Source organism: Amblyomma americanum, chromosome 11 (genome assembly GCF_052857255.1).
Source record: "Amblyomma americanum isolate KBUSLIRL-KWMA chromosome 11, ASM5285725v1, whole genome shotgun sequence".
Lineage (NCBI taxonomy): Eukaryota > Metazoa > Arthropoda > Arachnida > Ixodida > Ixodidae > Amblyomma > Amblyomma americanum.
The window spans coordinates 51,430,794-51,500,546 of record NC_135507.1 but is presented as its reverse complement, the minus strand read 5'-3'; the positions used below and the strand labels follow the sequence as shown (position 1 = coordinate 51,500,546).

Genomic DNA, 69,753 nt, shown 5'->3' with positions numbered 1-69,753 from the left:
CCTGTTTTCCGTTACATATTTTGGTGTAGGCGCTGGGTAAAGATCCCTGTATATGTCTCATACTCCTCCGGATACCCTGGGCTCCAGTCCTTCGCTAGTGGACACCCCCGTGCACCGTGCTAGCCGGAGAAATCAAGGCCTACCTCCCGAACACGGGCTTTTGGAGTTTGCCAGAGCACCCACCCATCGACCTGTCATGCCAGCTGCTGCCTACTACACCTTGCAGAATCCGCGACTGCCCAAACCATTCCACGGCAGTCAGCTCGAAGACGTAGAGGACTGGCTTCTCGAGTTTGAACGCGTGGCCTCATTCAACCAGTGGGACGACGCCGCTAAACTTCGAAACGTCTTCTTTAGTCTCGAGGATGGTGCACGTACCTGGTACGAAAACCGAGAAGACGCCCTAACATCATGGCACGAGTTCCGCCGACGCCTGCTGGAGACCTACACCAGCACGGATCGTCGAGAACGGGCTGAACGGGCTTGGCAGTCTCGCATTCAGATGCCGAATGAGACTGTAAGCATGTACGTGGAGGATATGACTCGGCTCTTCCGGCGAGCTGACCCGGCCATGCCCGAAGATAAAAAGGTGCGCCATCTCATGCGCGGCGTTAAAGAGCAACTTTTCGCTGGCCTCGTGCGCAGTCCACCTGGGACTGTTGCTGAGTTTCTCTCGGAGGCGGTCACGATGGAGAAGATGCTCTTGCGGCGGTCTACCACCTACGACCGGCCGGTACTCGCCGCTACACTTACTGAGCCGCTTCCTGCCTTCGGGGCTAACCCTGGTCTTCTCCGCGACCTGATCCGCTCCGTTGTGCGCGAAGAGCTCCAGGCGCTTTTCGGTGCTCCCCTGCCGACGGCCGGCTCTCTCGCTAGCCTGGTCCGCGAAGAGGTTCAAGCCTTGAGACCTTCGTTCCCGTCCGTTGACCCGCCGCCTTTACCAACGGAGTGCCGTCGTCCAACGTACGCTGAAGCCTTGCAACGTCCTGCGCCCTCTTCGGCGCAGTTTCCTCCGTCCAATCAAGGCTCGCTGTTTTCCGCACACCCCGACACGTACTACATCGACAATCGACGATCACCCCAGCGGAAGACGGACCTGTGGCGTGCTCCGGATCGGCGGCGTCTCTGCTTTCACTGCGGGGAACCCGGTCATCTGTATCGCCAGTGCCCGTATCGACAGCTTGGGCTGCAGGGGTTCCCTATCGACATGCCCCGTCCACCAAAAGGTCAACGACCCCGGGAGATCGAGGACTACGTAGCCCAGCAGCGCATGGCGACAATTCCCCAGCGGCAGTCTCGGTCTCCATCACCACGCCGACCTTCGCCACAGCCCCAAAGCTCCTCCTGGATGGCGCAGAGACGGTCGCCAAGTCCCCGCCGGGAAAACTAAAGAGAGCGACCTCAGGGGGCGAGGCCGCTGGCAATCGATACGAACAAGACCCCCCGACAACGCGAACAGCGACCGACCGCGATTTAAAGGCAACGACTGCAGTACCTGAACTCGGAGATCGATTCTCGTTGGATATACCCGTGCTTCTCGATGGCTATAAGGTTAGTGCTTTAGTGGACACTGGCGCTGATTTCTCGATTTTAAGCGGAAAGCTAGCGGCGCTTCTTAAAAAAGTAATGACACCATGGTCCGGCACGCAGATTCGCACGGCTGGCGGACATGTCGTAACTCCGCTTGGCCTATGCACAGCAAGAGTCCAAATTCGCAGCTCCACATTTGTTGTCAGCTGCCTAGTTCTACCGAACTGCTCCCGTGACTGTATCCTTGGCGTTGATTTTCTCCGAGAGTATGGAGCTATTATTGACCTCCGAAAGCGCACTGTCACATTTTCTACCGAGAAAGCTGATGTTTACTCCGAGGACTGTCCACGCCGCGCCGCCCTTAGAATATCCGCCGAGAGCGTTTGGATTCCGCCACGCGCCAGCGTTTTTGTGAGTGTTCACTGCGACGGACTACGTGAAGGGACAGCGGTCGCAGAGGGCAACCTGTCCCTTTTGCTCACCCACGGCATCTGCTCAGCGCGAGGTCTCATCCATCTCCGCGACGGCTGCTCTGAGCTCCAGGTGACTAACTTCTCTAACGAGCCCCGGCACCTTTTTCGTGCTACTGCCATCGCATCTATTTCGATAGTTCCTCATCATTTCCACCTTGGTTGCTTGTAAATATATGGCTGCGTTCGATCGCCTAATCGTACTGCCACATATGCCCACGTCTACTGCCGCTATGGTCATCAGTAAGCAATTTTGGTACGTGTCCTGTTATGATCGGGCTTCTAGCCACGGTACCCGCGGCTCGTGCAGCGTACCACGACTGGAGACGAGCGGGTGCCGACGGGTGCCTGATGCCCCGTACAAGCCAAGATGCTGCGCCGCATGACTGCGGCGCATTGAGGAGAAACCTCGTTGTACCTGTGCTTGGTCTAGGCAGTACGACCGTCATGAGAACGTCCCGCAAGAGGTTTTTCCAGCAAGCGGAAGCGTATGCCTTTTAATTCAAACCTCCAAACGTAAAAACTAATAAAAATGAAGTGGCGATTGACGATGATGCGATCAAGAGCAATCCAGCGCTGTTGTTCATTATTTATCGGCTTTGTATTTTTTTTATTTTTCTCATTCTTATATTCACCATAAAATTGCTATATTTTAAAGAAAGTTTGTGGGAAAAAACAGGAAATTTTGAGCCGACAACTGGGAAAAACCAACTGGCCAATGCGGCCACACTGACCGCCAGGCGCCGCCTGAGCGGTCGCTAATTGGCCGAAAGTGACAACGGGCAAGTGCGCCGAGATCGGCGGGTAGTGGCCGTGGCCGAGGGAGACGACAGCGAGCCGCGACAGCGAGAGGACGTAGAGTAAATACCTTCCATCTTCCCTCTTTGTTGTCGCCATCTTGCCCCGCCAGCCACACGACCAAGCCAGACGGCAAGGGTCGCAGATCAAGTATCCAGCGATTTGGGAGAGCCCCAATAAACATATGGCCCCGGGCAAAGCGTCCTGTTCAGTGTTGTGTTCTTATTTCGCATTTCCGTTGCGCCGCCGTGAGAACGGCCGCGCCTGGTGTGCGATACCGGGAGCTCGGAGTTCACGGCCGAGACCTCAAAGGAGGCTCAGCGGCCGAGTAAGAACCCCCACAACTGGCGCCTCAATGTGGTTCTCACGCGCAGACGCACTCGAGCAACTCGCTCCCGGCGAACGTGGCAGATCTGCAGTGTACACTGCCTGTTACGGTGGGGTTCACAGAGCTCGGCCAGGGGTCTAGGGAACGCCCTGCCCCAGGCCCTCCACCAGCGGATTCAGCTCAACGGACGGGATGGCACACCGCCGCAGGCGCGACGTACGCAGCATCGTGGACGCCAGAAAACTCCGCCAGGTACCATGGTACCAGCACGCCAAGCGCTGGGGTTCATCCATCATCGGCGCGTGCCGCCTGGGAATAGGCGGGCACATCGCCCTTCGTCTCACAGCTGCCAAACGGCACAACCGAGACCACGCCACGTGTGACGAGTTCACCGCTCGTCACGGCTCCTGACAGCCGAGACACCTTCTAACTCTCGGCAGCCCGCTCGTATACCGGACCCCACCACCGCCTTGGGAGCCACTGGAGCCCAGCTACGCCTGGAACGGCAGCACGCGCCTACGAAACGAATCCGCTCGGGCACCGGCTCGGTTCTCTGGAGAAGGCGCGCTTTTCGAAGGCACACGGCCGGGAGACTGGTCAGCCTCTCAACAACCGCCCGACAGATATTCCCAGGCTCGGTCAAACGATCGCGAAGGGGTTGCGGCTCCAGAAGGACAGCGTCAACGGGTGGGAATGCCGGCTCGGATCGCGCTCACGGGTGGCCGTGCGTGACAGCTGCCTCGCTCTTCCCTGTCCCATGCACGGAACTCTGTGCGCTGCTTCAACTGTGGCCAAGCGGATCGCATTGCACGTGCGTGCCATGCCGGGCCGGGAAACGAGGTCGGCGGCCGTGGCGGAACCGGGCGATGCAGCCGCAATCGTGGCCCCTTCGCTGTTCAGGGTCGGAACGACAAGCAGTGTGGATGCTCCGCTCATAGAACTTGCAATCGCAGGATTTCCGTTCAAAGCACTGCTCGACACTGGCGCGAGCGCGTCGCTCACCGGAGACGAAGTCGTCTCTCATCTGGGACGCAACGGTGTTCGTCTGCGGAAGCGTAACTTTCCCCTCCAACTCGCGCGCGGAGAGGCGTGCTCCAGCGGTGATGCGCGCCTTGCCGTGCGCTGGAGTCAGCGTAGACGACGACATCTCTTCATTCACCTGCCTGCACTCACGGTCCCCATCATTCTCGGACGAGATTTCTTGGCAAAATCGGGAATCGTAGTTGACGTCGGCAACCGCGGCTACCGGGAAAGCCCCATTCACGCCACTCGAGACGTTAGCTACCGCGCCCGCCGCGACTGCTCGGATGTCAAAAGCCGAAGTGGAGAGGAGGAATGTTACACAGTGCTCCCGAGAGAACGCTCTGTCCCCGTCCCCACGCCTTTTGTGCAGACAAGGACGCGAAATTACACGGTCTCCTCGCAACCGCGGGTGACTTGACGGAGCGTGAACGCGGCCGCATCTTCTCCTTGTTAAGCGACTTCGATGATATATTTACGGACCGCCCCGGCTGCACAAAAGTGGTGCAGCACCGCGTCGAAACAGGGGCGCACAGCCTTGGAAATTCAATCCCAGGCCGGTTAGCCCCGCCAAACGACAGGCGATTGACGCGGCGCTGCAAGAGCTGCTCGATGCGGGCATTGTTTGTCGCTCAAGGAGTTCATTGTGTTGCAAATGGGTTGCAAGCCCCAAGGGTAGCGTTGACCTGGCGGCCTGGGGCACAGCTGGAAACATCCGAAGGTCCCGGCAAAGGATGAGTCGACTGGCAACAGAACAACTCATTTATTCTGGCATCGCAAAAGAGCAGCCGGTCAGGGCGACCACGTTACTCGAAGGAAGAAATCGAAGTCTCTCCTTGGCGTCCGGGGCAGCTGCCTTTTATACCCTCGGAGTCGAGGGCAAGAAGGAAGGGGCTCGGCATGAGGCGCCCGATACGGCGACGCTCGGACATGTTCAGACGTGACGTGCGCGTCCGCCGGGCCGGCGCCGGTCAGACCTCCTCGCCTCCCAGTTGGGGAGCTCCTCTCCCCGGCTGCCGCGCTTTGACAAGCGTGGGCACCAACATGCACACACGCACACACGACGACACGTGGCATTGAAACCTGCCTGGACGCGCTTGGCGGGAGGCGTTACGGCAGCACTGAACGGGCCCAAAATGACCGCCACTTTGAACGAAGCCCCGGCGTCCGTTGCATCCGCGCCGGCTATACCGCGCGTCGTAGGCGAAACGGAACAGACCGCCCCGCCGGGAGAAGGAGATCCCGATGGTCAGGGGACTGCATCCGCTGTCCGGAGGGATGTCACTCGATGATGCTCGTAATCGAAACCGGTCGTCCCTCGACGTTGCTTGAGCGCAGCGCACAGAGAAGGCCTCGTTCTCAGGTTCAGGATCACACAGGACACTGCAAAGTGACTTCGGGAGAGTTGCCATTTTTGTGCTCGTTCCCAGCAAGCGTTAGAACTACGCCGAAACGCAACCGCTCAGTCAGCAAGCACGAGACAACCCTCACTAAGCTCTGCCAGGCTCTTTCCCCTTTTATACTACTGCCTAGTTCCTTACAGTAGTCAAGCAGCACTCAGAACGCGTCCACAAATTGGAAAATTGCACTAGAAAGCACATAATCACTTTGAAACACTAAACAAAAGCAATATGTTAAAAATCCTGCCTCAGGAAGAAAACATCAGTAACAAACAACTTTGAGGCGGATTCCTACGTTAGGGGCCTCGACTTAAGCCATCGGCGTTACCGTTGAGACTCCCCTTTTTGTAACGCACCTCAAAGGAATATTGTTGCAAAGCGAGGCTCCAGCGCAGGAGGCGGCCATTTTTGGGAGAGATGGTCTGCAGCCATTGGAGAGGGCAGTGATCCGTCTCAATGATAAACCTCGAGCCGGCTAGGTAGCATGACAATTTCTGAACGGCCCACACGAGACACGCACACTCTTTCTCGGTGGCACTGTACGCCTGCTCACGACAGGTCAGCTTACGACTAGCATACAGGACGGGGTGTTCCACTTCTCCATTTTCCCGTTGGCACAGTAAAACGCCCATGCCTCTCTCACTAGCATCGCACTGAACAACGAACCCTTTTGTGTAGTCTGGCGATCGTAGCACAGGCTGGCTTGTTAGGGCGCTCTTTAGGGCGCTAAAAGCTCTCTCCTTTGTCTCGCTCCAGACGACTGTTTGGGGCTCTGTTTTTCTTAGAGCATCCGTCAGGGGAGCCGCGATATCGGAGTACCTGGGGATGTACCTCTGATAGTAGCCGGCGACACCCAAGAACGACCGAATATCGGTCTTCGTGCGCGGTTGCGGGAAGTATCGCACAGCGGCCACCTTTATTTCAGAGGGGCGGCGACGACCCTGTCCAATCACGTGACCGAGGTAGACAACCTCGGCCTGTGCTAATTGGCACTTGGGAGCCTTGACTGTCAAGCCCGCTTCGCGCAGGCGGGTTAGCACTGCCCGCAAGTGTGCCATATGCTCAGACCAGGATGCGGAGAATATCGCTACGTCGTCTAAATACGGTAAAGCGAATTCTTCCTGTCTCCGCTACACTTTGTCCATGAGGCTTGAAAAGCAGTATGGCGCGTTCTTCAAACCAAAACTCAAAACTTTAGGACGGAATGTTCCCATTGGTGAAATGAACGGCGCGTACCTACTAGCCTCTTCTGTAAGTGGAACCTGCCAATAACCCCTGACAAGATCTAGGGTGGAAATAAACTGAGCGCTACTAACTTTCTCAAGGCGCTCCTCGATGTTAGGGATCGGATAAATTTGATCCTTAGTGATGGAATTAAGCCTGCGGTAGTCGACGCAAGGACGAGGTTCCTTGCCCGGTACCTCAACTAAAATCAAAGGGGAGATATAATCACTCTCACCCGCCTCAATAACACCGAGCTGTAGCATTTTCTTTACCTCAGCCTCCATAATATCGCGCTGGCGGGGTGATGACACCCGGTACGCCTTGGATCGTACTGGCTCTGGGGAGGTAAGTTCTATATCATGAGTAAGGACAGAAGTCCTACCAGGCCTCTCAGAGAACTGACCTTGAAACTCTTGTAAGAGTTGGTGTAGTTCGGGTTTCTGCTCAGGCGACAGCGGTGCTTTACTGAGTAAGTCACTAATGGCCAGATCGGTGTCTTCCCTGTTCGTCACTGAGCTTAGTCCCGGAAGCTCGACCGGAAGCTCTTCTAACTTTCCCGTGTCGGGCATTTCCTCTCCAGTACCTGGTGCCTTCAACGCTACAGGCTCAATTTTATTCAGTTCGGACGTGCTCTGAATATCAGCTTGCTGCGCCTCCGACCCTTTCTCATGTTCGACAACGTCGGCCCCGCAACTACCGCCTTTGCAGCGAGCTCCCGAACTCTCGATCTGGTTAAGGCCTGAACGCTAGCCTCACCAAACAAAAGCCCCTTCTCGCGCAGGAGGTGATCGGACCTGTTCGAAAATAGGTACGGGTACTGGGGGGGCAGCATAGATGACACTACGGCCTCCGTCTCAAGTGCTCCGAAAGGTCCTTCAATAAGCACTTTTGCTACGGGCAGACAAACGCTATGAGCTTCCACGGCTTGCTTGATCCATGCGCACTCGCCCGTGAACATATCGGTTTCTACGTAAGAGGGGTGAACTACATCTATTGTAGCTGCGGAATCACGAAGCACTCGGCACTCTTTCCCGTTCACAAGGAAGTCTCGCATGTAAGGCTCGAGAAGCTTCATGTTCTCGTCAGTGCTACATAATGACAAACACACGACTTTTCTTTTTGTTTCTGGACACTGCGCCGAAAAGTTACCCGGCTTCTGGCACGTATAACACACGCGCGCTTGCCTCGTCTCGAACCGCTTTCTGCGTTCGGCTTCGGCTGCCGCCGTATCCTTACGTTCGGTCGGACTGCTTTCACTCGCATCCGCACTACGTGTGTCCCCCTTGCTCTCATGGGTGTGAACTTCGGCCTCTCAGACTTGGAGCCAAATTCACCCTTTTGACCGTCCTTAGCTCCGCGAGCCCGACGCGTCACAAACTCCTCGGCTAGCTCGGCGGCTTTAGCCACTGTACTAACGTCTGGCCTATCCAAGACCCAGTACCGCACGTTCTCAGGTAACCGACTATAAAACTGTTCCAGCCCGAAACACTGCAGAATTTTCTCGTGGTCACCAAACGCTTTCTCTTCTTTGAGCCACTCCTGCATGTTTGACATAAGCCTGTAGGCAAACTCTGTATATGACTCGCTTCTGCCTTTTTCATTTTCCCGAAACTTCCGACGGAACGCCTCCGCTGACAGCCTGTACTTTTTTAGCAGACTCGATTTCACTTGGTCGAAATCCTCTGCCTCCTCTCTCTTCAAGCGAGCGACTACGTCGGCCGCCTCGCCGGGTAACAAAGTGAGCAAGCGCTGTGGCCACGTTTCCCGAGAGAACCCCTGCTTCTCGCACGTTCGCTCAAAGTTAACCAGGAACAAACCAATGTCCTCTCCAAGCTTAAACGGCCGCATCAGGTCAGTCATTTTGAACGATACTCGTTCTCCTGCACCGTGTGCCTGACTTCCATTACGAGCGCGTTCCATCTCTACCTCGAGACGCTTCATTTCCAAAGCGTGTTGACGGTCGCGCTCTTCTTTCTCTTTATCTTTTTGTTCTTTACGTTCGCGCTCGTCTTTCTCTTTTTGCTCTTTACGTTCGCGCTCGTCTTTCTCTTTTTGCTCGTTACGTTCGCGCTCGTCTTTCTCTTTTTGCTCTTTACGTTCGCGCTCCTCTTTTTGCTCTTTACGTTCGTGCTCGTCTTTCTCTTTTTCTTTTTGTTCTTTACGTTCGCGCTCGTCTTTCTCTTTTTGCTCCCTCTCCTCAACGGTCTCAAGGCATTCCGACAGCTCGTCATCCTCAGCCTCCAACTCAAGAATAGCCCTTAGCAGTTCTGGTTTTCTGAGTTTGTCTGAGACATCCAGACCCAACTCTCTTGCAAGCTCCAGCAATTTCGGTTTGCGCAACGACTTCAAATCCATGGCTGCTCCGAATGCTGCTTTCTCTACTGCCTACTATTGTCTAGCCGCAAACTCACCCGGCAGCAACGACAACCACAATTACCAGCTCTGTTTCTGAAACTAACAAAAGCCTGGCAAAACTAAGAAGAAGAAAATCCCGCACTCACCAAACCTCGCAGCCAAGAATTCAGCGCAGTCGCTCCGCTGCAGGCAACCAGTCATCACACAGGGCTCGTTGCACTGCTCCCGGATGGTCGTTGTGCTGCTCAGCATACAGTTGACCGCATATCTTCGCTGCTGGCCTCCGTTGTCGCGATCTCACCGCTGGCAACCAGTTGTTGCAAATGGATTGCAAGCCCCAAGGGTAGCGTTGGCCTGGCGGCCTGGGGCACAGCTGGAAACATCCGAAGGTCCCGGCAAAGGATGAGTCGACTGGCAACAGAACAACTTGTTTATTCTGGCATCGCAAAAGAGCAGCCGGTCAGGGCGACCACGTTACTCGAAGGAAGAAATCGAAGTCTCTCCTTGGCGTCCGGGGCAGCTGCCTTTTATACCCTCGGAGTCGAGGGCAAGAAGGAACGGCTCGGCATGAGGCGCCCGATACGGCGACGCTCGGACATGTTCAGACGTGACGTGCGCGTCCGCCGGGCCGGCGCCGGTCAGACCTCCTCGCCTCCCAGTTGGGGAGCTCCTCTCCCCGGCTGCCGCGCTTTGACAAGCGTGGGCACCAACATGCACACACGCACACACGACGACACGTGGCATTGAAACCTGCCTGGACGCGCTTGGCGGGAGGCGTTACGGCAGCACTGAACGGGCCCAAAATGACCGCCACTTTGAACGAAGCTCCGGCGTCCGTTGCATCCGCGCCGGCTATACCGCGCGTCGTAGGCGAAACGTAACAATTGGGATTCCCAGTCGTACTCGTCCCCAAGAAGGACGGTAGCTCGCGCTTGTGCGTGGACTACAGGCGATTGAACGCAGTCACACAGAAGGATGCGTACCCCTTCCCAAGCGTTGACATCGTCCCAAACCTTGGCGGAGCGAGGTATTTCTCTACTCTGAACGCTAGCAAGGCTATCTCCAAGTAGAGATGCGACCAGGCGACGAGTGCAAAACGGCATTCACATGCCACGGGGTCTCTACGAGTTCGTTAGGATGCCCTTTGGTTTGTCCGGAAGCCCGAGCACCTTTCCGCGGCTGATTGACCGTGTGCTCGGCGACGCTAAATGGCATCACGCCCTCGCCTACCTGGACGACATAGTCATCTACTCCCGTACCTTCGAGGAGCACCTCGATCATCTCGGAGATGTCCTGGGAAATCTCAGAGCAGCAGGCCTCACACTCAACCCCGCCAAGTGGCACGTATCATGGCAAAATTACAAAATTTATAAAAGATTCCAATAGAGTGCTATTCTTTAGAAGTCTTTTTTACGTCAGTAGAAGAAAGCTCCTCACCTACAGCGCCGAAAGCAGGCATGGTGGCTCCTCTTCGCAAATCTGGATACACACGACCTGAACATATCGTCTTTTATTTCGGTTCTTCGGGTCAAAGAATGTTTCCCATGAAAAGAAACATGGCTGGCAATACTGTTGACACAAAAAAATTCTGCTGCAAATACGCATGGTGTTGGTCTTTTAATGGCCTCAAATTTTTTTTCCCGGAATTTGAAAAAGTTTTCAAAAAATTTACCGTCAACGGGCGGTATGCATCGGGTGCATCGATGTCCGCGCTCCTGCGTGAGGTGCTACCATTTTGCGAGGGGACTATGATCACCCTGTTCAGCTGTTGCCGACGCCGACCGTCGTTGGGCTCTCTGTGCTTCACTGCCGTAACAGGCTGCTGGTTGTGGGGCCAAGTGCTCGGAGTTTTATCGGGGCAAAACGCACTGGTAATGCGTGTCCCAGTGCACGAACTGCTGCTTAATTAGCTAAGGAATGCCTCGTTTCCCAGCGAAGCCCATAGCTGCGAATTCGCTAGATGTTGACATCAAACGACTAGGCCTTGTGTGTGAAGTGTCAAGTTACATTTGCGTGTGTATATCCTCAGTTTAGCCGTATATATATTCTCGATTTGTAGGTGCATATAGGTGGGCGTCTAGCGTTGATTTTAGAGCGAGAAACTACCATAGAGTTGGCCTCCATAGCTTGTAGCCCTTGGCATCTGAGGCTTTCAAATATCCCGGATAATACTTAGAGACGCTGCGTCCTTTGTCATGGCCCACAGTATCAGATTAAAAAACTATGTCCACTGACCACTGGGACACGTCACTTCCAGTCAGTATTGTCAGTTCCAGTCAGCACGTCAGCATTACCGATGAGGGCTGGACTAGAGGGAGCACCGTTATCGACCCGGCCCTGTCTCGGCGATGGTCTGTAGCAGTGGTGCCTCCATGTCTGCGTCCTTGCATCGCTTGCGGGGGTCATCGTCCAGGAATACGTCGAACACCGCCACGGGTGTCTCGCCGAAGCCTTCACCGTACGACCTCAGCATTGGACGCTTCAGCTCTTGAGGTCCCGCCAGAGCCGCCGCCTGCAACCACAAAGCAGTCCATCAAAGATACCTTGCAGAGACATTGAGCGGAAGGTGTATCCCTGCATCCACGACCCACGTAAAGATGTGCGAGCACACGTTCGCACTTGTGTCACCTTTGCGCCATTTAATTGAATAGTGAACGTCAAACACGGGCATAATAATGAACGTAGGCCATGCTGCCCTTTTCTATGACTTCATTCACGCATATCAACACATGGAGTGCCGAACTCAAGCGTGACAATGCCGCATTTCAAGCAGAGCGCCATACACACGCATTTCGTCCAACGACCCGAAAGTCTCTAGAGTACCAAGAATGCCTTGGGACTCGTTCAGATTGAGCACCACTCATTGCGTTTAAAAATTTCCCCACCGCTCTATTCAAGCGCGTGATGTCTACACAAAAATGCTTTGTGGTCACTGTTCTGAAGTGAATGAAAGCGTAGCCTAGGCTCCGGGATCTGCACCTAAATAAACTGCCAGTGCACCACAATGTCCTTGTGAAACTGCCTGATGATTGAGCCGCTTGTTATAAAAGCTGCATTTTAGAACATGGACAAATTCCAGAGCATGATCGAGGACCTAGACAGGCAAAGCAGAACAGTGGGTCTTAGAATTAATGTGCAGAAAACTAAAGTAATGTGCAACAGTCTCGGAAGAGAACTGCAGTTTACGATAAGTGGCAAAGCGTTGAAAGTGGTTAGAAAATACATCTACTTAGGACAGGTCTGGACCACAAGAGTGATATAACTAGGCAAATTAATGTGGAGTGAAGTGCATTTGACAGGTATTCTCAGATCATGAACGGCAGTTTACCAATATCCCTCTAGAGAAAAGTATACAACAGCTGTATCTTACCGGTACTCACCCGTGGAGCGGAAACGTACAGTATAATGAAAAGGATTCAACTTAAATTGAGGACAACGCGGCAAACTACAGGAAGGGAAATGATGGGTGTAACGTTGAGAGACAAGAAAAGAGCAGAGAGGGTCGGAGAACAAATGAGAGTTAATGATGTCCTAGTTGAAATGAAGAGGAAGAAATGTGCTTGGGCAGGGCGCATACATATTGTGAAGCCACGATAACTGGTCGCTGCTAAGGGTATGGTAGTGGATTCCAAGTGAAGGCAAGCCTAGCAGGGGATGGCAGAAAGTCGGGTGGGCGTATGATATTGGGAAGCATGCGGGGGTAAGGTGGCCACACTTGGAACAGGATGGGGTTAACTGGAGAGATATGGGGGAAGCCTTTGTGCTGCAGTAGACTTACTTTGATTATGCTGATCGATACACGCCGGCTTCAGTTTGACCTCAGTGTTCCTCTAAAGGGAGGAGACGTCAGATTTTTAATTGACCTTTTTTTTTGAGCGAAAGCTGTACTACTCGAGGTAAAATTCAGAGTTCCGCCTGGCTTTGTGCATCTGACATTGAAGCCCGACCAAGGTCAAACCAAGCACACACCCCCAAGACCAACAATATATGACTATTGTCTTGTTGCGCATAGCCATGATATGCCTGTATGGTACGGTCATAGCTAATGACCAGCAACCACGTGACTGATGGCCAGTGGTCACTTGACCTTGGCCTTTCGAGCTGAGGTTCGTATCACCTGATGTGACGTCATGCGATGATGTAGCAATGACGTCACACTATTCTTCGCTATAAATACCGCCGGCTTTGCGCTTGCTTTCACAGCTGCCGAAGCCATGGACGGTGACAGAGCTGGGCCATCTGCAAGTACTCTGCGTCGGAGACGTCAAGCCAAATCGAACCATCCGGTGGATATAGTTTGGCGTCAAGCCTGCCTTGCTAAAGCCCGGGAACGTTACCGTGTTAAGATGGCTGCTGAAACCGCCGAGCAACGAGAAGCAAGATTTACCGCGAGAAGCGTGGCAAGATCGAAGTGAATCCAATACAGCCAAGCCTTAGAAGACACCAGCCTTGCCACTGATTGCAGTAAAGCCAAACTTTCATCGAACCATGTGGAGCCGTGTAAAACCAAGGTTTCGCTCTTCTAGTCTACCAGGTTAAAGGGACAGTGAGGAGAACTCTATCAATTTTTTTTGTTAGCAAAATCTGATAGTTCGGCATTTCATGGCCTTGCTGCCGCTTGTCAGGGAGCGAAATATGCATTTATTTCAAAGAAATTTGGATTCAAATTTTAAAAAGTTTTTCCCGTCCTCAGATTCGAACTCGGCGCCCTCTTATGACGTCACGGTGTCCTCTTATGACATCACAGGATGGAGTGACGTGAAACGTGGTGTAAACGCAGACTCTGTCATTTCTGGCAACTAGCGGTCCGGTCTAGCAGCAGCCGAAATGAAAGCTACCGCCGCTGCACGTTGAAGGCATCTATCGGGGGTCGCTACCGTCACTTCGTTTACGTTTGCACCGGCGTCTTGCCAGCATTGCTATGGATCCCGTTCCCGAACCCGACAACGAAGTTCTCGCAAAAACTGCGGCCTGCATTTCAGCGACCTTAGCCCCACAGAGCGTGCGATGGTTTTGAGGGAGCACGGTTAAGTTAGGCGTCGGTGGGTCGTTTCCCCCTTTTTTCAGTGAGCAGCCGTTGCAAACTAAATATAACCCAAATGCGGGGAGTCGCGCGGGGCGAGGACAAGGTCGGCGCGTCGCGCCCATCGGAGGGTGGCCAAGGCTTTGGGGCCAATGGATTGTGATTCCTTGAACGGCGCGGTTGCACGGTGCAGCAGGCGGCATCAAGGAGCTTTCTCACGGTTGCAAGGGCCAGATTATTTATATCTTTTTACACAAAAAACGGATGGGTGCTGAAGGGCGCTCGTGTTTAAAGTTGGCGGCTTGAAAGTAAAACTGACGCACGACGCTTCAGCGGGTTTTGCGCGTTTCCGGAGGTGCGGGGCCCACTGAATCGGGCTCTCTCGCCCGCTTGCATGTGCCTTCAGAGCTGTACTGTGAATGGATTAAATTAGCCAAGAGCTCGAAGAGAACAGCTCTGAATGGAGCCACAAACAAACAAGTTGGAGGAGAGCGGAGTCACGGTCTCTGCAGGTTCCAAATCTCTTTTTCTTAGCTGCCTTGTATCTTGTCTCCCGTCCCTAATTAACGATTTTCATTAGGTAGTTCGAAGTTGACTGGTAATGCGACGGTCACGACAACTGCAGCCCCACGCTGGGGTTGTTTACATAGCTGTGCGCAAACAGTACTGCTCGTTTGCTTGGCATAAAATGCAAGGTGGGCTCTCCTTATAAAGCGCGATGTCAAGACAGTCAGCCAACGGCATTGGCTAGATGGCCTCCTTTGAGGGGTAACTGCCGCTTGACTTGTATCCTCCTATAGCATCCCTGCCAATGGAATGCAGTAATCTATTCAAGCCGGGCAACATCATTTTGTCCTCAGTCTCTGTTCAATGGTACCAGTTCTAGTAAGGGAGGAAGGATGCAGGCCATGCTTTTGTGGCCAGGGTGTCCCAGCATGCAGCTTCACACCTTATCCAGCGCTTTGTATCTGTGCGTAAGAATTTCAGTGCCTTGCATGCCCTTTGCTGTTGCCATTGTGTGCGATTGTGGACTTGATTAATTCTCAGCAGTACTTGATTCCCATATTTCTTGCAGTATCATCACTTCGTCATCAGTATAGAAAAGTTCATTTTTCCAAAAGGGGATCTGTGGTTATCGTGCTTGGCTGCTGACCCGAAAGACGCGGGTTTGATCCTGGGCACAGTAGTCGCATTGCATTGACGGTGAAATGCCAGAGGCCCGTGTGCTATGCAATGTCAGTGTACGTTAAAGAAGCCCAGGGGGTCGAAGTTTTCCGGAGGCCTCCACTACGGCGTCCCTGATAGCTTGAGTTTCTTTGGGACTTTAAACCCCATAAACCAAGCCAATCAAGCTTGCATGCAGTTTTCCATGTGACCTCATGCAATGGCCTAGTAGTTTTGGTGTTCGGCTGCTGAGACTAAAAATGCTGGTTCAAACCCGACCGCAGCAGCCGAATCCCAGTGGAGACAAAATGCAAAAACATATGCGCGCTGTTTGATGTCAGTGCATGTTAAAAAACTCCGGGTGGTTTAAATCAAACTGGAGTCTTCATCAAAATGGAGCCTTCCAGCACATCTCTCACAGCCTATGGGCAATATTGGGATGTTAAACCCCATGTACTGTACCGTAGCATTCTCTGTACCAGTTTTCTGTGTGCGGTATTTGCTATCTTTCCTTTTGGGAATGTTGTTTGAACCTCCACATGTTTTCGTTTGCCTGTGCAGGTGATTCGTTGATCCCTGGCATAGACTGATGTGCATGAGTGGGCTGCGCACAGTTCGCTTGGTGGTTCATGCCTTGCCCTCCAGTTTGCGGGGCAAAACACCAGTCTTGTTTCCACCACTGACACCAAAGACGTCCATGCTTCAGGAACAGTGGGATTTCATCCACGCTGAGAGGTAGAGGTAAAATCTCGTGTGGAGTTCCAAGTATTTACTGGAGCCAAAAGGACGTAGAAGTCTTGCATCCACTTTTGGCCAGCCAGGGCGCTAGCATTGTTACTCAGTTGTCTGCGTATTGCAATGAGGTGACTGCTGATAGTCAGGTGAAGGTTTTGGTCACAAACTTTGCCCCCAAACGGAAAATTACTTGGCTGTGGCGATAGCAGCAAGTGCACTTGGCAGATGTCAGGTTAAGAATGCCCACCGCTCTTGGTCACGCTCACTTTCGGGTTGGGAAAATATTCGAGATGAGGGGCCTATACTGGCGACCACGATGTCGAATTTCTTATAAATGGCCATGCATGATTAAGATTGTTGCAGCTCACTCCGGTTGCATATTGCTGCGAATATTTGCAGTGTTTGTTCGTTTTTCAAATCTGCCGCCACACCACTTTATCGCTTTGTTTGCGATGCAAGACGCGACTAGATTTATCTCGATTGATCGCAGCCAGGCAGAGCTGATTCTACGTTGTTCCGGAATGTTCTAGTAACTTTGCGCTGTTTATCTCGAAAGTTCGCTATCAGCTTTAAATTGAGCACGGCCGACAGCGGCCGGCATTCTGTTCGACGACCGCCGAGCACGCTTGTCGCTTCGCCGCCGCCGAGTGATTCAGTCCATTTTGGGTGCAAGTCAGCCCCAGTAAACAGTTTTCTTTTAGAAGACCCTTTCGTCCGTCTTCATCGCTGCTTCGACTGCCGTCACCACTACGTGACATCTGGTGGAGGTGCTGGGTAGCCTTCCATGTTCCGGACGCCCCCTTCAAGTCGTGAAGCCAGCCCTCAGCGCTTCGCACCCGAGGACGAGCCAGCAGCTCAGCGAGCTAGCCGACGTCTCCAGCGAGAAGAGCCTGAGTTCGGGAAACTGCCGGACCGCACCAGACAGCGAAAAGATGCTGCTACGAGCACCGCAGTCTCGCCGAAGATGTCGACACCGATCATACTACAGCACTTTCAATGGATCCCTAGGCGAAGACCCTGAAGAATGGTTGGATCAATTTGAGCGCGTGGCGTCATTCAACAAGTGGGATGATGCGGCAAAAATTGGACGTGTTCTTCTCATTGGATGGCTCCGCACGCACGTGGTACGAAAACTACGAGTCGTCCCTTACGACATGGGAGCTATTCAAGAGAGAACTATTGAAGGTATTCACCAGTGTCGTGAGGAAAGAAAAAGCCGAACGACTCCTCGAGTCCAGGATCCAGCTTCCGAATGAGCCCATCCGCGGTTACGTCGAGGAGATGAAGCGCCTCTTTCGCCGCGCCGACCCCGGGATGACCGAGGAAAAGAAAGTTCAGTTTTTAATGCGCGGCGTAAAAAAACAGCTCTTTGGCAGCCTCGTCCGCCAGCCGCCAAAAACAGTCGAGGAATTCATGCAAGAAGCCTGCACGATTGAGAAGACCCTCGACGTCCGAGCTCGGCAGTACAACCGCCCTTCCTCTGCCTGTGCAATCCGTTCGGACACGCCGGCCACCACCAGCGACAGCTTACGGGAAGTTATCCACGAAATCGTCCGAGAGGAGCTACGCCGATTACTGCCATCCTCCCCACAGCCACAAGCAGTTACTCTGATGGACGTGGTACGGGAAGAAGTGCAACATGCACTTGGCACCCCGACGGCCACAGAACCCCAGGCCATGACCTACGCCGCTGCAGTAAGGACTGCTGAGCCCAACGACAACCCCCACGTCCTTCCCGAGATGAGCCACTTGTTCCACAACGCCGCCTCCCAGCCCCCGCCCGCCCAGCCTATGACCGACCCTCAAGCCCCAGGAAATGCGACGCCTGGAGGACTTCCGACAACCGGCCGTTGTGCTTCCATTGCGGTGAGGCCAACCATATTCTTCGTCACTGCCCGTACCGACGTATCAGTCTTCGAGGATTTGCCGTTAACGCCCCAAGACCACGCTTCGGACAACGTCCGCAGGAAATCGACGAGTACCTGTGTCGAGAAGAGTACACGCCGAACCGCTTTTCGCGCTCACCATCGCCGTCAACCTCGTGCTTAGCGTCGCCACACCGCAGCTACGCAGCCGCGGTACGAGGAAGGTCTCCCAGCCCCCGTAGGGGAAACTAAAGGCAGCAACCTCTGGAGGTGAGGTTGCTCAAGAGCGATACGCCGAAGATCCTCCACCGACCACGCCCCATAAAGACGCTGCACCCGCGACGCCGCATGAAGAACCGGCACTCGCTGCACTGACGCCGCACACAATGAGAACCCCGACCACGACGCAGGCTGCCTTGAAAACGACGCCGCCACCCAGAAGAGCTTCGACCACACGCCCCACCCGCGATTCGCATACGCGACGAAGCCGTGACCCGACGCCGAGAGCAACATGCAATGCAAGAGCCAGGACCTCCGACTTAGAAGTGACTATCGACGGCCGGAAAGTTACCGCTCTAGTCGACACAGGAGCCGATTACTCGGTGATGAATGGAACATTCGCTGCGCAGCTGAGAAAAGTCGCAACGGCTTGGGACGGCCCACAAATTCGCACCGCAGGGGGCCACCTCATTACGCCATCAGGACGATGCACAGCGCGAGTGACTGTCAAAGGACATACCTATCTTGCCACCTTTGTTGTGCTACTGCAATGCTCCCACGAAGTGATCTTGGGTGTGGATTTCCTTAATGAGCATCAGGCGATCATCGACCTCCGATCCAAGCAGATCACGCTTTCGACGGACAACGCTATCGCTTCGATGAAACCTGGGGAAAATCACGTTGCCCTGAGTGTTCTGCAGGAAGAAGTGAGCGTCCCACCCCGATCAAGCGTTATCGTGACCGTAGGCGCCACGAAAGCCATTAACGCTGAAGCCATCATCGAGGGGAACATGCAGTTGCTTCTAGACCGAGGAATCAGCATCGCAAGACGCATCGCACATTTCCACAGTGGCCAGGCCGAAGTACTGCTGACTAACTTCAGCGAAGAATACCGGCACATTAACAGAGGAACGACGATTGCTTTCTTCGACGAAATATCTGACGTACGAGACTCCTTCGCCCTCTCCGACCCCTCCGCAGAAGATTCGCCTGACCAAGAGAACTCGCCCACTTTCGACATCAACCCAGCCCTGCACCGGAACAGACAAGACCAGATCCGCAATCTGCTTCAAAGCTACAGTGAGTGTTTTTCGACACCGCCGAAGGTGCGACAGACGCCAATTGCCAAGCATTGCATTATAATGGATCAACACGTCCGACCTCTCCGTCAAAGCCCCTACCGTGTGTCACCGCGAGAACGACAAGCCATCCGGGACCAAGTCGAAGAAATGCTTCGCGACGATGTCATCCAGCCTTCAAACGGCCCATGGGCGGCACCGGTTGTTCTAGTGAGAAAGAAAGACGGCGCACTTCGATTCTGCGTGGATTACCGCCACTTGAACAACATAACAAAGAAAGACGTCTACCCCCTCCCCCGCATCGACGACACACTGGACCGCCTCTGCAGCGCCAAATATTTCTCATCGATGGACCTCAAGAGCGGCTACTGGCAAATTAAGGTCGACGAAAGAGATTGCGAGAAGACAGCATTCATAAATCCGGATGGGCTATTTGAGTTCAAGGTGATGCCATTTGGTCTCTGTTCCGCACCAGCGACGTTTCAGCGAGTAATGGATACAGTGCTGGCAGGCCTGAAGTGGAAAATTTGTCTGGTATATTAGGTGACGTCGTTGTTTTCACCTCGAACTTTGAAGAGCACCTCAAACGACTTCGAACAGTACTAGACGCAATCAAGTCGTCTGGCCTAACCTTGAAAGCAAAGAAATGCCACTTTGCCTACGAAGAGCTGCTGCTTCTAGGCCACATCGTTAGCAAGGAAGGAAACAGCTGCTATTGAACAGTTTCCACCGCATCGCTAGCCGTTCCCTTTCCAAGGCCGGGGCTTACTATTCGACAGCTGAGAAGGAGTGAATTGCCATCATCTGGGCTACGTCGAAATTCCGCCCCTACCTCTACGGACGGCCGTTCAAGGTGGTCAGCGACCACCACGCGCTCTGCTGGCTTGCCAATTTGAAGGACCCCTCTGGCCGACTCGCTCGATGGAGTCTGCATCTCCAGGAGTTTGACGTCACCGTCGTTTACAAGTCCGGACGCAAGCGCTCTGACGCCGATTGCCACTCACGAGCCCCTGTAGATGCACCGCCGCCAGACGACGATGAAGACGCCTTCCTGGGACCCATCAGCCCCAGCTCTTTTGCTCAGCAGCAACGCTCGGACCCCGACCTAAAAGGCCTCATCGAGTACCTGGAAGGCAAGATTTCTTCACCCCCCGCTTCATTCAAGCGAGGACTGTCTTCCTTCTGTGTGCAGAATGAGGTTCTTGTGAAGAAGAACTTTACAGTGAACAAAACAGCCTACCTCCTTGTTGTATCTACTTGTCTCCGCGAAGAAGTTCTACGTGCTTCACACGACGAGCCGACAAGTGGACATCTCGGGTTTACTCGCACCCTCCGCCGCATTCAAGACAAGTATTACTGGCCCCGACTCTCTGCCGATGTCGCACACTATGTGAAAACCAGCCGAGATTGTCAGCGACGGAAGACTCCTCCCACACGACCAGCAGGATTTCTGAGCCCCATTGAACCTCCCTCAAGGCCCTTTCAGCAGATTGGCATGGACTTGCTTGGCCCTTTTCCAACGTCAACATCTGGAAATAAGTGGATCATACCCGCTACGCCGAGGCGAAAGCCCTACCGAATGGAACAGCAGCAGAAGTCGCCAAATTTTTCGTGGAGTGCATTCTTCTTCGACACGGTGCCCCCGATGTGCTCATCACGGACAGAGGAACAGCATTCACGGCGGAACTAACGCAAGCTATCCTGCGCTACAGCCAAACCAGCCACCGGAGGACAACTGCATACCATCCGCAGACCAACGGACTGGCTGAGCGCGTGAACAAAACCATCGCCGATATGCTCGCTATGTATGTCGATGCTGAACACAAAACCTGGGATGTCATCCTGCCTTACGTCGTCTTCGCCTACAACACCGCAGTGCAGGAGACCACCCAGATGACGCCTTTTAGGCTCGTCCATGGCAGGAAGGCCATGACCACGCTAGACGCCATGCTGCCTAACGCTACAGAAGAAGAGAACGTCGACGTTGCCGCCTGCCTTCAACGCGCAGAAGAAGCTCGAAGGCTTGCCCGATAATGGATCAAGGATCAGCAGCGGTCCGGCGCAAGACGCTACAACCTACGAAGACGCAACGCGGAATACAAGCCAGGAGACCAAGTCTGGGTGTGGACGCCCATTCGCCGCTGTGGATTGAGTGAAAAACTTTTGCGTCGCTATTTCGGCCCGTACAAGGTTCTTCGTCGGCTGGGTGAACTGGATTATGAAGTCATCCCTTACGCAATGACTGCATCCCAGCGACACCGCGTACGACCAGAAGTTGCCCATGCTCTATTTTCGCAAGATCCGTTTTTTTCCCTGATTAGTCGCATTATTTGTTTTAATGCATCGGGTCGATGCTTCTTTGAGAGGGGAGTAATGCCGCAAATATTTGCAGTGTTTGTTCGTTTTTCAAATCTGCTGCCACTCCACTTTATCGCTTTGTTTGCGACGCAAGACGCGACTAGATTTATCTCGATTGATCGCAGCCAGGCAGGGCTGATTCTACGTTGTTCCGGAATGTTCTAGTAACTTTGCGCTCTTTATCTCGAAAGTTCGCTATCAGCTTTAAATTGCGCATGGCCGTCAGCGGCGGGCATTCTGTTCGACGACCGCCGAGCACGCTTGTCTCTTCGTCGCCGCCGAGTGATTCAGTCCATTTTGGGTGCAAGTCAGCCCAATAAACCATTTTCTTTTAGAAGACCCTTTCGTCCGTCTTCATCGCTGCTTCGACTGCCGTCACCACTACGTGACAATATTATGTACCAGGCACAAAGTTATCAGGCTACGTGTTGGCGGCAATAATTAACGTGACACAAGCCTTGTTCTCGGCAGAAAAACTGGCACTAAGCTCAATGCACAGGCGTATATGCAAAGCAAGAAAACATGACCATTTTAAGAAGGTGTTGAAGTGGGAAAAATTGTATTTAATTATCCTTAAGTCCATGTGGAACTCCTGCAAGTCGTTTGATGCAAGAGTGTTTCAAAATCTGGTTGAGGCAACTGCTTATTCGCCGATGGTCAAGGCAGTAATGCTTTCCTGAATGCACAGCACGGTGGCGCCTGGCATTCGCACTGTTTGTGCTCTGCAGGTTTACAAAAATTACGAAATGCTACACTGTTTGTTTGGGCATTGTTTTCTCATGTTTTCTTTTATTTTTCAGCCTGTACATGCTCGCTGTATGAGTGCCTGCCCGAGTCATCACTGCAGCACTTGCAGCAATGCTTGCACGTGAGCGTAGAATTGAATAAATGCCCAGTTTCGACAGCTGGAGGTTTTTGAATTTTCTTGTGTGAAATGAAGCTCCTGCTTGTACTTGACAGCATAGATCACAGTGACGCCTATAGTAGGATCAGGCACCATTTTGCAAGTCTATTGGTTTCATGCGTGCATTCAGGATGTCCAAGGGAAGTGCATTCAGATGGACGTGGTTGGCAGTGCCCAGTTTTCTACTCACGGGAAGTTCAAAGGAAGCAAGTTTGAGGATGTATGAAGGACAAAGAAAGGAAGTACATTTGGCAGTGGTGAATTTTCTATTCAAAAGTCTAAAGGAAGCAATGTTTTTCTTTGAACTTCCTTTCGACCAACAATTGACCCTTGCTCATACATTCAACCTGAATGCACTTCCTTCGACCACCCTCCAAAATGCACATCCTTTATTCTATACCATCAAGCTTCTTGAGGATGTTGAAAGAACAAAAGTGTACATTCAAATTGAACTGACTTGGCACTGGTGAACTTTCTGTTCACTGGAAGTTCAAAGGAAGCAAGCTTAAGGATAAAGAAAGTACACAGTTTGTGCATTTCGAGGTTGTTCAAAGGAATTCTAGTTGTGTCAAATTCACAGTCAGAAGTTAATTTCCATTACCTGTTGGGTTTTTTACGTAATTTTCTATTATAGCCTGAGTCGCTTTGAGACGTTAAACTCCCATAAACAAAATTTCCAATTTCCCCATTACTGCTCGGAAATGGTCACCGCAGAAAGTTGTAGCCTTGGTTGAGCACGTCAAAGGAGCAGGAGGCATAGCACCCAATAATGACACCTTTGAAGAGCCAGCACACTGCTAGCAAGACAGCCACCTGTGTTTTGCAGCCATGAGAGCCATAAGAAAGCCAGGTGGTCAGTTCGATTGATGAACTCTGTGCCATTTAAAAACATTCTATGGGCAGAAAACAATCACTGAGCAGTCTTTCTTAATTAGTTGCTAATATTTGCTTCCAAATTTTTTGTTGGCGTGTTCTTTGTTTCAAACATTTTGTATTGCCCCAGTACACGTGATACGTGCTCTGCGATTTATATGTGCAGATAATAATTTACTATTGCATTATTTATACTGAGCGATTTCGGTTTCTGAGCACAGGGGTGTGTTATGACGTCACTTTTAAGGAAGAGCAGCAACCCTGGTCACGTGGACCCCAAAAGTACTGGCACACGGACCGCTGCATCGTCTCTTCTCATACACATGCTATGCATACCAGAGCCTTTCGAAATTCTCAGAACTCTCAGAGAAATTCAGAGCTCAGTACTTTCGCAGGTGTCACAGGTGCCAGAATGTACTACTGAATACCACACCCTGTGGCCTGGGAGATTTTGGCGCACTCTGTGCATGATTCCTTGACGACATGATCACTTCAGGAACATCACTGCAGTTCAAACAATGCAGAAAATAGAAATCTCATCATGCTAATAGGAAGCCGGATTTTAAGAGCGAGCGCGACTTCATTATTTGGCGAAGAAAGCGTGGTCGGTTCATGAAGGAGTGCCTTCTGAGAGTTCCTGATGGAACTTCAAGCCGCCAGGCCCTTTATCTACGAGCCCTCTTTACCCGTCTTTTAACTACATGTGTGCACACGAAATCTCTTATGAGGAGAATATATTATCGCATTAATAAAGGAATCGTGCCGAAATAGTGGTTATCCCTAGTTTTTGCATTTGCAATTTGGTTATAATCACAAGGGCTCTAATTGACCCTCACATGAGGAGGGAGTGAGTCAGTGCTTGCTGGTATAAACTGGCTTGCTTTGATACGGATTATCCATAATCGCTTATAATCCAAACCGTAGCTCACGTATTCAATCAAAACAAGACATATTTCATTGCACATTTCTCTGCATATACACTCCTTCGATCCATAATTCATCGAGGTATGTATGCGAGCCATTTTGTTAATAACGCCCTCATGAACAGTGCCATGGTTGGGAGCCAATACATGTTGACAGAAAAGAAATACTAACCAGCCCGTATTATCTCTGTTTCGGAAGCAAATATATCATTGCCCACTAATATCGGAAAGGCTCCTTTTTTACCTTACACATTGAAAGAAAGGACGTGCGATCGCTGTGACGACAGTTTGGCAACACATACCCCAGTGACAACGGAGCCTCCAATACATGTGCGAGAGTCCCCTGATCCCAGCCCTGTAAGGCCAGGAAGCCACCAGGTTAAAGATCCTCAGGTGGTTGAAATTTTTCCGGAGCTTTCCACTACAGCACCTCTTCCGTTCTTCTCTCAGTCCCTCGGGCGGGGGTTGAAGTGCCCGCCAAGATGTGAGACAGATACTGCACCATTTCCTTTCTGCAAAAACCAATTTTCAATCTCATTTTTCCCACATAACTACGCTTCCTAAGAAAAGATGGCCAACATCTCTAAAAAAAACTGAAGACTACAGCAGAGGTGCTATGGGCGCATATAGAAAACATGAAATGTATTTTCGAAGAATCGAAACAAAAACTATATAGTGCTTGTTGCTTTGCTCCAGCTTGAAACACATGGTCGGCCATCTCTTGGGCAACAATCTGGTTGTGGAGAAGCGTACTTGAGACGTGCGTACTAGAGACGTGCGTGAGCGAGCTGCCTGGATGGAACGCATCGGACTGGCAGCATCGCACGCCCGCCAACGTCTCGGCGTTTGCGGTCGACACTTCGCACCTGACGCTTACTACTATAACCCAGCGCTCGTTCGACAGTCAGGCATGAACGTCAAGCATTACTGCTAACTACAACAGACGACAAGCAAAGAAACCCGACGCGCGCTGCAATCACGCCGCCGACGCTGCTGCTGGGGTGCTAGGAGGGACAACCGGAAGATGAAAGGGAACGTCAGCGGATGACGTATTCATGGGCGGGGCCCAGTCCCAGAGCTGTTTTCTTTATTTTTGTCTGGTGCCCTGCGTGTACGAGTTGAGGGGGCGAGAGGAGCGGAATTTTTAATCGTCTGTATCTTCGTTGTTATTGATGCTAGCTTAAAAATTCTTGCGTTGGGGGGACGAGGGATGAAATGCCTATCTCTCTTCTGCTTTACGTAATCTCAATTAATTTATTGCATAGTCCCTTTAAGAGAGTGTCGCAGCGTTGCTGAGGAGTACACGGAACGTCATCGCCCGTACGGCGCGATGCTGGCCGTTGGACAATTTAAGGAAAGGACGCCTGTCTCGCTCGCATATCTCCGGGGGGGAGGGGGGGTCCATAAGGGAAGGAAAATGAAATGAACAATTGCTTTTAAGGAAAGGAAATGACGCCTGTCTCACATTTCTTGCTGCACACCGGGATCCCGCCGTAAGGGAAGGAAAAATCGATCGATCAATCCATCCATCAATCAATCCTTAACGCTGTCGCGTTAAAATTCCTTCCCATACGCATACTGGGCATGTACGTACATACAGTGCAATCGCAAAAACACCGAAACAATCAACAGACTCACGGCCACGGTCAATCAGACGGATCTCCAGCAAAGGACGAGACATTAAAGAAAAAGATCTATGTAGACTTGTGCAGGGTTTCGTGCTGAGCAGGATCGTCTACTTCCTCCCTTACCCGCAACTGCAGCTTGCGGAAAGGAACAAGGTCGACCCTGCAATCCGGCAGGCCTACAAGGCGGCCCTTGGGCTCCCGCACAGTACGTCCACGGAAAGGTTGCTGGCCCTTGGGGTTCACAACACATTCTCGGAGCTGTGCGAGGCGCACCTCGTTTCCCAGCTCAGACGACTCACTCGTACGAGCGCGGGAAGGGCCATCCTATACAGACTAAGGATGTGCGAACAGCTCCCAGAGAGGGACTCGAAAACGCAGTTGTCCACGCACATCAGGAAAGCTCTTTTGATTAAACCCCTACCCAAGAACATGCACCACGAAGGCCGACGCACAGCGAGGGCTCGCGCCCAACACACCAAATACGGCCGGAGCGACAATGTGGCGTACGTGGACGCAGCGGAATACCGGCAAACCCAGAGAAAAGCGTTTGCACTTGTCGCGGTGAACGGGAACGGCGCCCCGTTGGCGGCCGCGTCGATAGAAACCACCTCCTCCGAGACGGCGGAGGAAGCGGCAATAGCTTAGCTGTAACGAACACGCGTGCTGATATTATATTCAGCGACTCCAAAACATCCATTCGCAATTTCGCGAGGGGCTGTATCACACCTACCTCACTCCGCATCCTTCGAAACGCCCCCCTTCCGATTAGAGAAGTTGAATTGATCTTGGGTCCTTGCCCACTCGTCTAATCCAGGGAACGATCGAGGCGGCTCACGCGCAAGCCCGAGGTTTCGTCGACCGGGCAGTGAACGCGCCGCGCCCTCCGACCCGAATTTCACGATGGACGGGTTGATCTCATTTCATGACATCACCCATCACTTTAGGCTGAAGAAGTGTGCATATTCCCCTCCCCACAAATCGTTAACAAAAGCGAGGGAAGTTGCCAGGCGCCGACTGCAAACACGCTCCCTTCTGAATCCGGCAGTGCTTGCCCTCATGTACCCTGGCCAGTGCGACCGAAACTGCCATAAATGTGGTGAAAGGGCCACATACGACCACATTCTCTGCAACTGCGCAAATGGTCCGCCTCCGGCGAAGTTAATACAGCTCCCTTCTCCTGAGCGATGGGAGGCCGTGCTGGTCAGCTCGGACCCTAACATTCAAGTACGGGCAATCGAGCGGGCCAATGAGGCCGCCGCCAGCCATGGGCTAGTGGCCATCTAGTATGTGTCTCCTGCAACCTGCTCTCGACGCAATAAATGTTTTACAATCCAATTTTCCTTTTTTTAGATGCCATAAATAGAGCCTGTGATTTTTCTGCCGAGCATTTTAAGCTAATCGGCTCGAGATATTTCTCTATTATATCTATGGCTCTTTGAAGTGTGCTTTCAGTCTGTATATCGCTACCCCTGCACACCCACAGCGTCCAATCGTCGGCATATATAGAGTGATGCAGATTTCTGATTCCGTCCAGCTGCCCTGAAAGCCCATTCATCGCTACATTTGTTTATTGTTTATTGTAATACCCACAGCGCCACAAGTGGCATTACAGTGGAATTACATTAAACAGGGTCAGAGAGAGAACGGACCCTTGCGGCGTCCCTCTATTCCCCAATCTAATGTTTTCGAGTGATTGTCCTCCCAGGCTGATGGTGGCAGCCCAATTTGAGAGAAAGTCGATCTCTTAGGTAGTATATATGTCTTGACTCCAACATTTATCGCGCGAAGGTTCTCAAGTATGGCAACGTGTTTGGCGCTATCAAAAGCTTTGAAGACGTCCAGTCCAACGATGACACTAGTATCAACAGTCTTGTTATCGATGACCTGCTCCTTCAGCTGTAACATCACTTTGCATGCCGATAGGTTTGATTTGAAGCCTTGCATGGTGTCAGGATGAAGATTTTGATGTTCCATGAATCTATTGAGTTTTGTTTGAATTACGTGCTCCATCAATTTTCCAACTCTAGATGGGATGGAAATGGGTCTAAGATGCTCAAAGCAGACCTTCTTCCCTGGCTCCGGAATGAAGCGCAGCTTTCCACGCTTGCGGTGTCTCTCCCTTGTTTCAGAAAAACATTAAAGATATAGAACAATCAATTGATTAGGACGACATAACGGTGTGAATGGCAAAAGGACCGATCGAATACAATCAAGAAAAGCTACAATGAGCGGCCGATGAAATCGGCCAGCGGAATGCAGTACTCACCACAAAAATCAGAATTTATTACTCTTCCCAAAAAGAAACAGGCAGGGGAACGATAGAATTGGAAATCAATGGACAACCCCTAAGAAGTGCGAATAAACTTTGAACCTTAGGAATGTGGCTGCAGGAGAAAAGCAAGGGGGGTCATGCCATCCAGCTTTTGGAACGCTCAACAAAACAGATGTGCAGAATGCTAAGCCGGGTTACGAACAATGCAAAAGGGGTGCAAGAGCGAGAGGCGTTGCGGATCACTTTCACGGTCACCATGCCGAGGATGACGTACGCACTCCCGTATCTACTACCTAACAATTGGGAAAAGAACAAAATGGAAATGGGCATTACCCGCCGCGGTGCCTCAGTGCTTAGGTCGCTCGGCTACTGATACGGAGTACCCGGGTTCGAACCCGACTGCGGCAGCCGCGTTTCGATGGACGCGAAACGCAAAGGTGTCCGTGTGCTGTGCGATGTAAGTGCACGTTTAAGATCCCCAGGTGGTCGAAATTATTCTGGAGCCCTCCACTACGGCACCTCTCTCTTCCTTTCTTCTCTCAGTCCATCATTTATCCCTTCCCTTACGGCGCGGTTCAGGTGTCTACCGAGATAAGTGAGACAGATACTGCGCCATTTCCTTTCAAAATTTAAAATTGCTTGTTGGGGAAAGGAAATGGGGCAGTAACTGCCTCGCATATCCCGGGGGACACCTGAACCGCGCCTTAAGGAAAGAGGTAAAGGAGGGACTGGGAGAAGAAATGAAGAAAGAGGTGCTGTAGCCGAGGTCTCCGGAATAATTTCGACCACCTGGGCATCTTTAACATGCACTGACATCACATGGCCTTTCCCCAACAATTTCATCAGAAAGGCGTACAAGAAATCCTTTGGAATCATGAACAGCGCCTCGACCGAGAAGCTGATAAACATGGGGGGGGAAGGGGGGAGGGGGTGCGTACGACACCTATGAGGAGCACGTAAAGCGAAACCATGCTCAGGTTTCAACTGGAAAGACGTAGAAGATCGTCCGCTGGTATAGAGCCCAACTGGGATACCTAGTAGAAGACGATGGCGAAGACAAAACCGACATTGACAACAAAAGGAGGAGCAATTTCTTGGTTCAACCGGTGCCCAGAAACGTTGACACGAAAAACCACGAAGGAAGAAAGGCCACGAGATCATCGGAGTTGGGCAGGCTCCAAAAGAATAAACAGATGGTTTTGTATGTGGACGCGTCCAGGTACAGAACAAAGCGGAAAAAGATGCCCCCACCGTCTGGAAGACGGAGTAACGAGCGTTAGCTGCTTGGTTTGCTACAAATGATATGAATGAGATTAAAGTGAGGTACACGATGGGAAATGCGAACTTGACACCTTTGGATTTATAAATGACGCCACCAATCAGTCACGCATTGGATATATCAGTGACGTCACCAATCAATCACCAATTCGATATACTAATAACGTCACTAATCAATCACCAATTTGGTTCTTATATCCAGTTAGTATGGGGGCCGCCATCTTGGAATTAGAAAATTTCACCCGAAGGGAGGTGGTAGCAGACCCGGAGAAATGGAGAAAGGTGTTGAGTAAGAGCTAACGCACTTAAAAAAAAAATATGCAGTGGTTTAACTTACGCAACCGTGGAATTTAGCAAAAAGCAACGACTTACTAAGCGTTTCAGGCTCGTCTATGGCAGTTCCGTTACACGCTCACGACAGCCGTTCTATATATACCCACACGACCACGTGGCTATGACGTGATATCACTTGGTCTTACGACACAGCCATCGGATGCCATCACATGGCTTCACAACACCCTATCGGACGTTCTAATTGTCAAAGGTCAAACCCGAAGGTCACCCAATGCCAAAGGTCAACTAAAGGCCATGAGTCAAGGTCAGGGCTCAAGGATTCGACACCATAACTGTGCCATATATGGTCATAGACGGCTATCCCTGGTTGGGCGGAAGCTCGTTCAAGGTCGTTGTGCTGCTTACCCGAAGACTGCTTTACTTAGCGTAGTCAAGCTTTTCGCTCAAAAATTACCTGCCGTTTAACTAATGCTGAACCTCAGTGGCTAGCGCGCTCGGCTACTAATCCGGGGTACTCAGGTACGAACCCGACCGCGGTGGCAGCGTTTCGATGGAGGCGAAACGCATAGGCGCCCGTGTGCTGTGCGATGTCAGTGCATGTTAAAGATCCCCAGGTAGTCGAAATTATTCTGGAGCCCTCCACTGCGGCACCCATTTCTGCCGAAATTACTTCGTAGCCCTCCACTACGGCACCTCTTCCTTCCTTCTTTCACTCCCTCCTTTATCCCCTCCCTTACGGCGCGGTTCATGTGTCCGCCGATATGCGAGACAGATACTGTGCGATTTCCTTTCCGCAAAAACCAATTGTCGACCGCGGCGGCTGCGTTTTTATGGGAGGCAAAACGCTAAGGCGCCCGTGTGCTGTGCGATGTCAGTGCACGTTAAAGATCCCCAGGTGGTCGAAATTACTTCGTAGCCCTCCACTACGGCACCGCTTTCTTCCTTCCTTCTTTCACTCCCTCCTTTATCCCCTCCCTTACGGCGCGGTTCATGTGTCCGCCGATATGCGAGACAGATACTGTGCCATTTCCTTTCCGCAAAAACCAATTGTCGACCGCGGCGGCTGCGTTTTTATGGGAGGCAAAACGCTAAGGCGCCCGTGTGCTGTGCGATGTCAATGCACGTTAAAGATCCCCAGGTGGTCGAAATTACTTCGTAGCCCTCCACTACGGCACCTCTTTCTTCCTTTCTTCTTTCACTCCCTCCTTTATCCCCTCCCTTACGGCGCGGTTCATGTGCTCGCCGATATGCGAGACAGATACTGCGCCATTTCCTTTCCACAAAAACCAACCAACCAGGTGGTGGTGGTAGTGGTTTTATTAAAAATAATAGTAAAAAGGAAGGAAAAGATTTTTGCTAGCCCCGGCATCTGCCATCGATACTGAAGCACCTGAGCTGGGGCAGCGGAAATAAAGGATAGCAGGCAGAATGGAGAAATGAAATGAAAGAGGTGAGGGGACAGGAAGAGAGGATAGGGGGAGAAGTAATATGTACAAACTATTTACACAATAAGAAATATGTCCAGGTTGTGCGCGTGATTAGTTCATTTTAGAGGAATTAAATCACATGCGCACAGCACTGTGTTGGTTACAACTAGAGTGGAGCGCCCAGTTGTTAATCGTCTTAAGTATAACTCGCGGAGGGTTCGGTCACTGCGTGTAACTACCTGACGGAGAACAGACGGGACGTCAAGCCCGTGTGTTCGAGGAATGCACAGAGGCTCACCAAAGTTCGTTCACGAGTGCGCGCACTGCCCTGCGGCCACAATAGCGTCTTGATGGTGTCTGGTAGTATGCCCTGCGCCCTATAGGCCGCAAGCATATCGCGACGAGCATCGGCGAACGCGGCACAGTGAAGGAGCAGGTGTTCTAGTGTTTCCACTGCACCGCATCCGTCACACACATCACTCGTCGCGATTCCGTGACGCACCCGTCGTTCCCCGGGCCACACGCAGCCAATGCGCGCGCGGAGGATCATTGCACGTTGTGACCGTGTAAGTGCGCGACAGCCGGTGACACTGTCGATGCGCTCACCTCCCGCGATGCGTGGGTCGGGGTGCTGCTTTCGGAGATAGTCGTGGATGGCCGCACGCACGTCCTCCAGCGCAAGGGGCAGATCGCTGGCAGGTAGTTGGTGTGCAGCGGACAAATTTTTAATTTCCAATTTTCTGTAGTGCTCGGGCAAGTAGACGCGTCTCGGGTGTCTGTAACGTTGAGTGCGTTCCGCACACTGGATAGGCAGCACGCCCACCCTGTCACACTGGCAGGTGGCAGTTGCATTAATGGTTGATTGCGAGCACCACGCGACAGCGAGCGGGGCTTGGCTTGAGCCAGTAGGCAGACCCGTGCACTTTCCTTTTCCTTCCTCTCAGCAACATCAGTCAGTCAGAGGCTGGTCCCCCAATGAACGCCGCGGCCTATTGCTGCAGTGCGCGTGTCTGCCATAACGTGTTCGGCGCTAATGCATGCAGCCCACATCACACTCACCACCGCCACCTACCTCAAAGCGCGATTGTGGCGTCCACTGTGCAAGGGAGCCAGTTATGCACCCTTCCTTCCCCCAAATTCATCGTAACCTAGAACGCTGTCAGCGCCAACGTCAAAGAGCACAATGAACGCCGACGGTCTATAGAAAGAGAAAGCAGCGCTCGGTTTCGGCGGTGGCTGATTGACGTCATAGGGTTTCTCCTCGGTTCAAGGTCAAACTCTCGCACACGGCGAAGGAGCTCCGGAGGGGAGTGGCAAAGCTTTCGCTTAAAAAAAATGATTCAGCCACCGTGTGGAAGACGAACTAACCAGCGCTATAGCTGCTTGGTTTACTAGAATTTATATGAATGAGATTAAAGCGAGGTACACCAATGGAATTACAAACTTTACGTTTCCATAAATTACCCTTATTGGCCGACATCTTCGATTTATAAGTGAGGTCACCAATCAATCACCAAATGGATACATCAGTGACGTCACCAATCAATCACCAATTTGATACACTAATGACGTCAGCAATCAATCACTAATTGGGTCGCTAAATCGGTTTACTATGGGAACCGCCGTCTTGAGTTACTCGCACAGAAAATTTCACGCCGAAAGCAGTCGGTAGCAACGCCAAGAAGTCGAGAAACATGATAAGAGCTAACGCTCTTAAGAAATGACAAGAACAAGTAAGGTCAAGGTATTCCCAGGGAACATTGCTATTTTTTTTTCAAACACCCGCTACCGTTACCATTTGTGTCACATGTGGGTGGACACCGGAACCGCGCAGTGAGGGAAGGGAGGAAGGAGGGAGTGAAAGAAGGAAAGGAAGAAAGAGGTGCCGTAGTGGAGGGCTCCGGGTTAATTTCGACCATCAGGGGATCTTGACATGCACTGGCATCGCACCTCACACGGGTGCCCTTTGCGTTTCGCCTCCATCGAAACGCGGCCGCCGCGGCCGGGTTCCAACCAGAGTACTCCGGCTTAGTAGCCACCGCGGCGGAACATAAAGCGCTGATTATCAACGAGTCATCGAGTGGTGATTATCCACAACGCGAGTTGGACAAAACGCCCGCCGCGGTGGCTCAGTGGTAAGGGCGCTTGGCTACTGATCCGGAGTTCCCGGGCTCGAACCCGACCGCGGCGGCTGCGTTTTTATGGAGGCAAAACGCTAAGGCGCCCGTGTGCTGTGCGATGTCAGTGCACGTTAAAGATCCCCAGGTGGTCGAAATTATTCCGGAGCCCTCCACTACGGCACCTCTTTCTTCATTTATTCTTTCACTCCCTCCTTTATCCCTTCCCTTACGGCGCTGATCAGGGGTCCAACGATATATGAGACAGATACTGCGCCATTTCCTTTCCCCAAAAAACCAATTATTATTATTATTCTATCAAGCCAAACCGCAGCGTCCCGGCGTGCGTTCGTGCCAAGACGACGCATGTCAGACATGTTTTTTTTTTACTTTTTGTTGTTCTAGGCGCGCCAATAGCACGCGAGCATGATCACGTGACACTCGACCACGTGTTAAGCCAGTCCGCGAAGAGAGCAGAGAGCGAGAAGACGCAACTGTAGTTGAGTGGTGTAGAAGCCGGCTGTTCGTCAGCTGAGGTCGGACAAAAGCTAAGTGAGTATTGTTATTTGCTGCTTCTCAATATTTTCCCGTGCTTTTATTTCACATCTCTCTGAACGAGATTTTTAAGTTCGTGGTGTGTTGAGGAATTTGGCAACCAGTTTTTTTCCCCCTAATGATTTGAGTTCGAGATCTGTCGTTAGGCCTAACGGCGCGTTTCTCGAGAGATGTACAAAGTATCATGCTCCTTCGCGATTTGGATCTCGATTTTTTCTCAGTCGCTATGTATTGCCTCGGTATTCGCCTCTAATTATTGCGGAAATGCATTTTGCAGTTTCATAATCTTTCCCAAGAGTCAGAATTTTTGTTGATCTTGATGGAGAATGCTTTCAGACCTGCTAAGACTGGGCGTTCGAAGAGTGCACGGAGGCCAAAGGTTGCTTTGGGCTTGTTTGCTTAAGCTTCGCATCTCTTCTCTGCGTTATTGCGTTATTCTTAAACCTCACTGTATGCTTATTGTCGCGATGCAGTAACCGAGACGTTCATCATGCCGCTTACGTATAATGGCTTTCTGGGTCTCAGCTGAGAGAAGTTACAAGGACGGACGCTTGTCATAAAAAAAGGTCAGTGCGGTCAGTTCATAAAAAAATATTAGTATAGTAGTGCGGAAACCTAAGCTGTGCAAGTTTAAGCTGAATTATGCGAGCATTCTGCTTAGAGTTGCGCGGTCTTCAGACCAGCGTTCGAGCGACGCGCCGGCATTATCCGGCGTTGAGAAAAGAAAAGCCGTGAACAGCTGTGAATAAAAACGCGCTGGTTGCTGGCGTTTGGCAAAAATTGCGATTTTCATTTTGGAATACGTTGCTTAATTTCGTGCCCATTTCGGACGACGAGCTCCTCCGACTGCCACGAGTGAAGGGAATTCCGAGTCAGTTTAGCGTTTCCTGAAATTTAAAAGGTTTTCGTCACTTTTTTGCTATGTGTGATCTTGGTTGTTTCATGGCCGAAAGCTTCGTTGTGCGTTGCCTAAACCCCTGGATCCAGATGCCGTTTGGTGTTGTTGCGTTCGAGTGCTGCGCGCTCTATATCCCCTTCGAACGATGCATGCCCATGGCTGGTTGTGCTGTTCTGTTCGGAGTTTAACGCGATGGCTTTAAGGAGCTCGTTTCGCAGATAAGTCGGCGTTGTGGGCCAGTGCGTTGTTACCCGAAACACAATAATCTCCAAATAAAAATTTCTGAGGGCACTTATATCTGCTTACGCGCAGTTAACGCCAATGCATGCAACTTTCCAGAACGCGGGTGTTTTTCCACGACGTCAGTGGCCGTTGTATATTTTTAAAAAATTCTGTTATTTTCTGTTTGTCATTTCAAGTTGTTTTTATTTCTTTCTCATTACCTATGTTTGTCAATTTCCTTGTATTTCTTATTGTTTTTATTTGTGATTAATTTTTAAGGTTTTCACTTTTTATTCGGTTCTTGTACGCTGACGTCATTAGTTCGATTGACAGCTATAGTGTGACACGTTTCTGCGAACATCCCCGCGGTCGAGTCATGGGCCTGTAAAGGCTTTCGCCATAAAAAATCGCTTAGACACTGGGAATGGAAACAAGGTCTCTCAGATTGCGATGTGAGTAAGCGCAAACGCGTCAAGAAGGCTCGTTGGTTCGAACTGAATAGAAGGTGGACTTAGTGAATGCGTTGTGGTCTCTGACTTGGTGAAGTGTCTTTGTGTACTGATGCGCTCATGAATAATTATGAGTGTGCAAATTTTGAAATGTGACCCCATAAAAATCGCGTTCTGCTTTATAATGCATTTTAATTTACTGTCGTGATCTGTTTGAACGCAGCGCTATATATGATATAGAGATGAAGTAAATGCGAATAGCTTGCACTGAGGCATGATAGGTGGTATAAGGACCGTGTTCGGTTTGGGTTGATATAGTTCGGCGTTCCAAAGCGATTCAGGCAATGAGAGGCGCCGTAGTAGAGGGCTTCGGTAATTTCGCCGATCTGGAGTTAATAACGTGGACTGACATCGCATATGGGTTGTGGATTTCAATTTAGGGAACCAGCAAACGAAATCACGACGTCCACTGGTCCGAACGCTCAGCCCGGTGATAACATGACGGTTCCGCCCCTGCGCGCGGCAGCGTGGGTGCAACACATCGCGACCTCTTCGGGCTTTGCAGACGGGCAGGCAGCGGTGGCCGGACCTGCGTGCGTCCTGTTTTGTGCGGGTGCCAACCATTGCGATGTCGTGGTGCTCGCACTGCCCGAGCGCATGTGATGTAGATCGCGCCCGTGTACTCTTGTGTTCAACGAATGCGACGCCAGAGAGGACGCAGACCTCCATTACATCATTTGTCTTTCACTGCAAACTTCCTCCTTTCCCTGACGGCGTGGTTGAGGTGTCCACTGATATGTGAGGCAGTTACTGCGTCTTTCCTTTCCTCTAAAATCGCAGCGGAGACGCACAACGGCCAATTCAGGCAGCAGCTTCGCAACATTTTGGCGACCTCTTTCGGCGGCGGATGGGCTTTCTTCAGAGGCCTGCTGGGGACTCCAGGCCATTTGTTTCATGGGCACGGCGTTGCGCCGAACGGGCGAAGGCGTTCCGTGGACACCCTGGCAGCTCTGCAACACACTGTCGGTCTCCGCTCTTAAAGGCGAAGCTTAAACGTCCTCCAATTTATTTGTGCCGCCTTGTTAAATTTGTTTGGCCAATGCTTTTATCATGTATGCTACGTTAACTTAATTTGTCTACCTCGTTAAAACAGACGAGTTCGGTCCTCTGTCGCTGGCGTTCTTTCGCTCGAAGACGGCTCTCCTGCCGAGTTACTCGCTACTCCGTTACGCGGTCACGTGGTCACCGACTGCATGCACCCCGAGCCTTGCTGTTCGTGCAGCTTTGTCGACAGACGCTGCAACGCGCTTGAAACGCGTCTTGGACGCTGTACGTAGTTGCGAGCTACCTGCAGCGCTCGTGGATCCCGGCCGTGTTTCATGTGAGGCGAAATGGAATATCTGCACAGCAACGCCGTCGCGTACTTGAGCTATCGGTGCGCTGTTCAGAGCCACATCTCTTGGTGGAAATGAGGAGGAGCCGTCGAACTAGACACGCGTAAATGCGTAGTCTGCTCCATCCCGTCGTAATTAATTGGCAGGAAGGATAAACACCGAAACGATCAGCATCGCAGTGCATTTCAGTGATTGCCTGGATATCTATATGATATGGCTGCTGGAACAAGAATCATTAGTATATATAGAGCGACGGCCGACTGTCAGATCCGTGATGCGTAGCATTCCAGTAGTACCAAGCCGTTTTGGATCTTAGTGTGTGACTTAGCAGTTGAGGTATACACGTTAGGGAAGGAATTAAACGCCCCAGCCAATGCCTTGGTTGCGTTGTACCTCTACCCAAACTATCCGGAACGCAACGTTGCAGGTAGTGCCTAAATATTATTTTCAATTCAAAATCAGCTAAGGCGCACACGGAAAGCAATATTTCGGTCGGGCCTTATAGCGAAGGACACCAAGGTAGCGCTCTTGCGTCGTGAATCTCACCATTTGAAGCACGATGCCACGTGAGTAAGCTTCGTTGCTGTTGTCTGCACTGTGTACTGTCTCATTGCATCGAACGGAATATCTTGCCTTTTGAGGTGCAAGTTGCTTTGGTTTGGTTTGATTTACGGGGTTTAATGGCCCAAAGCGTCTCCGGCTATTAGGAACGCTGTAGTGGAGGGCTCCGTAAATTTCGACACCTGGGGTTCTTTAACGTGCAATGACATCGCACAGTACACGGGCCTCTAGAGTTTCGCCTCCATGAAAATTCGACCACCGTGGCTGGGATCGAACCCGCGTCATTCGCGTCATTAGCCGAGTGCCATAACCACAGAGACACCTCAGCGGCTGAGGTGCAGGTTGTGTTATCCCTTGAAGGAAAAAAAAAACGCGTGTTCTGAACGTCAGCGCTCGGGTACGGGTGCCATGCAGTTGCCTCCCCATATACGCTCCTTTTGTCCTGCTTGCATTTTAAGAGTGACGATCATGTCTTTGTTCGTCGCCGCAGGGCTTCTGCTGCGCCCCATTGCCGCTATTCGAGTCAACGAGGCGAGCACATAGACCTAAGCCGTCTCACCCTTGACGGGTCTTGTCTTCAACACCACCGCAACGAGTGGGCATCGCTGTAGCTCAGCGGCTCGTTGTAGAGCCAGATGGACAAAAACAGCGGCGGTCAAGCACCTCCGCCCCTCGGTCGCGCTCGCGGCCGTTCGCGCGGCAGGGCACGGGCCGTGGTCGTATTGCCCGGAGCACAGGCGGCACCTACGGTGCCTCAATTTCCTGCTGCCATGGCACCACCAGCGGCTTTTCCAAGGACGCCTGGTGTTTTGAGGCCTGCGATGGTGTCCTTGCCGTCGATGCCCGCCGTCGACAGCGTGGCGGGCCTGTCGTTCTCCATCGACAGCATGGCCATCGGCGGCGAGGCGCACCTCCACCAGATGGCGGCGATGGCCCCTTCAGCTGTGGTGCCTCAGGTGAGTTATCTCTTGTTTACAGCGACAGCTCTTGAACAGCTGTTGGCTATGTTTTAGGCCTAGGTCTATGGGGTTTAACGTCCCAGACCAACTGAGGCTATGAGCGCAGTGAAGGGCTCTGGAAAGTTTGGCCACCTCGGGTTCTTTAACGTGCACTGACATCGGACAGTACACGGGCCGCTAGAATTTCGCCTCCATGGAAATTCGAGAACGCCGGACTTGATCCAACCCGCGTCTTTCGGGTCAGCAGCCGAGCTCCAAAACCACTGAGCCACCGCGGCGGCACCCTTGGGTATTGGGTCGTATTAGTAGTAATTCGCAACTGAAAAATGGCTGCCACGGAAACCGTCCGAAGAGTTGCTACCGTAGACAGGGGAGGGTGAACGCGGAATGTGCAAAGAATGGAGAGAGCGAAAGAATATGCAATCGGAGGCATTTCAATTTTATAACAACACCTGTTAAAGGCCCGTTACCTGGGATTAGCGTCGTAGTGCTACTCGAGAACTTAAAAGCGTTGCTCTGTAATTATACGCATATGCATGCGCTCTCAAATTCTTTAATTCTATATAATGAAATGAAGATAGCCCCTCAGGTGGCCCTCAATCTGGCATTTCACAGTGGTGACACAGAAGACAACTTGCCGAAGTTCGCCCGTATACATTAAACGTCTTAGCGCATTAATCTAATGACGAGAAGCTGCTTCAATGCAAAACGGAGCTTTTCTACGCTAAGATGGTGCCGTGGAGCGCAGGCGTCGACGTTGCCGTCAGTTTTCGCGGGAAAAATGAGGAGACTTCGATACTGTTCATAGTATCACCACATTACCTGCGGTCCCAGCATGGCCAGAAATCTACCTACCTGTGACCGTGCAGGGGGTACGCAGGGCGTCATTGAGGTAGCCGTATAGGTCCGCCGGGATTGTGCGCTTTTGAAGGCAACGGATAGCATATCCATGTTTCCCGTGTATATTGTGTATACTGATGCGGGGGTAACTGAGTGAAGGAGCTGATGGTGTGCACAGCTGGAATAGTTTCCAGGGTGGAAGCATTAGGAGATTGACCGTATGGGCTGGAGGTGTATGTGTGAGACGAGAGCGTGTGGGGCTGTACACATCACGTACGTTGCAGCGCCCAGTCCGTGTGAATATGAGACCACCGCGTCATTGTAGGCCACCGTCCGGTTGCGGCACGGAGTTGTGTGATGTGTCGCGTCTACAAGCCGCCTGTCTTCATCTAGCCTTGGTGTCATGCTATGGGGGAGGGGCCAAAGACTAGGTTTGATGAGACGGGGGTATTGATAACGTGAAGAGGGAGATCGATTGGGGAAAGGCTGAAATGATGAAGTAACCAGGGGTCTCTTGGAAGGCGCCGGATAATCATGCAATCTGTCGGTTCCGGTGAACGCCAGGAAGGCAGGTAAGAGGTAGGAAGAGACCGGTGTCATGCAATCTGATGTTGACTGGGGAGGTAGAGAGAAGCTTCGCGTAAATTGTTTAGGCAGAAGCGAGCCGTGTGAGTTGTTGCTGGGTAAGGAAGATCTAATTCACTGATAGCATGAAGATAGCTAAAGTCATAGTTATACATAAAGGAGGCCGGCCTGATTACATAAACAATTGCCGCCCTATATTAGTCTTGCCTGTGTCCTCTAAAATTATAGATCGTCTGCTGAAAATGCGGGAGACGAGACAATTGACGATTGACGACCTTGAGAATATCCGCGACCATTGATTTCATGCTGGTGATGCCTTCCGTTATGCAGGCGATTTGTTGTTCGCATGATGCCAAACACTCCTTAAAGGCGGCACATTGCTGTTCGAGGCAAGTACTTGATGAAGGGTGGTTGCATGAAGTTAGCTTGTGTGGTACAAGGCCAGGGAGAGGGCCAGGATGGTGCCTGGCTGAGGATAATACCTGGCTGAGCAGGTTTGACTTGGGCAGCCCGCAGTAGAACAAGGTGAGCTTTCCAATCAATGAATGTCGGATTGGATGCTGATACCTCAGCTGCTGTCCGCTTGTTCCGTGGCGCAGGTGTCCGGTGTGATCGGGAAGGGGGTTGCGTTGAGGTAATTTGAACTGGAAATCGTTCTAGTCTGGCCCAAGTTGCCGTATCAGGCCGGACGAGTGTCGGTGCTCCTTTCGATCTGTGTCCAGGGGCGGATGGGGCAGGCGATCATTTGGAGGTGTGGTCCGACCGGAGTGCTATGGAGGGGGTTAGGATGAGTTTGTGGGTTTTTGCGCGTCAGAATAGGTGTCGCAAGGATACGGTCCAGCGTTCAACGAAGATGAATTCGATGAAAATAGGCCGTCTGTATACAAACTCGGTCTCTTCGCTGTCGCACAAAGCACCTTGTACTGAAAGGGCGTGGTCCCCTCCGCAGTGGTAGCACCACAGGGTGCAGGAATGCGGCTCTTCTTCATGAAGGGTGGCTGCACAAGTGCAGCAGCGCCAGAAAGTTGTTCTGAGCTTTTTAATATGCGATGCCCACACGGATAGAACTTTTTGTTCCAGTCAATGTCATGGCAATGTGGTTGGCAGCCATATTGCTCAAACCTATTTGCAACAGTCAAAAAGAGCAGGAGTTTTTACATCAGCGCGTATCTGATGTAACGGTTGTACGGGTTGTTGCAGTATTCAAGATCATCTCTTTGATCAACTCAAGAGGAGTATGAGTTAAGGCGTAAGCCTATCCTCGCTCATGAGTGCCGTGGACGCATGTTGTGGACGGAAATTTTTAGCACGCACTCTCAATCATAAGTTGTGTAGTAAATAAATGTAAAAAAGCTAAGCAACAGTTCACAAGCAAATAACGTATATGCAATGAAATAAAATTAGAACAAAAACAAAAACGGCAAAATAAAAATAAAATTAGAAATTACAAAAATGAAATAGTAAAAGTTAACAAAAGTCACAACGAATAACAAAACAGTGAAAAATAGAGTGAAAGCTGTTTTTGAGTAAAGGAAATGAAGTAACTGTCTCACATACCTCGGCGGACACAGGAATGGGCGTCGTAAGGGAAGTGTGGTAGAGGGAGTGATAGAAGAAACCAAGTAAGAGGTGCCATGTGGTGAGAAGTGTGGTAGAGGGAGTGATAGAAGAAACCAAGTAAGAGGTGCCATGTGGTGATCTCCGGAATACTTTCTACCACGTGGGGATCTTCAACGAGCACCGACATCTCACAGCACACGAACGCCTTTTGCGTTACACTTTCAACGAAACGCGACCGCCCAGGTCGGATCGAATCCGGGAACATCGGCTCAATAATCGCGCGTCCTAACCACTCAGCCAACGCGGCGGGTGAAAAATGGAGGGAAAAAACATAGGACAGAAAAGGCTTTCGTAATTGCGCTCTTAAGCAGACTTAGTGCCTTCGTGAAATTTTAAGTATATGCGTAGAGTGAGCTGTGGCGTTGTGTGCAAAGCTCTCTCTCTCCCTCTCTTCATGTCTGCTTGCAGCAGTTACAGTTCGCACCGGCCGTCACACCTGGCGTCAGTGGCGACGGCGACCGCCTAGAGACCCGGCGTCGCCGCGACAAGTCCGCCGTCATCGAGACGCGGCCTGCGCACATCAACAACAAGAAAGGCACTTCGGGCAGCCCCATCAAGGTTGTGGCCAACTACTTCCGGCTCATCTCCATGCCCCAGTGCTGCATACACCAGTACCACGTGGAGTTCACGCCGACGGTTGAGTCTAGTCGCATGCGGCGTGCCCTGCTCGTGGACTACATGGACATGTTCGACAAGTGCCTCGTGTTCGATGGCATGTCTGACTTGAAGTCGCCGAAGCGGCTGAACCAGGACATCACCGAGGTGTTCCCGCAGCGGCGCACCGACGGCATGATCATCTGCGTCCGCTTCAAGTGGGTCCAGGAACTGGCCCCGTTCAACCCGGAGCTGCTTCGCCTCTTCAACACGCAGATGCGCCGCAACCTGGAGCGCCTGGACTTTGTGCAGATCAACCGGTACTTCTTCGACAAGCGAGCCGTGGCGAGCATTCCGCAGCACGCACTCGAGCTGTGGCAGGGGCTTGTCACAGCCATTGGTCAGCACGATGCGGGCGTCCTGTTGGTGACGGACACGCTGCACAAGGTGCTGCGTCGCGACAGCGTCTTCGACCTCATGTCTCAGATCCAGCATGTCCCGAACTACAAGGACGAGTGCGTGAAACGGGTGGCCGGCTGCATTGTCATGACGCCCTACAACAACAAGACCTACAGGGTGGATGACATTGACTGGAACAAAAACCCGGCCTGCACCTTTGAAACCAAGGAGGGGTCCAAGACGTACGCCGACTACTACCGGGTACGTGTTGTTACTAGTGGCATGTTATAGGTTCTGTGCAAAGTGGTGAATTAACTGGTGGTGTCGTCACCATCACATCAGAAACTTCTTCCAATATATTATGCCAGGAGGGTCCATTCTGGAGTGGTACCCGAATTTTTCCAAGTTTGTTTCTCTATCTGGCTCAGCCGCCTCTCACTGAATCACGTTTTCCTTCCATTGATGCCGTCTTTCTGTGACAAACCACTAGCTATCTGGCATACAGCCCATTTTGTTTCTTCAAAAATTTATCCATGTGTTGCAAAGCCCAGTGTATGTGAGAGTGCGTATGCTTAGCAGTATAGCTGCAGGTACAACCGACCCCGTCCGCCTTTGGGCGATGCCATGTGCAGGACCAGTATGAGAGGCGCATCCGCGACATGCACCAGCCGCTGCTGGTGGTCCGTCCCAAGGAAAAGGACCTGCGCGCCGGTCGCACGCAGAACATCTACCTGGTGCCGGAGCTATGTGTCCTGACGGGACTCACTGACGAGGTGGGCAGTCGGTTTGAATGTAGTGCTGTTTGACCTTTTCTACAGCGGCCGCTGTTTATAATGGGTCTAACTCCTGTGTTCGCGACTTGGCCGTAGACGTGCGCACAACCGGCGGGGGGGTGTGGGGGTTACGGAGGAGGCAGGGAGGGATCAGGCCATTGATGCGCCGCTCGGCGAGCGTGAATACCTGAATACTTGCAAATACAACGCAGTATGGTGGGAGAGTATGAGGTGCAGCGGCAAGACGCAAAAGGGCTGTCCAGTGACGGCGCGGTGCGGAAAGTTGAAAGTGTGCTATGTTGAACAGCGTAACAGTTGCAACGGCGTTCTCTTTTAATGCGCGGCATACCGAAACGTTTGTCAGTTTGTCGTGTGACAAACCTCATGGCACTTCTAATCTGCCAGCCATAGTGCTGGGAACTCTAGACCAACAATGCCTATACGGCTGTTCGACACGTATACGGCTGTTTGTCTCTCTTTTTTTTTTGTCAGCGTCAGCTGTTTAAGTGGCAGATGATACAGATGTAGTTTGGTCATAAAGCCCTGCATTCTATCGCGTGATCTACAACAGCGTCAGCCTTAGGAGCTTAATTTAATTCAATTCACTTGTTACCTGCTTGCCACAGTTGACAGGTTGCAGAGTGGAAAGAGGGAAATGCAGCTTTTCGCATAAGTGGAGAGGGGGAGGGCAAGTACGAGAGGAATGGCAGAGAAGGTGGGAGGTGATAGATCGCTAGATCAGATTTCGCTTATTCTTATCACCACGGCTGCAGTCGGATGCACCCTTGTACTGCATCAATAATAGGGTAATTGCATCAAGGGCGGAACACGCGGGCACTGTTAGAACCCCAGGTGATGTAAATTACTTCGGGCCCTCTACACCGGCCTCCCTCATGGCTTGTGTTGCTGTGGGACGTTAAACCCCAAATACCATACTGTACTGTTTTAGTTCGAAAACACTATTATGATGGGTTATCCTGGAACAAGATCTTGCGCTGTTTGTGGCTTTGTGCCATAACTGCCGACGGTGCCGCCGTCGTTTACAAACCTAGCGCCACCGCTTAGCCAATCCTCTCACCCACAACGCGTCGCCAGTGCGCTCCGCCGTCCCCGCTCACAGCGCGCGACAGCCATCAGGGTCGGAGTCACGTGAGCAACAGCTCATGCCGTGCCGTGTCTTTTCATGCGGTTGCATTTGAGTAGCTAGGATTTATGCAGTTCTGCTTTCCCACATTTATAGAATTTAGGCCAAAATTCTGTCATTTTTATTCGTGCATAACCACATAAATTCGTTATTTTGTTATATGCCTCGAGGCTATACTAGCGCAGCTGCCAGGGCATTTCAATCGGCTATAAATTTCCCCACTAGATGCTGCCTGATTTCTCTGCTAGGCCTCGGCCGTTTTGGTTGAACAGGCGAAGCCCGTCTTAAGTTTCCTTGATGGCGTTTTGACAGAGGCAACAGTGTCTTTATCGGACAACGCTATTCGGTCATTCCAGCTCCTATAGGTGGCGCGGCGGCAGTGCGACATAGCGGACGAGGCGGTGATGGCGCCGATGCCATAGCCTGCGTTTCTATAGAAGCAAAGCGGCTTCTTGACGTTGTAGCACCTTTGATGTGATTTTTAGAGTCTAGGTAAGCAGCAGTAAATGATTCTTGGTTATTAATAAGATCCTAAGGTTGAGTTTGGCTGCATAACAGGCTGAAATTAAATTTTTATCTCGCTAGCTCGCAAGTGCCACGCGCCAAAACCCCGTCGGCGTTGAAACTTGCGAACTCAGCATGGTGAAGTGCGACGAACACTTTAAAGTGTAATTTTTTGCGCGTTCACTTTCTTCTTCTTTTGGCACTCACCCGAAAGCGCAAATAAACTACTTTAATGACACAGGCAGTCTGACGCTATATTTCACGCCTACACGAGTGCGGCCCTTACTCGCGTAAATGCGGTATGTGTATTTATTGCGTGCTGAGCTTATAAGTGCGCAACTAAAAAAAAATCAGCAGTTAGTAACACTGGCCATGGTCCACAGCGTACAACACTTACCAATTACAGCGGTGATCAAAATCAACTTTTTAATGTTGGACTGCATCAAACAAGCCAGAAACATCAAAATCCTTGAGCCTACAATTTCGACGCATGATTGACTGCTTGTTTGCGTAAACAGAAATTTTTACCAGTGGTCGACATTTTCTCATGGAGGAATTCTTTTCGGTGGTCCTGAATGTGGGTGGAGCTTTGCTGCAGATTTAATTGTATCTGATTATAGTCCATCTGCAGCGTACGTTGGTCACATATGCGGTAATAGAAGAGGCAATGTAGCTGTTGCTTGAAGCGGCAGCCAGGGGCCATTCGCGCTTTATAATACAGTCGAAATTAGAGCTCAAAATGTGTTTTTGACAAGCGGGGGAAAACGCTGTGATCGAGTGAGCAGACGACAGTTGACAAGAAGCGTTTGCAATTATTCATCAACTTTACGCATTATATCTGAAGAATGAAGGTACAATTGTGAAGTTCTTGCCACTCATATCACTCTTTAGCAATCACGTCGTGGCAAGAAAGCCGTGTTTAATCTAGACCAGAATGGACTGAAGCTTGATGAAAAATCTGTTTGCTGCAAACGTCTGCCTTAGAATATAACCAATATACTCCATATCAGCTAAGTGTTTAAGCTCTGCACTGCTTTCATGCAGCTGTAATAGGCTACGCTGGTAGCATGAAATATACTCCGTATCAGCTAAGTGTTTAAGCTCTGCACTGCTTTCATGCAGCTGTAATAGGCTACGCTGGTAGCATGAACAAAACTCCGGATAGGAATGCTTTGATCACACAGTGACGTGCCGTCAACAAAGTATGTCGCTGATTAACAGATGGGTCATTGGGCTGAAACTCGTTTCCAACCAGCAGAATGAACTTAATCACTGCTTTTTGAACTCTTTACGTGTTCGCAGAAACAACATGTTTGCTATTTGGAATGTCTGCAGATCGTAGAATAACACAGTATGCTTTTTTGACGCGTATCTTTGGCTCCAAACCACTGCGATTGCACGCGCCGCGCAGAGCGATCACCAGCTCGCCGCTTCAGTAAGAGGCCGCGTGGCACCGCCCCCGTTGCTGGAACGACGCCTCAAATGGACTGTCTGTCTCTAAGCATGCAAAAGGCGACAGTTTCTAGAGTACCTTTCCGATGTGAACATTTACGAGCACTTCGGAGGCGTTATCTTCGGCGGTGGTAAGCATTCCGAGCTTCGCTCCCTTTCCTTCCACCCCGCGGGCGAAGGAGAGGTGCTTTGTTAGGTCACACAAGTGCTCGCTCTCCGAACGTGTCAGCTGCTTCAAGCGTGCTACGTTGTATTTGTATCGATGTATTACCCGTGAAGCTTGCTTCCATTGGATGCGCGGCATACTCGTGGGTGTGCTACGAGATATTCCTTCAGCATTTTTCGTGATTAGTACACGGTAACCGAAACGTTCGCGATAAGCCGCTACGCCTTAAGCAGGCAACAAGATATGAGGCTGAATGGAAGCGGAGGTGGGGGATTTCGTGCTGCAACTTCCTAAGCGCAAGTATTGCTCATGCGAGTATGCCCTGAGCTGGCTTAACAAGGTTTTACTGCATTACAAAACTGGTACTGCAAAATGCTTAGGACTTAGTATGTACTAAAATCCTGAATTTAAAATTGAAAGGTTGGAAAGCAGAAATGGGGGTTTGTGCATCTTCTTCATAAGGTTTTTGTTCGAATTGATTTGAAGGCGCTACAAACGTTTTTGGAGCAACGGGCTTGGGGACGGGAAGGCGTCAGCATCTTTTACCATTCCTTGTAGAACCATAAAGCGTGCCCAGTTTAAGCCATGCCCACATGAATGTATGCACTTTGTCGGAACTTGAAGATTGCGGACCCCGCGCTGTGTCGTGATCGCTAAGGGCACATGTGCTCCTACAAAGTCTAGTTTGCGCTATTTTTAAAACTAGTTTAGCATATAATGGGTATACGGGCCTTCTGGGACCCGACTGAAAATTTTTTGCGGACTCTGAACCATTGGAGCTATCCAGATAAGTGCCGCTGTCCGCCACCACCGTGGCTGAGTGGTTATGGTGCACGCCTGCTGACCTGAACGACACGGGCTCGATCCCTGCCGCAGCGGTCGCATTTCGATGGAGGCGAATTTGTGGAGGCCCGCGTACCGTGCATTGTCAGTGCAGGTTAAAGAAGTCCAGGTGGTTAAAATTATCCGAAGACCCTCCACTTTGGCGTCCCTCCATAACCTGAGTTGCTTTGGGACGGCCATAGACCACAAACCACAGTTGCCGTCTAACGGGCCCTTAATTCCCTCGCAGATGCGAGCCAATGTGTCCGTGATGCGGGACCTGGCTCAGCACACCCGCGTGGAGCCTTCTAAACGGGTGCGGAACCTACTCGAGTTCATGGATCGCATCAACAACAACGAGGCTATCCGCAACGATATGGACAGCTGGGGTCTAAGGTTCGACGACTCGCTCGTCAGAATCGATGCCCGCGTGCTGCCACCCGAGAAGGTGATGCAGGGCAGCAACACGTACCGGTACAGCGCAACCACGGCAGACTTCTCGCGCGAGACGCGCGACCGGCCGCTGCATGTGGCCGTCGCCGTCGAGTCGTGGATCGTCCTCTGCCACCGACGCGAGGAGGCCAATGTGACGGAGTTCACGCGCACCCTGATCTCCGTGTGCCCGCCCATGGGCGTCAAGATCGGGCAACCGCGTCTGGTGCTGCTGGATGACGACCGGCCGAGCGGCTTCGTGGAAGCCCTGCGCCAGCTTGCCAGAGGAGGCAATATTGAGCTGGCTTTGATAGTGCTTCCCAACAACCGCAAGGACCGCTATGACATCATCAAGAAGGAGGCCTGCGTCGACCTCGGCCTCCACACGCAGGTTGGCCGACGCTATTGTTCTTTGTCGCCCAAAGCGGGTAGCGAAATCCAGTAAAAACTCTGGATTGAGTTTTCAAGACTTACCATGAGTCTGTTTTTGTGATGCTGTAAGATTACCATTGTACAGCGGGCCTGCGGCTTCGTCAAGTGGTCTTCATGACAGCTTTTTCTGCCGACCTCCGGCATCCTGTATATTGTATTTGATGCCAACAAGCATTAATATTATCATTATTATAGAGCGCCGAGCCCAGCTTCTTTGAAACACAATTAGAATCAGTTGAAATGAGTGTTCCCTTTGCCATTTGTGTGCAAAATACGGAGATGGTGTGCTGTGCTGTGGTGTGGTGTGCTTTTCAGGACTCAAATAGTTTAGAATTACCTAATTTCAATTGTTCTTCGGTTGGTTTCATTTGTATAAATGGAGGCTCCAATTAGTCATAACTGGCGAGAACGCTGTGCGCAAAGAGAATAATCCCTTCATTTGACATGCTGAGTACCGAGCAATTCTCTGGCCAGGAGCATGACTGTCTAGTTGGTCGTGCTGTAATCTATATTACTGTCAAGATTAGCTGTTTCCTCTTTTTTCTGCGCTGTAAACACTTATGCCAAGAGCGATGTGAGGGCTGTCTAGGTGTGAAAGTTGGTCGATGTGTATGTAAGTGTTAACGTAGCAAGGAGCTGTAGGGTAAGATGAGGCAAGTAGACTGGTACAGATGGGGCAAGTAGACTGAAGAAAGCAAAGCCATGGCTAATGCAGTACAGTGCATAATGGTGACGATGGCCCTCATTGTTTTTGCTACACTTTCCAGGTGATCCTCGCGCGCACCGTCGGCAACCGCAAGAACATCCGCTCGGTGGCCACCAAGGTAGCGGTGCAGCTGAACTGCAAGCTGGGCGGTGAGGCCTGGTGCCTGGAGATCCCTCTGGTCAGCACCATGGTGATCGGCTACGACACCTACCGCGACTCGAGCTTACCCCATCGCTCGGCGGGCGCCTTCGTGGCCAGCATAAACAAGAGCCTGACGCGGTGGTACTCGCGCGTCTCATTCCACGACACCCACGAGGGGCTGGGCCACTCGCTTGCCTCGCTGCTGCTTGATGCGCTGCGCAAGTACTCGCAGTGCAATGACGGCGCTTCACCCGACCGCATCATCTTCTTCCGCGACGGGGTGTCCGACGGACAGATCCCCCAGGTGAGCATTTCTGATGGTACTCTGTTTACCTGCAGTTTTAACGCGACAGCGTCAGAGGCGTTGTTACCCAGAACACCAGGCATTGGCCTTGTGAGCGAAAAATTTCTCCGCCAACGCTGCCCCAGTGTATGACTTCAGAGTGTTAGCTACGGGAGCTCCGTATTACATCGGTGTGCTCAGCAAACGTGAACAAGAGTAGATATGAATGTTTGCGAATGTTTCCTTTCCGGAAACATCCCTTCTAAGACACAAGCAGCGCCATCTACCTCATTGATTTTGCACTACTTTTGCAATTTACAGCCAGCTTCGCTATATCCGGTATATTTCTCTGTTATGTCAGATAATTAATGTTTTAAACGTGTGCAACACAACAGGGCGAATCGTGTGACACCAACCGGAACCACTCCGACAGGCGGTTCGGCTGCAATGGCCGCCTGAACATCCTTGGAATGTACGGTTTGGGATGGGAAGGTCATCGGTGCAAATCTCGCACATGTTTTGGGCTTCATCTCAATTAGCAGTTTTATCCTCCAGAACACGTCGTCATTTGGCACCACTTTGAACATTCTCCATCAAGCTGGTGTGCCCTAGAATTTATACAAATGATGCCGCTATACTAGCACATATATAACGAGTGGAAAGTATGGGTATCTACCTATTCAGTCGCTGTGCAACCACTTTTGCTGTAATGTAGCGAGGTCACGTGGTAATTTGACCTTCATTGCATATGGACGCGTCCTTGACAAACGTAAATAAAGTCACGAGCATGACTATGGCAGGTGGTGCCCACAGAGCAACCCAGGAGGCAAGTGGGCCATCTAGGTCACGTGGCCTTGCGGCGGCGTTGCAACCTGCCTAGCGGATAGGTAGCAAGCTCCCCACCATCGCAGATGGCAGTTAACGATTGGTCGCTCAAAAAGAGAAACCTGGGGCGCAGAAGGGCACAGGCATGTTTCTCATTGCTTAACCGCTGCACCACCGCGCCAGGAGAGGTATGAGGAGTCCCATGGTTCTATGAATGTAGAGAATGACCTTCTGCATATATGGGAATCAACCTTTTATGCTTCCGCATCATATCGTTAAAGCGGAGCTTAAATACTCTCTCCAAAATGTGTACTGTGACCATTGAACTTATTGTTATTTATTGGCTTTACAAATGCTGATTCTTTCCAATTTTTGCCCATCCTTCCTGGACCATTTGAGATCTGCAGTATCATGTAAATAAAGTCAAATTATGTAGGCGCATGTGGAGTGTATTGAAGGTTCGTAGTGCAGGCATTTTGCGCTGTGACCGTAGTGGTGGCAAACATCTGAGATTTCCAGAGCCCTTCAGTACGGCGTCCCTCATAGCCTAACTCGCATTGTTACGTTAAACCCATATAATCCATGAACCATAAACATCCAAATACAAGCGAATCAGGTTTACAGGGAAGCTGCTTAGCTAAATATTAATCGCTTGCTACATAACTATTGTGGTTATTCGGATAGTCGCAATGAGAGATACGTAGCTGGCCGATGCTAATGCCATCCCCTCCAAACATTTCAATAGTTTCTCTCGACTTTCAGGAAAAATACATCGAGAGTCTATTACTGTCAGCAGGATTTCTTGGCAGGGTATGTCAGTTATTAAGTGTTTCCAACATTTACTGGTCGAGAAGCACACCCACCTTCTCTTTGCGGCTCTTAGAAAATCGAATTTCGAAGGCGTGACTATGGCCTGGCATATGGCACCGTATGGCCTCGAAAACTAGGTGGCTTGGACGGTGCAGGCATCCCATCCTCTTCTCTCCCGCCTGGGCCAGCCATTGAAGGTCGCAGAAAGAATTTGTCTAACCATCTTTCTAGATAATAACATGATGACCTGTTTTGTGGCGTTCGTCACCACTGGTAATAAATACATGGGCGCGAGGATTCATTGCATCTCGGCAAGCATTTCGCGGGTTGGTAAAACGTCCTGGCGAGACAGACTTCGTCATTTTGGCCCTGTCAAACTGCACGTTATTGATAAATGTTTGCTGTAGCGTGTTTCGTAGCTGGGAAGAAAAAACATTTTAGAGCGATCAGTTGGATTGATGCAGAGGAAATATAACGGCATTCTTCTTTGCCTCACCAGTCTATTTCAGTTTTCATTTTATTGTAATTATATTTCTATTCCAATTCCGAGTCCATTGTCTTCCACTACCCAGTCTACTCCAGTTGTTTTCTATGCAAAATCTGAGATTGCGGCAAGTCCTCATACCACTACCGGCGCAGTGCGGGAGTGGTTATGCGATATCCCTTACAAAAATGGTCTATAGATAGTCTATAAACTTGTTATAGAGACTACTGTTTCCTAAAGATGTATATTTTTGTCTATTCATAGTCTATAGACTGTCTACAGAAAAAAGTAAACTAAAATTGTATGGCCATAAACATATATAATGTGTATAGACTGTCTATAGGATTATTATTGCCTACAGACGTTTCTGTAGCATTTGTCCACAAAGAGTCTACTGACATTATAGACAGAACTCTATGAACAGGCTATAGCATTTGTCCATAAACAGCCTATAGACATTATAGACATTAGTCTATGGCCAGTCTATTGACTATCTAAAGGAAATTTTTGTAAGGAATACCTCTGCACAGGAAGGTGGCCGTTTCGAACAGAGCCACCGGTGGGCCTTTGAGAACCATGTTGTTCTTCCAGAGCTGTGCGAGAAGGAATGGATCCAGGAAGCTTCAATTTCGCACGCATCGTTCTTTGGGAGGCTATATATTCTGAGCGGGGGTCTGCTCCTCATCCTCATCCATCGACCCACGTCTTGCTCCTCTCCCCTGCAGGAGGACAGTTGACAGGTGGAGGGTGGAGAGAGGGAAGTCCCTTTAAGGTGGATGCTTCACGTAGACACTGCTGGCGAGTTTTTCGCCTTCATGGTCCACTTAATGCTATCACATTAAATGAATTGGAGAGGACACTAAAGCTTCGCTTTAACGGTGTAACACGATAGCGGAGGGAGTTAGGCTTTCCATTCTAAGGAGTCCATTCATTAACTCTTCATCGCCTAACCCACACCAATGAATCGTCTATCACTAGAACCGCAAATTAGCATGAGAGGATTTTTTACGCAGCCCAGATTATAAAACGCCGGTTGGAATTCCTGCCACGAGCTAGGCTAACATTATGCTGCGCGAAACGCTGAATCATAAGAGACAATCCGGAACGTTCTGCAGAAAACACTTGGCATGGTAAGATTTGTTTTACGCAGCCCCCATTATTTCCGACACGAGGGGCTGAATGCGACGACGGCTTTTCGACCGAACGGCATATATACTCAATTGCCTAAAAACTTTTGGCACTGAGCGTATCAAAGCTGCATGAAAGCTGCGCGAGATATGGTGTAGTAAAGGGCACGGGGATAATTTAGACCACCAATGGCTAATTATTATTTACAAGCTGTTCTTTGACTAGCATTTACATTGCAGACTACGCGGGTATTTTTACATTTCGTATCTGCTTGAGATGATGCGGCCTCCGTGTTGGAAGTGTGATCCGGCAGGAAACTGCAGTAGTGGACCACGCTTAACTTTTTGCCGAGGCGTTGTAGTGATTACAGAAAGATTTTATTCCACAGTAAACTTATATTTTCTTCCAAGAACGGTAACTTTTTGTAGCAAGGCAGGCTGAATTTCGGACTAGTAGAATAGGATTAGGAATCAAGAGGCTGGAGCTCTGAGCATCTGCCATGTACGTACGCACTGATTTGATTCGCGGGAGTTCAGAATAGCATGACAAAATGTGCGGATATTGGAAACTTTGCAGATGGCACCTCCGTGGGCGATCAATTTTCCATGAGGATGTCATCATGGCTAGAAAGTATGTGACAGGCATGCACGCCTTGCTCGGGACCAGGCTCGCGGCAATGCAGTGCGGTAATCGAAAGGTTTAGCATAATGTTTTTTTGGTGGTTTTCACATGAGAAGACAGGGGCTGTATGATGATGTGCAACATGTAAATTCAATGTTGGAAACCCGAGCAAGTGGCGATAATCAGATTAGACTTGCGCACATGCTTCCACCACGTTCCATCAATGTACACCAACACTGCTGCCACTGGGGCTTGGGTGAAAGCTCCTGGTGCAGTCCGGTTACCATACGCCACTACCTGGAGCCCTAGGTAGCGCGTGCACAGTTGGCCCCGGATCGGCTTTATTTTATTAATACGTAAGCATTGCATGGCATTTTATGCGGTTTCGTGTCATTAGGAGCTTGTCATCACGATAACGTTCGAACGAATTGAGTTATAAGGAAAGCAATGTTTGCATTAGATTCAGCATCAAAAAATCTCGCAGGAGGAATCATGAGGTGCTAGTTGGGTAGTAATTAATCACAGCCAAAAATGTCCCAAAAGTGGGCGGGGCCAAACACAAATGGCGCACAAATTTAAAACACAGGAAATGGGTGGAGCTGAAGCTTGGTGCCAAATCTGAAAAACCGGAAGTGTATACGCAGCGAACCGTGGCGCCAAATTTAAAAACGAAGCGTGGCGCCAACTTAACTCGAAATGGGCAATGATGGCACTTTATTTAGGCAAAGAGGGGCAAGGAGGCGTCAATGCTTTCGCATTCCTCCAGTGCGGGGGTCGCAGTGATCTCATAGGAGTTTTTTATTTAACTGTTATAAATTGGTTTTGCAATTCTCCGTTTTCAGTCCTGTACATTTAACCTTATGTCACCTTCCTGCTTTTGAGCCACCAATCGTCCAATGACTTTTTGGTAACTTCCAATGGCCTCTGCTGTCAGCAGAAGTGCACTGGCAGGTGATGCTGGTGGCGGCAGCGGGCGCGACTGAAGCATGTCTCGTGTGTTCGCGGCGCAGGTGAAGGAGTTTGAGATCAATGAGATAGTGGCCTCGCTGCAAGCGCTCTTCCCGGGCGTGCAGCACAAGCTGGCCTTCGTGGTGGTCACCAAGCGCATCTCCACGCGTTTCTTCCTGCCGAGCCGTGAGCGCGTGACCAACCCGCCGCCGGGCACCGTGGTCGACAGCGATGTGACGCGCCCCGAGCGGTACGACTTCTTCCTGGTGTCCCAGAGCGTGCGCCAGGGCACCGTGGCCCCGACCCTCTACAACGTCATCTACGACACGACGGGCCTCAAGCCAGACCACATGCAGCGCCTGGCCTACAAGCTGACCCACCTCTACTTCAACTGGCCGGGCACCGTCCGCGTGCCGGCCCCGTGCCAGTACGCCCACAAGCTGGCCTTCCTTGCCGGCCAGTCACTGCACACGGAGCACAACCCGTGCCTCTCCTCAACCCTCTTTTACCTTTAAACTCTGGCGTTCGGGGTTTGCCGACGTTCGCTGGTGTGAGGAAGGTGGGAAGGGAGGTTTGCGCCCTCTGCCTCCTACTGCACACCTGCACACAGCATCTAAGGAGCACGGAAAGAGGCTAAGCAGGTGTGTGTGATCGACCACCGCATGTTCCCATGGCAGTTCATGAACGAAGCGTCGGCGTCTAATAGAAGCAGGGAGGGGTTAAGCCTTACCATGGCTCTGTAGTAAGGTTTGCTTTTTCAGGTGAGAACACTGGCGATGTGAAGGGCGTGTCTGATGATTGTTTGTGGAAAGGTTCATGCCTGAGGCCTTCGGTGCAGGAGCTGCTGCGTGGCAGTAGGTCATTGATTCAAAGTTTATATGCACTAGATGGCACATTTTTTTCCGCTTTACCTTAGGAGAGCAATGAATTCGATATGTCTTGTGCAATTTGATTCTTGATGGATGCTTGACGCTTGACTTATTTGGCGTTTTCTTTCTTGATATCTTTTTGTTTGTGCCCATGGGCAGATTTTGTAAAATTAACGGATACTGGTTCAAGAATTGCGGGTGTCATTATTCCGTGATTTTGTTGAACTAAATAACATGTACTGCCCATGAATACAGCCATCAAGTTTTCAGAGCAGGCATTTTTGTATTGTTATTGGAGAATTTCTGGTTGTTCGAGAGCATTAATCTGTTTATGAATTTATGAAACTGTGCAATAAGTTTATGGTTTTCCTTATCAAGTTATCTATTCCTTCAAATGTCACAAGTGTTTGCCAGATTGTTATAGCGAATTTTTTCAGACTTTAACCAGGAGATTGGGTGAATGAATGATTTATGATGTACATTTATAATTGAAAAATGCAAGCAGACATCTTAATTTTTTTCATTAGCCATGTAGGCATGCCGTCTCATGAGACGTGTAGTCATGGTATGTTTTCTGTATCGTATTTCAGTGAAGTATGTTGACTTGGTTTTCTTTATTTAGGCAGTGAAGCATATATCTTGATTCGGCCACTTGTGGCCAGTGACTCATTTTCTTCGCATGATTATATTGAATGAATTGTAATGAGTTAGCATGACACATACGTGTTGTTGCAGTAAACAATATAAACAAGTTAGGAATGCCTGGATGTAATACAGGTAGAGCAGTGTTGTCTAACCTGTTGCAGCCAAGAATATATTGAACCAATTGGTGTTCTTCCAATTGGTTCACTGAAACAATTGGTGTTGCGCATTTTGTGTGGATGCTAACACGATTTTCTCATATGTGGGGCTAGAGAAGCACTCATGAATATTTCTTATTTTTGTTTTCTCTGCCTGAAAATGATTTTTAAGCGTCTCATGTGTTTATTGATGTGCAATTATGTTTCATCTTGATTTATTCGTAACAATTTCAAAAAATGTGTTCTTGTGATGCGGCAGTTAGTCAGTGCAGCATCTCACTCCTGTACTTTTCTCTAAAAATATTCGACTTTTTTCAAGATTCATCTTGGAACCTCTGTGAGGTGTTATGGTGACTGAAAGCCCTCTGTTTTTTTTTTCTCTGGAAATGAGTAAGGCACTGTTCCTAAATTAGAATTGCTTCATTTTTTCCATTTAGTTAGTTAAACATTTTTTATGCCAATAAAAATTTGGGAACACTTTTGTTTCTACCAATGCCTTACTTTCTAATTTCTTGCCTTTCTTTTTCCTTCATTGTGTGCCTTTTTTTGTCAGTACTTGGTTTGCTTTCCAAAGTTGTCGTAGCAACTTTTTTGTTTGTTTTTACATGATGGTTTACTTTGAATTTGTGTTGAAACTTTTTTTCTGTAAATGCTGTCAGTTGGTTTGCTTTCAAAAGTTGTGGAAGCAATTTTTTTGGTCAGTTGTCTTTACATGTTGGTTTGCTTTAAATTTGTATCGGAACATTTTTTTGTAAATGTTGTCACATAAACTTCACTGAGAATTTGGTCGGAAAAGTTGTGCCGTTACCATTTGGTCAATAAAGCCCCCTAAGCCTCCGAGCTTCCTACATGAGAAGTTGATGACAAACCCCATTCCTCTGTTTGCTGCTTTGCTGGGTCTCATAGTTGAAGGGACTATTTGAAACACTCATGCGCTCAAGAGGGGTTAACTTCTTGTGTGAGAGTAAATAGGCAGAGGGCAGGGGAAGCTAGATCTTCAAAACGGAAGAATGGTGCTACACCAAGCAGTGTAATGATCTGAAATTGAAGTTTTTTCCATGTAGCATCTGGGCATGGCATTATTATCCGGCATAGATTTATGTTGTCTTTAGATATTTTGATTTGAATTGCGACTGCAAACACTTTATGAAAAACAGTAGTACTGGTCTGGCTAGGATAGTCGCATAATTTCAGCATGGTATGCTCAAGAAAGCCCCCGAATGCTTCCAGGTTTGTACATGTCGAATGTAATGACATTTCCCCGATCTCTTAGCTTAACGTCTTAGTTTACGAGATGGGTTTCAACGCTCATGCCTCAAAAGGGCTAAGTATGTCAGGAGGAGCAGGCAGATGGCAATGGAAGCTCTGCTATGCAACATAGGGATCTTAAAATTCTTGGCTTAGGGGCCTTTTCTAAGCATAAAGTATTGAAATTAGAAGCTAAGCAATGAACCTCAGTCGCATGCTCGTGTGCATTGTATACGAACCAAAATTGTCAAAGTATAAAGGACTTAGAAATGCTAATTGATTTGGAAAGAAGGGTGTTAACTGGAATTGGAATATGCCAAAAGTGCAGTTATGTGATTTATGCAAGGTGTGCATTATTTCATTGAAGGATGTATAGCGTAATTTTTCATATTTTTCCGATGTTTCAACAAGCTTGGCAGTTACCGAGTGTGTTATATCGGGTGCAGCATGTAGCTTTGGAGGTCAGGTGTGTAGCTTCCACTTTTTCATGTGTCAAGCATTGAAGGGTGTTTAAATGGTATCAAAAGAAGTTGGGCTTCATATCAGTGAAGTTCTTCTTGCATGGTGCCATTTTCTTATTTGGGATATCATACATATGTAGCAGTTACCTAGCTTGAATTTTCTTATGTGCACTTCTGGTGATTTGGACTAACAGTTTCTTTTGGATGTAATTTGCAGTGTGTTCAATAAAATTCATACCAAGTTTCCCGCTTGAACACTTGCTCTTCATTGACGTAGCATTGACATGGGACAAGTACTCTGGCTTCCTGGCTGCTGTCTATGCAGACATTACTTGGCTGGGTTCTTCGCTTCGTGTTGTGTAGTGTTACGGTATTGCATGATACTTGTAGCTCTGGTGCTTAATGAGATAGGAAAGTGAAGTGCTCAAAAGCTGCATAAAACTTAACCACAATGAAGTTTTCATTTGTTCGTACCAAAATTTGGAACACCAAGAAAGATGCATGACCGCTTGTGTTAGCTGCCCTGCGTATTTTTTATGCCGGGTCGGTATTCTAGGTCAGATATCATTCTCGATAGAGCGAAACGCAAAAGACCCATGCGTTAAAGATCCCCAGGTGGTCGATATTATTCAGGAGACCTTCGCTATGGCACCTCTTTCTTCTGTCCCTTCCTCCTTTATCCCTTCCCTTACGGTGTGGTTCAGGTGCCCATGTGATAGGTGAGACAGTTACTGCGTCATTTCCTTTCCTCAAACAAATTTTCATTTTCGATACCTAAATCCAACTTCACATAGAGCGATTATCAATGCCGCACAGTGTATGTGAGCAGTTTTGCAACACCAATTCTCCTCGCTGTTGTCGCAGACCTACTGCGACTGGCTTCCAAGAAGTTAGGCGCATTACCGCACAGTCGGTGCGATCATTCTGAATACCCCAGTCGTCAGTTTGGGTGCCTCGGCCAGCTTGGTTCCGACCGTGTGCCACCTGGCAGGAAAAGAAGCAGTGGAAGCCGGATTTTTGTGAAATAAAAGTGCGTGATAGCTTAATTTATATAATCCTGCAAATTTAGACAACAAATTACAGCTAGTTTGGTGGTTTAGTATTGCTAAGTACGAAGCATTGTGGGAAAGCATGGGTCTTTGCAGGTAGGCCCCACCGTCACTTACCTGAAAGCACGATCGAGGTGTACACAGATCTATGGAGCCAGTTATGCGCATCTTGAGCTTTTTCACCATCGTGCCAATTTGCCATTTATAAAAGGCCGCGTTTATGCAGCAATGTAGACGCCAACGCGCATACTCTATGTGCCATGTTACTGCTACAACATTGTCCACGCCAATGCATACCGCACACATATCTGTCACTACCGCGATATTAGGTTGACAATAGTATTGACAAATAATATGTGCAATGCTCAGTGCGAGTATGTGCTGCAAGGCTCTCTGTGTCTCTGCGTGTGTGCGTGCGTGCATGTGTGTGTGCGCGTGCGTTCATGCGTGTGCATGTGCAGGGCAGTAGCGTGTGTTTACAAAAAAGACACCCAAAATGTTCACAAATGAAACTGATCTATACTATTTTCATTGCATACACACAGCATTTAGCATACATGATGCATTTCACAAAAAAGAGATCTCACACAAAGCAAAACAACAAAAGAGTAATAACATCAATATGTGCAATTAAATATTGAATATCACTAACAGAACAAAAATAGCAGTAGAAATCGTATATTAGCAAAATAGGAGAGAGAGAGAGAGAGAGAGAAATAACATTTATTAGCACCCGTCAAAAGGATGATGGGTATCCGAGGCGCCGCTCGGTCCCAGCCATGTCCTCCCCCTCAGCCGTCGACCGGGATCTCTTGGATCTCAGCAGCGGCAAGGGCGAGACGGATGACTTCACGTTGTTTAGTTTCGTCCTCGTTGTGAAGCAGTGCCTCCCAGGACTCATCTGTTCGGTCAAGTTGTCCAAAGCTCGGACATGTCCATACCATATGGATCATGTCCGCTATGCCGTCGCAACGTTTGCACCTGGGGCTGAAAATCTCAGGGTGCCACTTGCTATAAAGCTGAGGGTTAGGGAATACTCCGGTTTGGAGCTTGCGCCACGCAACCTCTTCGTTTTTGGTTAGCTGATTACTTGCTTTTGGAAGTACCGCTCGGCCTAATTTGTAATGGTTTAGGATTTCCTGATACGTGTTAAGGTCGTCTTCGAACTGTAGGAGCTCCTCATCGCGCGAGGGGGAAGGGGTTGTGCACAAGACGCCACTGGGATCCCGGAAAGTAGCTAATCCTCGGGCCAGTGCGTGCGCTTTCTCGTTTCCCCTCAACCCTTGGTGCGCGGGTGTCCAGATGAGCGCTACCAGTTCTGCCGGTGGTGGACTGCCGGCCAACACTCGTGCTGCTGTAGCTGAAATGCAGCCCGCGTCAAAGTTTCTAATTGCTGATTTTGAGTCACTCACGATAATTTTAACCTGTTGTTGAGTTAGAGCCAGCGCAATGGCCAACTCTTCCGCCTCCGTTACTGTCGAGTGTCTGGTGCTGCAGCACGCTACCGGGCCTCCGTTTTCCCTAGTGGCTACCGAAATGTGCCCCGAACTGTTTGTGCATTGTGCGGCATCCGTATACAAGACATCCTGTCTGCCCTGAAAGCGGGCTTTCAACGCTACTGCTCTTTCCTTCCTCCGGCTCTCATGGTAGATGGGATGCATGTTTTTGGGGAGTGGGGGTATCTTTAATTTGTCCCTAACCTGTCTAGGAACCAGGTCCGTACGTCTCGAGCACGCTCGAGGCTCGTGCCCCAGCTTCTCCAGAATGCTGCGACCAGTACGACTGCGTAAAAGTCTCTGATACTGCGAGGTCCTTGCAGCCTCAATGAGCTCTTCGAGGGTATTCGAAACCCCTAGACTCAAAATCTTTTTTGTTGGCGCACAGGGTGGTAAACCTAGTGCTGTTTTTATCCCTTTACGGATTAAAACATCCAGTTTGTCCTTTTCCGCCTGGTAAAGCCGCAAATAAGGTGCCACGTAGACTATCCTGCTGATTATAAAAGATTGCACTAGCCTAAGGAGGTTAGCTTCTTTCATACCCGCATGTTTGTTAGCGATTCGTTTTAGGAGTCGGCAAGTTTGACTGGTGCTAGCCTCTAGTCTCTGAATCGTTTCCGAGTTCCTGCCGTTCGCCTGAATTCGTAATCCTAGAACCCTAATGCTTTCCACCGCTGGAATTACATTACCGTTCACCCTGAGTGTGATTCCCGCGTTATACGGTCCGTCCTGCTTTATGCGCCGACGCTGTGGCGACCGCATGGGCGCGAGAAATAGCGCTTCCGATTTCTCGGCCGAGCACCTGAGACCGATTGGTTCTAAGTATTTTTCTGTTACATCTATAGCTCTTTGAAGCGTCAGTTCAATTTGGCTATCACTGCCCCTGCACATCCACAGAGTCAGGTCATCTGCGTACAACGTATGGTTCAGCCCCGGAATTTTGTCCAGTTGTGCGGGGAGGCCAAGCATGGCGATATTAAACAGGGTCGGGGACAACACCGATCCCTGCGGTGTGCCCTTGTTGCCCAGTTGAATACCCGTCAGTGTGTTACCCCCATGCTTATAGATGCCGTTCTGTTTGTAAGGAAATCGCGTATGTAGTTGTAGGTACGAACACCCACGTCTAACGCAGCCAGACCCTCCAGAATGGCCGAGTGCTTTACGTTGTTGAAAGCTTTCGACACGTCTAGACCAACGATCACCCTGGTGTCTAGCGTTGGATTTTCTATTATCTGTTCTTTTAGCTGCAGCATGACATCACATGCCGACAAATGCGGTCTAAATCCAATCATGGTATTTGGATATAAACACTTGTCCTCAAAAAATCGGTTCAGCCGGGTCTGAATCACATGTTCCATCAGTTTGCCCACGCACGACGTGAGCGAAATGGGACGCAGGTGCTCGAAACCCGGCTGTTTTCCCGGCTTCGGGAGGAACACAAGGTTCGCGTCCTTCCATGCTGTCGGCAGTCGACCGGCTTCCCAACACTCCTGCATAAAGGCAGCGAGATGTCGGATCGACGTGTCGTCCAAATTTCTTAGAATTCGGTTGCTGACCTTGTCCGGACCCACGGCAGTCCTGGTCCTCAATCTGTTTATTTCTGCCCGGACTTCGGCAACAGTTATCGGTTTATCTAAGTCCGGGTTTTCCTGCCCCCCGTAATCTGGTAGCGGTTCAGCTGTACCCGTCGCGCAGCTCAAGTACCGGTCCCGGACTTGGGATATGAGCGTATCCGTGGTCCCGTCAAATGTATGTACTAGCCGGTGAAGTTGTTGCCTGGCCTCCAGTTTGGACTTGTCCGGATCTAGAAGATGCCGAAGCAAGTGCCACGTACCTGCCTTCCCGATGTTTCGGTCCAGGTGGTCGCAAATGTTGTTCCAGTTTTGCCTTGTTAAAACGAGCGCGTACTCTTCGATTTCCTTGTTAAGCAAGGCCAATTGTCTTCGCAAGTTCCTGTTCCCCCTCTTGTCCGCAATCCGCGTTTCAAGGTCCTTCTTCTTGCGCCAGAGACGGACCATGTGACGATCTACTCCCTGGACTTCTTCGTCAACCTCTACCTCCTCGGTTGCCTCGCGGACCGACTGAAGGACATTTTTACTCCAGTCATCAATGTTGCTTATGCCTTCCTCCTGCCCCGTGCGGCCATTTCGGAAAGCCTCCCAGTTCACCGAAGCCACCTTCTTGGTGCGGGCAACCGGTGGTCCGTTGTCGACTACAATTTCGATAATTTTATGATCGCTACCCAAGTTTTCGTCCGTGTTGCACCAGGTGGCAGAGATGCGGCCTCCGGTTAGAGTTAAGTCCGGGGACGTGTCTGTCGAAACACTGTTGCCCTGACGGGTAGGTCTTAGGGGATCCGTCAGAAGCACTAGGCCATTCTGCTGAATACTAGTCCATAGTTCGCGTCCCTTTACCTGCGTGTACTTATACCCCCATGCCGGGTGATGCGCGTTAAAGTCCCCGACTATCAAAAGGGGCCCTCCCTTCGAGATCACGCGCGCTTTCGCGAAGAGCTCATCGAAGCCGCAAGGACTTTTTTGGCGTGGCGGGCTATACACATTTAGAATGAACAGACTATTGAGTTTCCTCTTTTGCGAGATTATCTCAATCAGAATATGGTCCAGATTTGTAGTCCCGGTATCATGCTGCAACACCGTTATATTCCTTTTGACGAGAGTGGCTACTCGCGTGTTGTCACCTCGTCCTACGTACGATTTGTAACTCGCCAGCTTGGCGTGCTTACCGCACTCCTGCAACGCGATTATTTCGGGTTTGTCACTGCTCATCAAAAAAGTCTGGAGTACCGCGCGTTTGCGACCGAAACCCCTACAGTTCCACTGCCAAATGGTATGTCTACGGTGACGCAGAGCCATTTTGAAGGTTAATAATTTCCTGATATACCCACTGAATTCTCTCGTCTCTGCTTGCCATATCGGCGCGCAGCTGTTCCATAGCAGCCCTCAGGTGCTCCAAAGCGGCCATAACTTGCTGTTGAAAAATCTGATCATCCTGTTCCTTTTTATTGAGTCGTCTTTCTAATCCTTGTATACGGGTTTCAAGATCCTCCTCTGAACCTCTCTTCTTTTTTGTTGCTGGAGGACTTTCCCTAGGGAGCTCTGCCTGCTCCTTCCGCGGCATCTGCCCCGGCTGCGTTACATCATTCATCGGCTGCGAAGTCCTGCCTATCGCCATAACCTGTTCCTGCAGCGCCTTAACTTTCGCTTGTAATAATCGGTTCTGGTCTTTGAGAGCCTTGACTTCATCTGAGTCCTGAGAGACACTACTTACACAATCCACTTTTGACGCCTGCTGCTGTTTCTGCTGCTGCTGCTGCCGCTGCTGCTGCTGCTGCTGCTGGTGCTGCTGCTGCTGCTGCCGCTGCTGGTGCTGCCGCTGCTGGTGCTGCTGCTGGTGCTGGTGCTGGTGCTGCTGCTGCTGCTGCTGTTGCTTCAATCGAGAGCCCTCCGTCGTCGTCTTGGACGAAGGCGGCTGCAGGCGAGGAAACGAAGCGGAACGGTACCTCGGATGACTCGAGGGTCGCTCGTGGGACGCACTGCGGCCATCTCTACGACTGAAACGGACTTGCTGCTGCTTCTTGGCCTCCTCCTCGGCAGCTAACTTTGCTTCCCACTGTTTCTTCTTGATTACGTATGGCGTACGGAAGAGTTCCTTGCAATGCTTGTCACCCGTCAGATGGCCTTTTCCACATAGGCGACACTTGGGAACGCATTGATGATCTTCGGCCGGCGACACCACCGCACAGCCACGACACTTTGGGTTTTCACTGTCGCACACATCGGAGCGATGACCAAGTTCTCCACACCTGAAGCAGACTTCATATCTCTTTTTGAACAACCAGCAGGGCATGAGCATGCCTTCAATCCTGACAAACCTTGGAACGTCAGCTTCCAGAAAGGTGATAATAATAGTAGAAGTCTTGCCCATCCGACGCACTCCAGCGACGTCTGGATTCTTCGGATCCTTTCTCAGTGCTTTCAGCAACTGTTCTTCCGTGAACCTCTCAGAGATCCCGTGGACTACCCCTCGCCCGCAATCCTCCGGTGCGATCATATTGGCCACAACTTCGTGCTCGTTGTCGTCGAGTTTAAAGCAACGGATTGCAGCTACCTTCACGCCTCGGTTAAAGTCCAAGGAATGAAAGAGCACCGTACCTTGCTTTCCGTTTACACACCATGAGTCCTGCTCCGACCAGCCGAGTCCGGCAGCCTTGGCGAGGGCCTGACTGATCAGCGGGCCCGACGTGCGTTTAATCACGCCCAGACCTTCACGAGGCCTAAGAATCACCTTGATGCCTTCATCCGGGAATCTCGGAAGATTCATAGCGATCGATCGTTCAGCCGCTTTCCTCCGGACCGCTTTGGTACGGCCTAAAACGGCCCCACCTGCAATTTTGTATCCGGCTTCCCCGCGTCCGACACGGCGCGTCTCCACCTTGGCGTTCTCCTTGGAACCTTCGAGAAGCTTCCGTTGGTGTTTCGCTTCAACCTTTCGTTGGAGCACTTTGACCCAGCTGCTGTCATAATGTTCCGGATCCAGGTCCGTACCTTCGACGGTCACCTCCATCGACATGGTGGGTCCACAGAATCGGCGGTTGACCGGCGGCGCAGGGGCCTCCGGGCCGGCGTCTCCGGCCGAAGATGGGCTAGGCCTAACGGACGCCTAGCGCGTCCCAGGCGGTCCGCACAAAATCGATAGCAACAGACAAACGGTTGCACTCACAGTAACAAATTTGGTATCCACGTGGTCCTGACGTGTTCCCATGCACAAGGTATCATTGAATCCAACATCCGATAAACGTTTCTGGCACAACGAGACAGAATTTCCGGAGCCGACGTGAATCACATCCGCGCTCCTCGGCCCCCGCAAAATAGGAATGCAGCTGCTTGACACTGTGTTCATGAATAGAATAGTATTTGTTGAGTGCAACAGGAAGTTGTGTCAAGAATTGATGTTTATAGAAAGTGGAAAAAAGCGCCGGATCGCCCATTTGTCTGTGTTTCTTGTGTTTATGTTTGAATTTGTAATGCGCTGTTTTAAAGACGAAAACACAGCTATAGTGCTTTTTATTTGGTTGGAACCCGCCCGCGGCGGCCGCGTTTCGATGGAGGAGAAACGCAAAAGGGCTGTGCTGTGCGATGTCAGTGCTCGTTAAAGATCCCCAGGTAGTCGAAATTATTCTGGAGCCCTCCACTACGGCACCTCTTTATTCCTTTCTTCTCTTAGTTCCTTCTTTACCCCTTCCCTTAAGGCGCGGTTTGAGTGTCCACGAAAATATGACAGCGTTGCTGCGCCATTTCTATTCTTAATAATAATAATTCGTTTTTCGGGGAAAGGAAATGGCGCAGTATCTGTCTCATGTATCGTTGGACGCCTGAACCGCACCGTAAGGGAAGGGATAAAGGAGGGAGCGAAAGAAGGAAGGAAGATAGAGGTGCCGTAGTGGAGGGCTCCGGAATAATTTCGACCACCTGGGGATCCTTAACGTGCGCTGACATCGCACAGCACACGGGCGCCTTAGCGTTTTTCCTCCATAAAAACGCAGCCGCCGCGGTCGGTTTCGAACCCGGGATCTCCGGATCAGTAGTCGAGCGCCCTAACCACTGAGCCACCGCGGCGGGTCCATTTCTATTCTTCAAAAGCAATTTTCAATATTGAATGGCATACACCGCGGCCGTTCGTCGTGCCGGTCCACGTAAAAGCGGTGTCTGGCACACTGCCGATCATCGACCTCTGCTGCCATTGCTGAGAGGCTGGTCACGAGTACCACAACTGCCTTTACCGACGAATATCTACGCTAGGATTTAGTCCCAACGCGCCACGAGCGCTGCGCGGTCAGCTGCCGCATCCGTTAGCATATAACTATTCCCGGTCGCCTTTCCCGCGTACTTTCTTATATACGGTGGTCTGAAGCGGAGACGGTGGCCTAGACCCCGTAGGGAAAACCAGAAGCGGCAACATTTGGAACAGGGAAGGCGCGCTCCCTATCCAGTGTGCGGAACGCAATCAAAGCAGGCTTTTGCAGTTGGACACCAACGCCACGTGCATGAAAGCGAGATTGAGATCTCCGTGCACAGACCTACGGCGCCGGTTGTGCGCCTTTCCTTTCGTGAAAATGAACGGCCTTTGCAAAGTTGTCAACGCCAATGAACTCTATGAACGCCGTCGGATCACTTGTTTGGTTTGGTTTTTGAGGAAAGGAAATGTCACAGTAACTGTCTCGCATATCTCAGTGGACACCCGAACCGCGATGTAAAGAAAGGGATAAAGGAGGGAGTGAAAGAAGAAAAACTGATAATTGAAAGTTGCATTTTGAAAATTGAAAGTTTACTTATTGTACCCGCCGCGCTGACTGGGTGGTTAGAGCGCTCGGCTACTGATCCGGAGCTCCCGGGTTCGAACCCGACCGTGGCGACTGCGTTTTTATGCAGGAAAAAAAACGATAAGGCGCCCGTGTGCTGTGCGACGTCAGTGCACGTTAAAGATCCCCAGGTGGTCGAAATTATTCCGGAGCCCTCCACTACGGCACCTCTTTCTTCCTGTCTTTCACTCCCTCCTTTGTCCCTTCCCTTACGGCGCGCGGTTCAGGTGTCCAACGATATATGACAGAGATACCTCGCCATTTCGTTTCCCCAAAAACCAATTATTATTATTATCATCATCATCATGGCTGTAAAATGAAAGTTGATATTTTTCTTGACTGCGTGTGTATTCACGATGCGTGAGGAGCACCAGTGTACCTTTGAGCAACGAGGCATCCATGGAGGTCTTGTCGAGTGATCAAACGATGGCGCGCAGGACATCGACAGCTCAGCCTAAAAGCTGAAAGCGGGCACGAATCGTTGGACACCCACACCAGACCAATAACTTGGAAGCCAGAGGCCACTCAGTCGATTGCAAACAAGTTAACCCATATTCGATTATTACGGGGAAATTACCAATAAAAAGTGTTTAGAATGCCTGTGCCACTGTTTCCAATCAAACCATGGTTGCATGTAGATTCTGTCCCCGTACGTGAGTAAACGGTGGCATTCCTAGAGGGCCCTGCTGTACAGCTTAATTCAATCTGGTCATGCATACATGCATTTCCCAGGTTCGAACCTGGGTACAGCAGACGCAGGGATGCTGGAATTGGATGCACAGGAGCAGAAATCTGGAAAAGAGAGATAACGTGACCGCAGTGCATGATTTCGTTCTCTCAAGGGTACCGTACGGCAGCTTCTTGTTAAGTAGCACTATTTGGAGGCTAGTCGAGAATTTTTTAATTTTTTACTTTAAACGAAGACGTGCAAGCGCCTTCAGCCACTGTTTTTTTTCTTTACGACGCAAATTATTACGCTGCGAACTTGGAACAGGTAAGACAGCAGCGGAAATCTGCTTTGCAAAATAAATTTCTGGCTAATTTCTTTATTTTAGCAGCAGCAATTAACAGCACGCGAAGCGACCCCTTCTCGCATGCCAGAGGCCCTGGCTCGATTCCCACCTACGCCACAACTTTGTTCTGTTTTTTTATTAATTTAAACCACTTCAAGGTCATATCTTCACCGTAACATGACCTTCAAGGTTTGTATGTGAGAGGTGGAGCTTTCGCTCCAATAAAGGGGTTTAATTTGCGATATCAACACATCGATGACACAAACTAGCAGGGGGAGAAACTTGCACCCTGAAGTAGTGGTTGGAGATGATTTTCTCACGATTCTTTCCGTGGCTCCTGAAATGCACCTCTTATATCTACATTTCTTTCCCCCGAAAAACCGACTACAGCCAGAACAAACGGGCGTATCATTCGGATCCTCTTCGCAGATTCGAGTGAACCGGACTATGAGACAAACTGCTCGGACCTGGCGCGGACGCCCAGCGAAGACCCCCGACTGCGTCTGGCCGGCCTTAGTGTGCTGGCAGTGTTTCTTCTGTGTTGTGTTGTGCTTTATGACACATACGAAACTGAGGCCATCATGCGCCAAGTTTCTTCTGTCCACCGTGGGGGTCGTCAAAGCGAAGATGAACCGCATCATCATTACGTACGTCGCTGGAGACGCATTCCCCTGATGTATTATAAACAAAAACGTAGCACATCGACGGGACGAAGAAGGGCGAAGACAGGACGGTTGCTACTTTTTTTATGATAAGTACTGATTTATTATAAACAAAAACGTAGCATATGGACGAAACGAAGAAGGGCAAAGACAGGACTGTTGCTACTTTTTTTATGGTAAGTACTGATTTATTATAAACAAAAACGTAGCATATGGACGGGACGAAGAAGGGCGAAGGCAGCACGGTTGCTACTTTTTTTATGGTAAGTACTGATTTATTATAAACAAAAACGTAGTATACGGACGGGACGAAGAAGGGCGAAGACAGGACGGTTGCTACTTTTTTTATGGTAAGTACTGATTTATTATAAACAAAAACGTAGCATATGGACGGGACGAAGAAGGGCGAAGGCAGCACGGTTGCTACATTTTTTATGGTAAGTACTGATTTATTATAAACAAAAACGTAGCATATGGACGGGACGAAGAAGGGCGAAGGCAGCACGGTTGCTACTTTTTATGGTAAGTACTGATTTATTATAAACAAAAACGTAGCATACGGACGGGACGAAGAAGGGCGAAGACAGGACGGTTGCTACTTTTTTTATGGTAAGTACTGATTTATTATAAACAAAAACGTAGCATATGGACGGGACGAAGAAGGGCGAGGACAGGACGGTTGCTACTTTTTTATGGTAAGTACTGACTTATTATAAACAAAAACGTAGCATATGGACGGGCCGAAGAAGAGCGAAGGCAGCACGGTTGCTACTTTTTATGGTAAGTACTGATTTATTATAAACAAAATTGTAGCATACGGACGGGACGAAGAAGGGCGAAGACAGGACGGTTGCTACTTTTTTATGGTAAGTACTGATTTATTATAAACAAAAACGTAGCATATGGACGGGACGAAGGGCGAAGGCAGCACGGTTGCTACTTTTTTTTATGGTAAGTGCTGATTTATTATAAACAAAAACGTAGCATATGGACGGGACGAAGAAGGGCGAAGGCAGCACGGTTGCTACTTTTTTATGGTAAGTACTGATTTATTATAAACAAAAACGTAGCATATGGACGGGACGAAGGGCGAAGGCAGCACGGTTGCTACTTTTTTTATGGTAAGTACTGATTTATTATAAACAAAAACGTAGCATACGGACGGGACGAAGAAGGGCGAAGACAGGGCGGTTGCTACTTTTTTATGGTAAGTACTGATTTATTATAAACAAAAACGTAGCATATGGACGGGACGAAGAAGGGCGAAGGCAGCACGGTTGCTACTTTTTTATGGTAAGTACTGATTTATTATAAACAAAAACGTAGCATATGGACGGGACGAAGAAGGGCGAAGACAGGACGGTTGCTACTTTTTTTATGGTAAGTACTGATTTATTATAAACAAAAACGTAGCATATGGACGGGACGAAGAAGGGCGAAGGCAGCACGGTTACTACTTTTTTATGGTAAGTACTGATTTATTATAAACAAAAACGTAGCATATGGACGGGACGAAGAAGGGCGAAGACAGGACGGTTGCTACTTTTTTATGGTAAGTACTGATTTATTATAAACAAAAACGTAGCATATGGACGGGACGAAGAAGGGCGAAGGCAGCACGGTTGCTACTTTTTTTATGGTAAGTACTGATTTATTACAAACAAAAACGTAGCATATGGACGGGACGAAGAAGGGCAAAGGCAGCACGGTTGCTACTTTTTATGGTAAGTACTGATTTATTATAA

General features: G+C 50.2%; 1 protein-coding gene and 1 long non-coding RNA gene across 2 annotated transcripts; both read left to right on the top strand.

The window, feature by feature from the left end:
* Window positions 1–15,525: 15,525 nt before the first annotated feature.
* Window positions 15,526–22,472, top strand: LOC144110011 (uncharacterized). The gene is made up of 2 exons (XR_013309674.1): window positions 15,526–16,047; window positions 22,369–22,472. It is a non-coding gene; the product is annotated as an uncharacterized LOC144110011 (long non-coding RNA).
* Window positions 22,473–37,793: 15,321 nt separating this feature from the next.
* Window positions 37,794–57,661, top strand: LOC144110010 (piwi-like protein 1). The gene is made up of 6 exons (XM_077642813.1): window positions 37,794–38,319; window positions 41,776–42,621; window positions 42,993–43,133; window positions 47,472–48,044; window positions 48,853–49,236; window positions 54,094–57,661. Exons 1-6 carry the CDS (start codon window positions 37,999–38,001, stop codon window positions 54,544–54,546), a joined length of 2,718 nt encoding a protein of 905 aa, XP_077498939.1. The 5' UTR covers window positions 37,794–37,998; the 3' UTR covers window positions 54,547–57,661.
* The last annotated feature ends 12,092 nt before the right edge of the window (window positions 57,662–69,753 follow it).

Excerpts from the sequence above, each read along its gene's own strand:
- LOC144110010 (XM_077642813.1), top strand. The coding sequence starts at position 37,999 with ATGGACAAAAACAGCGGCGGTCAAGCACCTCCGCCCCTCGGTCGCGCT. Across the intron at positions 43,134-47,471 it reads TGACGGGACTCACTGACGAG|ATGCGAGCCAATGTGTCCGT; the intron begins GTGGGCAGTCGG and ends ATTCCCTCGCAG. Across the intron at positions 49,237-54,093 it reads CCGACGGACAGATCCCCCAG|GTGAAGGAGTTTGAGATCAA; the intron begins GTGAGCATTTCT and ends TTCGCGGCGCAG.